Below are 64049 nucleotides of genomic sequence, written 5' to 3'. Positions count from 1 at the left end.
TCTTTATCTCTTCTCAGCAGACCTGATTCTATATCTTAGGCTCCCATCATGGGGCTTACTTCACCTGGGCAGGTAGGCTCCACCCTCTTACAAGCCCTGCTCATCCTATGAGGGCTGCTCATATTGTGTGTATTGGTTGTAGCAGGGAGGGAACTATGTCTGCATGGCAAGGCATTTGCTCTGCTGCAGCATAAGTAAACTTCATTGAAGCTGCCCTAGTAACACCTAGTACCTAGAGGCTGTGCTGGTACAAGCTGTCTGAAGTGATGACCTCCTAAACCATTATCTTTTGAAAACAGAATTCCTCCCATGATGGTAATTAACTTTCCAATTTGATCTAGGAACTCAAAAGCATAAGGTCTAACTACTCAGTATGTAGATGCTCACACCAACATCCACAAACCCTTCCAGGAAGGCCTTATCCACACCAGGACTTAGGAGACAGTGTATCGCTCAGCAAGGAATTGATTAGACAAGGATATTCCCTGACGTGCCCCAAAGGAAGGCAAATACCCCAACATTATGTGACACCCCTAGGCTTCATTGAAGCCTCTCTTCCTTGCCATTGGCAAGTCAGGAAGACACTTTCCCTTCCCAAACCCGCCACCCCAGATTTGAAAGCCACATCACATTCACATGCCAGTTCATTGTCCCCATTTTACAGGTTGGGAAACTGAGGCAAAGAGCAGGGAAATTACTGTCTTGAAGCCACACAATGAGTTAGTGGGGAGGCTGAAAGCAGAACCCAGGAGTCCTGCTGCTTCTGTAGTGAATGGATAACCCTTGCTTTGGCTTCACCATATGCATGCCCTTCTTAATTGGAAGTATGTCCTCATTAAGCCCAAGCAAACATCAAAGTGCCCAGGCTTTCAGGACCATGGAGAACAACAGGCCTTGAAGCTGTTTGGAAAGAGGATCTGTTACATCCCTAAAAGCCCAGCAGAATGAGTGGAGGCCCTGATAGCAGCCTGGCCCTTTGCTGGGGAGTCTGAAATCAGTCTCCATCCATCTGTGCCACCAGAAAATGATTTAGCGGCATAGCTGGGCCATTTTGCTCTATAAATAAAGCAGAGTAGGGCATGAATTAAACATGCCTCCCCGCTGTCTGTGGGGAGGCTCTATTCCACCCAGCTGAACAGACAGGGTGAACCCTTCACTGTCAAGACAACACAAAAGTTGTGGTCTTCTCTCAGGAGAAAGAGCTAGGAATGTACTTTTCAAATGCTGCAAAGTGATTCTTGGGTCTCCTTGACTTTTTTTTTTTTTTTTGGATGCAGAGCACACACTTTCCTGCCCATGCTCCAGCTTCTAGTCCCCTTAAGCTTGCTGCCAGGATGGGATGCCTCCCACCCCATAGAAGCCAGAAATCCTAACTACTGATCTCCCAAGCTAACCCCACTGAGCCATCTCCCTTCCCAACCCGGGACTCACAGAGCTGTTTCTGAGATGACCAGGACAACCTCCAAATTCAGCAGCTGGATGAGGAGTTAAGGGCAGAGCTCCCCACATTATGCCTTTGCAAAGACTGGAATCATGCAGATTCTCAGGGAGATGAAACCCATTAATTAGATTCTCTGTGTGGGTCTCCGGAAGTGCCCTTTGAGCCTTGCACATTTATATTCCTTTTGGCTGCACCAAAATGATAAACTATTTATCAGGCAACTGGCCTGGATCTCAGCTCAATTAAGAAGAACAAAACCTGACATTTAAAACAAACCAACAACCTCAAACTAGAAGCACATGGAGAAACAGTCATGTCCAGAGGATGGTTCCCCACCAGCCTTCCTGTAGCTCTGACAGCTGTGTTGTTTTAATAGGAATCTCTCTGCCATTTCCTAATGAGCCTCCTGCACAAAAAAGCCATATGATCTGAAGATGTTTGAGGATACTCACCAAGAGTCATCTCATGAGAGACAAGTGACCCTAGAGGGAACTTCCCTGGAAATGCAATATGGTACAAGGCACCAGGCTAGGCATCAGGACTCCTGGGTTCTTTTCCTGGCTCTGCTGCTGCACTGCAGCATGAACCTCAGGCTCAGAGAGGATGCCAATGGGTCTAGAGTTTTCAGTCAAAAGTTCCAGGCCAGACCATTTGCTGCCATGACATGGTGAGCGAAATAAGAGACTCCAGTCCCAAGATGTGATAGGACAGAGAGGGGTCTTCAGAGACAGAAAATATCCCAGAGTCCTAAGGTGGGAGGAAGGTCCCTGGGATGTAGTCTGTGCTGGGGAGTTGCCCAAAACAGACATTTTGGGAAGTACCTGCAATATGGAATTGTGTGGCTGGCAAATGCACCCTGGCTGCATGTGAGACAGGGAGCAGAAAAGCAGGTGTGGTTGTCAGCATGGCAACTGTGGCACCAGGAATAGGCCTTGGCATTAACTAGTATGTCTAGAACATAGTGGCCAATCTGCAGCACACATGCTACAAGTGGCATGGGCAGCCTCTGCGTGTGGCAAGTGGCAGGTCAAGGAGGGAGCAAAGAATGCAGATAGGACAGGACAGGGAGCAGAAAGCAAAGCAGCAGGGAAAGGGGATTAGGGTTCACTTATAAGGAGTGCAGAGATTACTTTGTGGCATGCCTACCAGAAAGGTTACCAGTACTGACTAGAAGGACCACAAACCAAGGCCCACATCACCCATTAGCCTGTCTCCAGCAATTAACAGATGCTGTAGAAGAGGATTCTTATTAGGAATAAGGCATGTGTAGAAGGGCCTTTTCCCTGTTCTACAAGTGGTGCTGCACTCCAGTGATGGTACCTTCTGGTGGATGAGGCTGCCCCTGCCAGTGCAAGGGACTGTTTATTTAGATGCTTTTTTTCCTTTTCTTTTTCAGCTAAATTAAATCTAGAGCTGCCAAAGCCGCAGATGCTTCCTGGCCTGAACTCTATCAGGATTTCCCTCCATTCAGAAGGTCTGTGTTTTCCCACTGAAAGCATGGGCTATTTTTAGCTGGCCTAGCCCAGCTTGTTGGGCAGGGGGACAAGGGGAGATGGAATCACTCTGGCAGAAGGCACCAACAGGTTTTGATCTCCCTGGGCTAATCCCTGGTCTCCGGGCAACACACAAAATACATGTGTTTCCCAAATGCCCACAGTTCCCCTTGCAGAATTGCAGAGTTCATTGTGGGGACCATGTGTCTCCTGCAGTGACAGCTGTTGCCCAGAAAAGGGTCCCCTTTGCTGCTGGGTTGACCAGGAGCTGTTGCTATTGAAAAGCCCCTCTCTCCCTCCAGCAAACAGTTGGCCCTGCTATTGCTGTGGCAGCACTGAGAGGCCCTACTGTGACAGGTACTGCACAGACATATAGGCTGGGAAGGTCTCTTACTCAATGGGGGGTTGGGAAGGGAAACTAAGGCACAGAGAAGAGCAGTGACTTGCCTGAGGCTATAGAGCAGGACAGTGGCAGAGGCAGGAATAAAATCTGCGAGTCCTGACTCCTCATCCAGTACCTTATCTATTGTACAACACTGGACTCATGCTCTCTATGGCAATGATTCTCAACCAGGTTACAACAGGACCCTGGGGTGCCTTGAGATCTTTTCAAGGGGGCCACAGGGTGCCGAGCAATGTTAATACTATGTGTGCAAACACGATTTGCAAGATAAACCCAGAGATTTCAAATAGAAATCCATAGTTGTGGACTTTCTAAGTTCTTTGCCAGAGAAAAACTGATCTATTATTTTTCTGTAGGCAAAAAGAGAGAAAACTAAAAGCTGGCATTTTCCGAGGGCTCCCTCAAATCTATCCAGGATTGCCTTGAGTCTCAAAAGGATGCACTGCTGCATAGTCATTGCTCTCCTGCCTGGAGTCTAGATACCCCAAGGGCCTTCCAAATCCATCCTAGAGAAGAGTGGGGGTCCCTTACTTGCAACAGTCTCATGTGCCCTTCACATTTAGGCTAGGCACCCATATGTCACCCACCCTGTGCTCCCTGGCTTGGCTTTGCCTCATTCAGGAATAATGTTTATTCCAAGCAGGTCTGTGGCCCTCCTAGAGCAGCCTCTGTCCATGCAGCAGGTGAGTAGCTCCCCTGAGGCATTTTACGGAGGCAGGCCCCTGCCTTCCCCCAGCTCTGCCAGACTCTACTGCCGCAGCATCGGCATAGGGAGCATAGCTCACTGCATGCTGAGTGATCCCCAGCTGAGGTAGGAGCAGTCCTTGAGAGGAGAGAGGGGGGAGGGGATCACAGAGCCCTCCCCAGATCCCCGCAGGAGGGGCTGGCTGCTGATTAGAAGGGAGCACAGCATCTAGCCAGCCCTTCGGATGCTTCCATAAAGCATTCGCCTTCAGAAAAGAAAAGGCTTTGAGAGCAAATCATCAGAGCTGATTGGTGGCCATGAAAATATGGGGCTAATAGTTCCTACCCTCACCTACTGCAGGGCATCACGCACCTTTCCGTCAAGTGGCTACTCTTGGCTGGTGGGAGGCTGGCCTATTTGTTGCATGGGACAGAGGTGGGGGTTAGGTCCACCAAGGGAACTAGAAGCCTCCCTCAATCTCCCACAACAGGAGATTTCAGGGGACAACTGATGTGAAACCAAGGACAGGAGCCTGGGTCAAAGGTTAATAATGAGTGTTCCAAGGGAGGACATCAAGCAGAGCACACTGTGGCTGGTGGGAAGCTGGGTGCTGGTGGGGATGGGCACCCAGCTGGAGCAACAGCTGTTGCTGGGCACACATCTGGTTCTGCATGGGTTACAGATTCACAGAGGTTTAGAGCTGGAAGGGACCTTGTGTGATCATTGAGTCCAGCCCCCCTGCTCCAGGCAGGAAAGACTGCTGGGATCAAATAACCCCAGCAGCAGCCAGGTGTGCATCTGAAGAACCCCTACCTAGCATGCATACCATCCTGGGAAAGGATCCATCTCCCACACAACCTACTTCATGTTCTCTCATGCTGAGAGAGCTGGACAGGAGCACCAGTGTAGTAGCTCTGGCTCCATTTCAGTCTGTCTCATTAACTAGACTAGAGAGACAAGCAGGGGCTGATGATTGCCCATCCCCCCTCCTAGGAACTGATTGCTCCTGGGTTATTCCAAACGGGACTTGCTGTGCTTAGGGAGAAGGGGTGGGAGATAGTCTGACCCCACCACCATAACCCTTCCATTCCCCCCATCACAGCTGGGATCTCTAGCCCCCAGGCTTCCTAAACAAGCACTGGGGCCTGAGCTGCCTATATTAGTGCTGCTCCACTGGTGACACATCCATTTCTGTACCGTTGCCCCCATTCTACAGATGAGGAAACTGATGGCAGATGAGAGGGAAGGCACTCTCTTAGGGTTGCAGTGCTGATTAGTGGCAGAGCTGGGAACACAACCCAGGAGTCTGGGCTGATGCCTCATCCCCTGCACCATGTTGCTCCCAGATCACAAAACTGCTACCACACAGAGCTTTGTTTTGTTTACCCTGGCTCCATCCCAAGTACTGGTCCATAGAGGCTTCCCCCTCCTGCTGTCTTGCCCTTCCACCTTCTAAGATGGCGTCATCCTCAGTAGGCAGACACCCACAGTGACAAGCTAGTATCACCAGAGATTCATGCTTCCCCAGCCACCAGCACTGCTAGGGTAGTGCATACCTTTTGGACACCATGGCCCTGTGCTTGCATGTCCAAACACAGACCATCAGCAGTAGAGGGACAAGGGGTCAGGGAGGGGTGTTGAAGCATCCTCTTTGGCTCAGTAACCCCCAGGCACCTTAGTACTGCAGAGAATAGGACTAGCAGGGACTGCTTGGCTCACTAGACTGGGCCCCTACTATCTCATCACTGCCTTTTAGAATCCCCGTTGTAAACCAATCCAGATATGAGGACCAAACACCTTGATCCTTCCCACGTTTCTCCTGCAAGAACAAGCCAAGAACAAGGGTCGCTGAGGGACCAGGCTGTTGCTAGGCGCCCGTGTGTAACCCAACACTGACTGTACAGATGCCAGCAGCAGACACAGACTACTGACCTCCACTGCAGTTCTAGACAAGACAGGGTGAGTCTGGGAACAGTTCCCATGAGCTGGGGTCTCCTCTTTGCAATCCCCTCTGCTTTAGCTGGCTAATAGTGTGAGCTCAGCCATCTGGGCTAATGGGGGCTGGACTCGATGATCTCCCGAGGTCCCTTCCAGCCCTAATGTCTATGAATGGTAACTTAGTCTGATGGGATCCAAGGCATGTAGAAGAATCAGGAGCCTAGATCCTCTGATGTTGGGTGGTAGATAATCTACACAGAGCAGCCTGGAGACCTAGGAATGGACAGGCAGATCAGATATCTACCTACAGCCATACCAGGATACAAGGCTCCACTGCTGGAAGGCAGCAACTTCTGGGCTGGAACAAAAGACCGGTGTCACAAGACTGCTGTTTAGGACAGGAAGTGAGGAAGAAGCCCATATCTGACTGAAACTGCTGTCAGGAGGAATCCAGGTTGAGCACACACCCTGGGTTCAGGGGATCACACCACAGGGCAACTAGTCAGAACCCCAGGTTAACCCAGTGCTTAAGAGATGGTGCCTCTAGCAGTGCAGTGCCCAGAGGGCGGTACCTGGGGCTTTGCATTAACTCTGAGGCTGCACCTACAGTGCACAACCACCCCCCTCCACCCCCCACCAGGTCTTCCTGCAAGTGGGAGAGATTTCTTCCTGGGTCTCCCAGGCAATCCCCAGCCTTGCTTGGCGTGAGAGGACTGGGATGGCTGCGGGCCAGAGGTTGCATAAACCAGCCCTTTGTCCCCCAGCCTTATTGTTAGTGATTGCCAAGTTAATCTGCAGCTTGCAACGAGAACCTGGTCTCAGCCCCGTTCCCAGTCAGTGGCAGGAGCCAAAAATAGAACAGCAACAGCCAGCAGCTGTGGCCACAGACAAATGCACTGAGCTGCAGTGGCCAGGACCTTCCTCAGGCCCAGGCATGGACACAGCAAGGCAGTTAGCAGGGAACAACTGCCTGACTTTGGGGAGGGACCCGATTCCTGGCCCTGGATCAAGCTGGGGATGGGGATGGGGTTCAGAGGTCCTTCCCTCCGCCTACTGGCTGAGTGAACTGGGAGGGGGGCAATATCCCACCCAGACAGGGGAGTCCCCCAGCACTGCACACAGCCTGCAGCAGGTGTCCAGGAGGCAGCAAGGCAGGCATCTCACTGCCCCATGGTACAGGCTCTTGATCCTACCATCCACTGAATGAAGTGAGCCCCCAACCAAGAGGGAGACCTGCTGCTCTCTTCTATTATGGGGCTCTTCCTCCACCCTGGAGGCCCCTCCTCAGCCACCCTCTGCCTGGCTGGCACAGAGGGTCTGTGGATCCTCTCCCACACCCACACAAACAGTCTCTCTCACACATACACACATGCTCACACACTCACATCCTCTTCACAGTCTTTGAGTGCTGCCCCTGCCTTGCATTTTTTACGGAGACTCCACAGCATTTCTCCTCTTGTTTCGTGAGACACTAGAGCCTGGAAACCAGGTGTCTTGCCTGGCAGAGCACAGGCTATTCACAGACCCATAGAGTCTGCCTGCCTGTGGCCCACAAGACATTGCTATGTGTACACATGGCCCCTTTGGAGCTGAGGGCTTCTGCTCTCTGGAGCCCCATTTCACATCCTTGTTATGGGCCCCATGGAGCCCACGGCAGCTGCCAGCAGATAAATCAGCCCCTGGTGCATGCCTGCAGTGCGGTACAATCCCGGCGCAGACCTTTTCCAGCAGCCAGGACCCTCGCTCTGCGATCGAACCAGGTGGTGGAGTGGGTTAAAAATAGCTGACAAGGAGCCTTCTCGCTGAGGCAGCACTGCTAAATATAGCAAGGCATTGACCCGGACACAGGCAGACAGCAGCAATGGTGGCCTCTGGGGAGGAGCTGGGGGGGTATGCATTGTGGCTCTCTGGGAAGGAAAGAACTCTTGCAACATAATGGGGGAGGCAGAATATGGGCCCAGACCCTCCACTGGTGTAAATCAGTGGGTATCCACTGGGGTCAATAGGGGATTTCTGATGTATGCCAGCCTGTGAAGTGCAGAAGGGGCAGCAAGCCCTTGACTCCTACCCCCATGAGGTAACCAGGACAATTACAGAGCCTGGGAGGTTTCAACTCCACCCCTCTCAGCCTATAAATCCACCATATCCATCCATTTTGCTGCCAGGTCCTCAAAAGTGCACCCTTGTCCATTCCTGGGGCCATGCTGGGGGCGGGGGAGAATGGTAAGAGGAAGCACAGGTGACCCCAGGCAATGATCCCTCTGCACTGGCAACACCTCTGGGTGCTTGCCTGAAGCTGGCACGTCATTAAGAGCTTTGCTGGTATCCTGTGCACTCAATCACCTGACTGCCCCTGGGACACATGGTGGCAGAGCAGAGGCACCCACCTGTGTGCAGCTGAGACATCCAACACCTCCCCTTTGCTTCCTAAGCATTGCCACCGCAAACATGACCCTGTTTTCCTTTAGTGGGGTCCCTGAATGGGATACAAAGAATGCTATGACCATGCCAAGACCATTCAAGAGCAGCTCAGGGGCCTCACTGGACACCCCTAAGTTCCTGGAGCACCAGGCAGGCCCAGTGCTTACAGAGTCACTGGAGTCAGGGCTGTGGGCAGAGGCTCTTTGGGGCAATAATCATCCTTTAGTTCAGCTCCAAGCACCAAGTCATACTGATCCTGACGGGTACCTTAGCTTTTCCCTGCTTTAGTGCCTTTTATTACACAGAAGTGTCCAGGCCAAGTCAGCCCAGGGGTCCATCTCCCTCTAGCCTCCATTCTCGACACAGGCATTTGGAACAAGCCTGGACATCTCCATAAGGCACGTCCTTAGAAGGTGCAAATCTGACCTGGTGCACTGACATCAATAGGGCGGTGCTGATTCACACCAGCCCAAGATCTAACCTGCAGTCTGTTACGCTCTTTACTCCCATTGTGTGTGGCTGTTGCTACAAGTCCTATCTCCCTTGCCACAACTTTCCCCTCCCCCTTCAACTCCATCCCTACCTAAGCACTGAGGAAGGATGAAATGCAACTGCTGGGGAAAGCCCTGAGCAAAGGAGGAGCTTTCTCCATCATCCCCCCTCCCCGAGGAACTGGGGCCTGAATCCCAGGCCCTGCTCCAAAGCTGGGGTACCCCTGCTGCAGATGTGGGGAGCAGGGCTGTGGCACATCTGGAGGGGGCTGTGGGGTTCTCCTTTCCTGGAGAATGCCAGCAGATCGCTCGGCATGCCCGCATACCCTCTCCTACTGCTTCCACATGCTCACAGCAGAGCAAGGCTGCCTGCTAAATGATTGAAGGGGATTAATATTTATGGGGATTTAAAAATAGCTGCCGCATTGAGTTCCCCCTCACGTGCAGAGCCAGCGGGGCGCAGGGAAGCTGCTAAATTAGATGTCACAGTGCAGAGGGATTCTGCTCACTCAGGCAGGAGAAAGGCTAAAAATAGACTCTGCCTGAGCCTGTGCGTGTGTCTCCTACACAACAGAGTAAACTCCACTGGGAGCTCCCTCCCTCCCCCTCCACAAACCAGCAGGCATCCCTGCATCTCTGAATGAGCCAGCGCCCCCGTTTCCTCTGCATAGCTCCCTTTGTTCTACTGCCAAGCCTGTTTTCATTCAAGCACGGATACTTGGGTATGTGGAGTGGAACAGCCCCAAGCAAACAGAAAAGATGGAGGGTGATGGGGCTCAGGCTTTCCCCCTGCAGCATTGCTGCCCTTCTGCAAGCTCCCATGGAAAACCAAAACCCAGCTGCTTCATTTCCAGCCTCTGGGATATCTTGGAGGCTGTCCCTACCAACACTAAACAGAAACTAGGAGCTGGGGGTCCCCATCTCCCTTCCCTAACCAGTAGATACTATCTGAGCTAGGAGCAAAAGTGCTCTGGCTCCCTTTCCTCCCTGTTCTAACTACACTCTCCTCCCAAAATCAGGGGTAGAACCACTGCTGTAGCAAGGAAGTTTGGTGCCTGGGGCAAAGCCCACCACAGCAGCTTGCCCTTGCCCTGCACACAGATCCAGGTGGTACACCCCCCTTCCCATGCTTGCCCAGGAGTGCATGAACAGCAGAAACCACCCTTTCCCTTTCCCTGTCCCTGTGCCCCCCCAAACAAGCCCCTTGTGGCTCCATCCCACATCTCACCCCAGATGGGCAGCGTCTGTTGGCACCCCTTTGCTTTGGCATCTGGGGCAGTTGCCCCACTTGCCCACCCCACCTTGCTACGACACTGGGTAGAACCCAAGAGTCCTGACTCCAAGCCTCCTGCTTTAACCACCAGGTTGCACTCCATTTCCCACAATTAGCAACCCAGAACCCCTGACCTGCAAGCTTATCTCATCATAAAACCTCACTCCTCTCCCAGAGCCACAAAGAGAATGCAGGAATACTACACTGCGGTGCTAAGCTCTTTCCCTGAGGAAGTGAACAGAGCAGATTGGAGGCCATGGGGCTGTGGCCTGGCAGTAAGCAGTGGGCAGGGTTGGGGATAGCAAAGCAGCATGGGGGCAGCCGCTGGGGTGGAAGCTTCTGACCACATAGTCTAGAACCTGAAGAGCTATATCCACAGGCAGCCTGATTCTGTCCTCACTCATGCTGGTATAAATTAGGAGTCACTAGGAGGTAACACAGGTATCAGAGGAGAATGAAGCCCTGATTAGGCCAGACCCTCAAGTTCTACTTCCTGCCCCCAGCAGTGACCCATCTGGATGTGTCCCAGCAAAACCAGTCTATAGCACACCTCAGGATCTATGCAAAGCCACACAAAGGGCTGCCGTGGTGACCAGGGGATGATTGGGAGCAAGACATTAGATCATCCTTAAAGTACAACATCATCATTACAGATAGGAAAATTTCTCCTGCTTGTACCCCAAGTACCACCATGTGTTCCTCTCATGCCCCAGGCCTGCAAGCTCCCCCAGCCCTGGTGTGCTGGGCTGCAGCCATCCTCCTAAGCACGGTACTTGAGAACTATGCCTGTGTGCTTGGTGTTCCTGAAGATAACCGTGCTGTGGTCCCTGCTAGCTGGGAAGGAGACGGAATTCCCTAGCCTTGCATGTCTCTGGGAAGCTGTGATAGTGCCTCCATACACCCATGATGAGGACAGGTCTCCTTTTTAGGAACCAAAAGCAAATGAGGAAACAATGCTAGGGAGGAAAGTGAAGGCAGAACATCAACAGGGAAAGGGAAAGGGAATGGGGTGGGTCCTCCACTGAGAAGAACCAGCACCAGTTTGGTTGATTTCCAGGACACTGAGATTTCCAGCTGAGGTCCTGCCCTGTTTAGAGACAGCGAGGCTTGTCAAGGGGACAGGGACTCAGGAGCCCCCTGCTTCAATGCCTTGCTTCATCACTGTCACTAATAAAATAATAATTGAGTTGGTCTAATAAAAGATATCAGATTTACCCAAAGAACCTTGTCTGCCTATACCAACATGGCTACAACCTACACCTTTGCTTCATCACTGTCACTCTGTGTGACCGACTTAATGGAAGTTAGACACCTATGTGTCTTCAGGTTCTGGGTCTCGGTTAATCTATGCCTCAGTTTCCCATATGTACAAGGAGGAGAACTGCCCTGCCCTGCTACACTGGAGGAGATTGCAAGTGTTAAAGATACTGAGGGTAGATAACACAGATGAAATGAATGCAAAGAATGAGGAATAAGGCTAAGGCTGCCTGCTGAATGAAGAATCCAATGATCTGCCTTTGCTGGCTCCGCAGCCCCATCCTCTGGCTGGCCCCAGTTACGGAGATCAAGGGGTGAGTATAGGAGAGCCCCAGAAAGGGCCCTCGCCTTACAGATGGGTCTCAGCCAGATGCAGCTGCAGTATTAACCAGCTTGGCAGGTGCATTCAGCCCACACAACCCTGCACTGTCTGGTAGGCATGCCAGGTTGCCTGTCTGCCACCTCTGCTACTTCCTTTACAACCACATGCACATCAGGCCTCCCAGCCATGCCTTGCCAGCCCATAAACAAGCATCTGCCATGAGGAAATCTCGATCTCAGGGAGGTAACCTCTGCATCCTACCACAGCCATGACGCAAGCCCAGGCTTTGATAAATAGGCAGCCCTGAACACTGCCAGCCTTAGCAGCTCCTAGCAGCCTTTCTGGAGCCCAGCCCAGATGTGCCTGAGGACTGCCACGCCATCTATCAGCTACAACTGAGAGAGCCACCCACTGACAGGCCCACATGCCGTGCTGCTGTAGATCAGGACCATTGATTTCAATGGGGCAATGCTGGCTTGCATCAGTGCAGGATCAAGGGCTCTTAGAGGAACCTTTCTGAGAGGGCTGGAACAGTTATTTCACTGTTGAGCCAGAACAGGGGCCGAGACTTCCATGAATGATCTTTTTGAGCAGATTATTCCAATTTTTCCTCCTGAGCTTTGATTAGCAGAAGCCAGTAGGATCTACGTCTCCAAGGGCAGCACTGTCCTGGCCCCACATGCAACTAAGGGCCTTTGTTTATGAACAGGGAGACAAGAAGAAATGATGTGGGACAGAGGAGTAACAAAGAGATAGTGAGGTGCAGTGGGCAATGTGCAGGACCTGGTGCAGAGGGGACAGGAGGCCTGGGTTCCACACTCAGCTCTGCCACTGACCAGCTGAGTGACCTTGGACAAGTCAGTTCTTCTCTGGGCATCAGTTTTCCCCTCCCATCCTTTGCAGGGTAGGGCAATTGTAGGTACATATAGCACCTAAGGAAACAGACTCCTGCTCTCACCTGGCACCTTGGCTGCAATACAATTAATAACAAGCAGAGAGGTGAAATAACATCAGCAGTGCCCCGTGAGGTGACAGTATAATACTTCTATGCTGCTGGCAGATCTCATAGCAATTTCCATGCTATATGCTTAGAGTGTGCTAAAATGCAGCCCGCTCTGAACGAACGGTCTGAATCCAGCCCAGCTCAGCAGGAAACAAAAAGAGTCTCCATTACATAGTGCCTGAATGAAGCAGCTGTGACAGGCTTATAGATCTCAGCCCAGCTCTCTGTGGAAAGTTAATCACATCACAAAAACAGCACTAAATCTTGATGCAGCAAGCAATATTAAAGATTAATTATGTGGCAAGGTTAATTAGGCACTGGGGCCAAAAGTACACCCCGGAACAGAATGATCAGGTGTAATTAATTGTCCTAAATGTTTCAGTGTGTAGGGAAGAATTGTGCCGTCACACACACATGTGTTCACATGCTCTTTGACATGGACCCCTGCAGTTCTAACACATGCAGATAAGTAAACTACCACATCAATTCACTTGCGAACACACCAATTCACATGCACTACCATGCTCACACACTCACCTACCTACCCATGCTGACTCACACACACTCACAGCTGTATTCCCAATCCCACACATTTTTCACATCCATTCATCCACACATGTACACACACACATTACACACAATCACATCATTCATGTGTTGGCCCTCATACACAGTCATGGACACCCACACACGACATGCTTACACTCTATGGTAAATTTTGTTCTCTATCTACAGCAAGGATATTTCAGCCATTTTCATGGTAAGGTCACTCTGTCTGGCAGCACAGAGACAAAAAATAAAGACCCAATGCAGCCCCTCTCCTAGTGACTATGAGATTCACTGCATCTGGTCTCACAGTACTTGGCTGGGACATCCTGTCAGCAGTTACTGGGACATCACATGGCAGAGAGCAACTGGGGCATTGGCTCAGAGAGGCATTCAGTTCTGGGAATGGCACAGGAAAACCTCATTTACTTTTATTCAAATCATCACCGGAAATCTCACTGGCCGCTTGCTCTTGTTGATCAAATTCCAGACAGAGAAAATGGGGGTTCTCTAGCTACTTCTTGCACAGCTGGTGTGAAAAACTCAAATGAACACCTGAGCTGAAATGGGGCTCAGCATGCTGTACTGACCTTCGGGACAGCATGTGAGCTGTGACGGAGAGCTCAACATTAGAATACACTTGGGTTGCAGGCTGGGACTGAGGGGGCATCAGCAGAGTTGTGACTTGTCCTATGGAGCAGAAGCCAGAGGAACTGCTGGAGCTGTGGGCGGGTTGCAATAGCAGATGGGGCAGGGGTGGGCAAAATGCGGTCTGGGGGCTGGATGAGGCCTGCCAGGCCATTCTATCTGGCTCGCGGGGCCCCTAAAAAGTTTAGAAAATGAATATTTATCTGCCCTGGGCTGCCTGTCATGCAGCCCTTGATGGCTTGCCAAAACTCAGTAAATGGCCCTCTGCCCAAAATAATTGCCCACCCCTTAGATGGAGCCTGCAGGCTTTAATGGAAGGGCATCAGCCAAACAGTATACTGAGGACTCAGAAGAGCCCTAGCATCTGGTTCAGCATGGAGGTGTATAGGCAAACTCCATCCAAACCACATGATGTTAGTGAGGGCTGAGGTATGTTAGCAGATCTGACTGCACAGGGCCCTAGCCAGACATCTGATGTTCCCCACTGACATCTCCCTGATGCTCCAAGTCACTCATGTGTAGGAGCTGCACATTCTCCTGGTCACATGAAAACAGCTCGTTTCTTAAACCCTGGAGAGAGCAGTGCTGATCTGAGCTACTTGACTGGGCAAGTTCTCAAGAGGCCATGGGCAAGAAGGTCAGGATGCTTTTCCAAACTCCTGGCTTAAGGTGGCAAACCACTCACAGCAGGGTTAACCCCACCAGCCTATGAGAATCCAGCTGGATTGTGATGAGGCAACCCTACAAAAAAGATAAGTGCATCCTATCCACCAAACAGGGAAGATTTGAGCTGCAGTAGCAGCTGCTGGGTGCTGTGTGCTCTTTAAGGTGTCTATGTGCAGAGCTAGGAGAGTGACTGGCCAAGGAGCACAAGACACTCTGCCACTTTTGAAAATCTCCTGTAGGCTCCCATTTCTGAAGGTCTTGGTCATCCCTTTTCTATTTATATTTAGGTTGATTTCTGCCAGGGTGCCCCTGATTGGACCCATGGACTGACACTTTCCAAAGGGGCCATGGATCTCATCTGCCTCAATATTTTGCCTCTCGAAACCACAAAGAAGTTGAAGTTCAAGGCACTCACAGCTGGATCCAGACTTGCAAAAACATTCACCATGCAGTGAAACACCCAATGGGCTGAGATCTTTGGAGTATCTCAACTTAGCTGGTAAATAATGATCTGCTTTGCAAGCAGGGAAGAACGGGAATCTCGAAAGCTTCTAGGAAGGAGAATCCTAGAAGGGTTCTAGAAAGAAAGGGCCAATTACTTGGGATACTGGCAATATCTCAGGGAAAAAGGCTGGACTGCAGGGATTCTAGCTGAGCCTTACTCCACACTTGAGCTGAGGGAAGGGCCTCCCTCACCCCCCAGTAGGGAGCTAGAATGTGCATGATGGTCACCAACAGGAACTGAGCTAGCAACATGGGGATTTCCAGAACGTGCAATAAAGCAGTGGGCATACATACCATGTAACCTCCTCAAGCTCCACGCGGATCCCCTACCCCTGCCAGATCTGCTTTCTGCTCCCTGCCCTATCCATCACTATCCTGCGTGTCTCCTCCTTGGCTTGCCACATGCCATACACAAGTTGGCCACCCTCGCACTAAAGAATGAGTTGTGTTCTGTGAAAGACTGAAATCCTCTGTGCATCTGCTTTTACATGCTTCCCCTGAGGGAACAACTGTCTGCAGTGGGCTGGGGGACCCTGAGGTCCTCACCTCTCCCTACCTGTCTCAATATTACTGGTCAGCAAATATGGCTATCATGGAGTTATGAGCTGAATTCAAATAACCTCAGGGATGTGGGAGTTCAAAGTGACTGACTGAGAAGCTGCACGCAGCGAGAGCCCATTTCCAGCATGAGCGCCTCTCTCTTTCCATGACAGTGCTGCACCCTCTGCTGCTCCTTGGTGGGAAAAGCTCACCAGCTGCAGAAGCAAATAGAGATAGTGGGCAAACAAGCTGTTCATGCCAAGGGGCTGAAGCAGCAAGGGGCTTGACTTTGGTAACTTAGCAAACAAAAACAGGGCCCAGGTGGTCTGCCTGGCCATGCAGGAGTCAAGGAATATATGGCAGAGGCAGGATCCTGGTGTCAGGCCCTCTGTTTAGATATATCAGACGATATGTGATTTTTACAGGCACTGGTAGCCCAAAGGGTACCACTGCTTAGATAGGGGTCACGCTACAGCTAATAACTGCTATTATTATAGTGGTTCCACTGAAGTCAATGGGGCTGCTTCCATGCTTAGATTTAAGGACAGGCTTAAGTGCTTTATTGGCTTGTAGATGGACACGAATGTTTGCTTTATGCACTGCTAGACTGCATGGCATCATTACTGCCATTAACTTTTTGTGTTAATTATTTCATAATTTATATTTCTGTCAGCTATCCAAAAGTACAGACAGTATCTATGTGGCACGACTGAAATAAAGGCATACCTCGTTTTATTGTGCTTCGCTTTATCGCGCTTTGCAGATATTACGGTTTTTTACAAATTGAAGGTTTGTGACAACCCTGCCTCGAGCAAGTCTATCGGCACCATTTTTCCAACAGCATTTGCTCACTTCACATTTTTTAGCAATAAAGTATTTTTTAATTAAGGTATGTACACTGTTTTTTTAGACATAATGCTATTGCACACTTAATAGACTACAGTACAGTGTAAACATAACTTTTATATGCACTGGGAAACCAAAAAATTTGTGTGACTCACTTTATTGTGATATTCGCTTTATTGCGGTGGTCTGGAACCGAACCCGCAATATCTCCGAGGTATGCCTGTACAAACATCTCTGGGGTGGGGGCCAACACCTACCCATTACACAACATTGCATTGGGTAAGGAAGGGAACTTTTGGCCCCAAAGACCCTAAGGCCAAGCCCTTCTTCTTAGAAGATAGGCAATAAGGTCTTTTAGAGACATTCAGAGAAGACAAGAACCCAGTTATTAAAGCCTCTTTGAAGTGATTCACCTCAGGAAGTTGCTTCATGCACAAATTATGCATAGGAGAGAGAGTGAACGGACTGTAGGATCAGACCATAAAAATCCATGCTCTGGTCAGTGTGGACATGAAAGAATCTGTGAGGCACTTTTCATAAGATAAGCGTTTCCCGACTGTTCTTGGGCCAAAATTTCGTTCTGTCCCTGCATCCCCCACTATGGATCCCTGTCAGCTTGGGGAACCTAGATACTGGGATGTTTGGGGAAGGCTCATAGCATGGCTCAGGCCACAGACAAAAATCAATTAATCCCTCTGAGCCTCAGTTTCCCATCAGTGAGAAAATGAATTGTCTGTCTTCCACATTTGGTTAGGTCTCTGTCTCTCACTACACCTTTATATACAACAAATAGTACAAAGGGACCCTGCTTTTGGCTGCAGCCTTGAAGGGCTACTGTACCAAGTCATAGTTGCAAGAAGCTAGGAAGGACTCTTAAATTTGCTGAAATGCATGGGAAGAGAACTGGTTTTAGGAGGATTGTTTTTCTTCTCTGCTTTAGAGAAAAGATAAATGAGAGCTGTTTTATCAGCATTTGTTCTTCCTAAAGTGAGCCACAGTCTTGTGCCCAGGTGGCTGTTTCCCTGAAGTCCAGAGATCAGGGAAGGTCTTTCAAATAAACAACACAGGCCAGCTGCCTGGAGCCTCTATTTTATTTTGGAGAGAAAAATAGTCTCATGAGACTCACAAAAGCTCAGAGAAGCATGTGCCAACCCATTCCTCAGAAACCTTTATACCCTCACAACAGCTAGTAACAGCCTGCCGCTTATATGGTGAGGAAACAAAGGCAAGCTGGGGAAAGATCCAGGTCAAAAGTTACTAGGCAGCTACTGCAATGTGTGTTATACAAGATCATATGCTTAGTATTACTGTGGTCCCCAACCAAGATCAGAGCCTCATTGTGCTGAACACTACATAGTGCTTGTCCAGCATCTTCATGAGCAATAGTCCCTGCCTTAAAGGACTGCCAATCCAAATAGATGAAAGGGACTGTGGGGACAAAGACAGAGAGACTTGTTCTTAGACACCTGTCAGGCCAGTGATGGGGTCACAAACAAAACCCAGCATTCCTGAGACCTGGTCTAGTTTCCTGTTCACTGGGCACCCTATCTTTTCATTCAACAACCCATGCACACCCATCAGTATCTGCTTCTTAGAGTGTATCCTCATTGCTGAAATAAAGAGCTGCTAGGGTAGCAGTGCTTAACTATTTTAGACTCACAGCACCCCTCAGTAGACTAAAGAGGCTGCTCAGAAAATACTAGCCCTTAGTTTTCACTCATTTTTTACTATGGAAAAATAGTAGAACAATGTTTCTGTTGCAAAGAACTTAGAAAGAATACAACCAATTAGAATATTTACAACACTCTGGATTCCTATTTGAAATCTCTCAAATTATCTTGTGAATCATGTCTACACACTCACTAGTGCTAACATTGTGTAGCACCCTTGAAAGGTTTTCAAGGCACCCCAGAAGGCTACAGCATCCTAGCTGAGAATCACTGTGCTAGAAACAAACACACATGAATCACTTTACTTCTCAGACCTACAGTCTTCAAGCTCATGTAGAGCCCTTTTTGATAGTAGTGGGATCTCCTCATCTGGATCTCATTATAAATTTAAGGCTATAAAGAGTAAAGACACACCTGCATGAGTTACCAGAAGCAGGCTCACAGACTATCTTTAGCCCTGACCCTGCAAAAAATTAAACACAAGCTTAACCTAAAGCCCAAGAAGAGTGATATTGATTTCAGCAAACTACTCTCACCCTCTTAAGCAGCTGTTAAAGACCCATGTTCTGCATACGCACAAGTGGCAAAACATGTGCAAGTGCCCAGGCATCCAAAGCATCCTCTCTGTCAGGCACCCAAGCAGCTAAATGAGGTATTTGGCAAATTGCTCATTTGGACTTAGATCACCGAAAAACAGAGCTGGGGGGGGGACCTCTGGAGTTCACCTTGTCCAGCCCCCTGCTCCAGGCAGTATCACTCCTGACTAAACCAGCCCAGCCTAATGCCTGTTCAACCTGCTTTTGGTAGACTAAGAGTGATGTTGTAGTCGTGACAGTCCAGAAATGATGCGAGAGATAAAGATTTCTGAGGGGGGAGCTCTTTTATTGGTCCAGCTACATCAATGGGATAAAGTTAGACAAACTTTTGAATGAAAGAGTCTTCCTCAGAGACCTTGTTTGGAATTTCGAAGCTTGTCTAACTTCACCCCAGCTGTGGCATTGGCCCTCAAAAATCCTTGCAACCTGTTCTTGGACCTTTCATGGGCTGGAGACTCACTCCATCATGGCTCTAGCTTGTTTCAGTGCCTCACCACCCGCCTAGTCAGAAAGGTCTGATTACCATACTTGGGATCAGGAAGGAATTTTACTTCATGGTCAGACTGGTGTGGACTGCCGAGGTTTTTGCCTGCCTCTGTAGTGAGAGGCCTGCCTCTGCCCCAGGTCTCTTGAGCTTATATTGACATTTTATAGAAGCAGGATGTCAGCTGCTCTGGTTCCCTGGCTTTACTTGTGACAGGTTCAGGACTTAAATCTGTGTTGTGTCAGGATTGACAGTAGACTTACGTAGAGTTTAGATTATGGTTTGCATGGGGTGGTTTGGCTTGGGCTTACCCTGCCTCAGGCAGGGGGTTGGACTAGATCAGCGTTTCTCAACCCATGGGTCAGGACCCAAAAGTGGGTCTCAAGACTATAAGAAAGGGTCGCAAACTAACTTTAAAAGTGGAGTCTCCATTTAAAAGGAGAAAAATGTGGGAAACCGCAGCTGCAAGGTCCAGCCTGCAAGGGGCTGCCCACATCCCACACATACCCCACACACTGAGGGCTGGGGACAGCAGGTCACGAGCGAGGGGCATTGCATGGGGACTGGTCATCGATGTTTACAAATGGGTCCTGGTACAAAAAAAGCTGGAGAACCACTGCACTGGATGACTCCTGGGGGTCCATCTTCCAGCCCTGCTTCTCCACGACTCCCCAGCCCCACCTAAAACTCTTCCGCTGCAGCTCGACGTTAGAGCTCCAAGTCCTGTAAGCACTCCTGAGGCAGTGGCAGGCAAGTATCAAACCAACACCCCCTCCCCCAAACAGCACTAGCTCTTCCCAACGGACCCCAGGGAACACGCCCCGGGCCCGACACACGACGCAGGCGCAGTGGCACAGCCGGGGATATGTGGGAGTCCGGGGCAGCGGCGGAGAACTACATTTCCCAGCATGCTTGGCAGACGCGGGCGGGGTTTTGCTGTGTTGTCAGCTGCTGCGAGAGCTGCAGGGGGCGGGGGAGGCTTCTGGTGTCCAGTCCGGGCCCGGGGGAGCCGCCTCGGAGCTGCGCGGTGAGTGCGGGCTGGGGCTGCAGGGGTTTTCCCATTGCCCCCCACCCGATCCCCTGCACTGAGCCGAGAGTGGGGCGGGGGACTGCGGGTGCTTCATGGGATCCAGCCCGGGCCAAGCCCCCTCTCCTCGTGCCCAGTCTCTGGCCCGTAGCCACCTTGGGCTTCCCCTAGATCGGTGATTTTCAACCTTTTTTGCACCAGGCCCCACTTGTAAGCATTGATGGCCAGTCTTGACCTAGTGCCCCTCACTCCCCACCCCAAGGCCCCCAGTGTGTGGGGCAGGCTGGACCCCTGTGAGGGAAAAGCCACGGTTTCCCACATTTTTTCTCCTTTAAAGGAGAATCTGTTTTTAAAGTTTGTTCACCACGCTTTCATATATTCTTACGACCCACGGGTTGAGAAATGCTGCCCTGTAGGCCGCCAGCCTGGTTGCAGTATGGGCTTTGGTCTGCCTGGGAGAGAGTGGGGAACTACTGAGAGGTGGACTTGAACCTGTGGCCACAGGGGGAAGGAGGCTTGTCCCCCCACCATGGAACTGGGGTGATGTTTGGGACAATGGAACAACACCCCCTGGACCAGTGGGACAGGAGCTGCCACGAAGCAACAGGTCCCTGGATTGGCAGGGAAAGGGTTAAGAGTGGGAAGACTGAGGAAGGCTTTGGCTGGGAGGAGAGCTGCTGCGGAAGCTGGCTTGGGGAGAAGGGGAGGCTGGAGGGGATATGGGGACACTGGGAGACTTCTTCCTCCCTCCCCTGTTCAAGTGCAGCTGCCTTGGCAAGCTGATCCCCTGCTGCTCTGGGGGTTCCTGCCTGAAAACTCCCCTGGATGTGGGAGGCCTGGATGGAGCTGTGGGAATCCCCAACCCAGCCCTGGGACAAGAGTTCTGTGGGATGAGCTCATGTCTGATGGGTTTGTGGGACTTTCTTTCGCCAAGCTGCCCTGGAGAACCCCTGGCACCACCATCCCACTGGGTTTCACTTCAGCTGTATCTCAGCATAGAATCATAGAAAATTCAGGTTGGAAGGAACCTCAGGAGTTCATCTAGTTCAGCTCCCTGCTCAAAGCAGGATCATCCCCAACTAGATCATCCCAGCCAAGGCTTTGCCTACCTGGGTCTTAAAAACCTCCAGGGATAGAGATTCTACCACCTCTCTGGGTAACCTGTTCCAGTGTTTTACTGTCCTCCTGGTGCGATTTTTTTCCTAATATTTAAACTAAACTTCCTTTGCTGCAACTGGACACAATTGCTCCTTGTTCTGTCATCTGCCAAAACAAGGAGTGTAACAGGGACTGATCTGTTCTGCATTTATACAGCACCTTGCACCAGGAGAGGCTCCAGGCCCAGACTGGGACCCTTGGGATCCACCATAATACGAGTCTAAATAGCTTGAGAACTGCTGGTCTAGGAGCTGGCAACCTGTGGCATCCCACAGGACCCCTCTCCTACTGAAGAGTTAGGATCATTTTGCATCAAAAGGTCTCAGGCCCCAAAGGAGGTGCAAGGTCCCTGTGTGGTCCTGGGGGTAGAGTGAGCCTCATAACACCAGCCCATGGACACTTGTGTCAACAGCTTGTGCTTCAGTGATGGCAAATGACAATGACTGTAGGTACCTGCCAGCTACCTTTCCCTGCTTCCCTCACTCCCTCTCCTGGTTTTTTGGTGGAACTGGGAGGGCTGCTACCCTCTTCCAGGGCACTATGCAGAAGTGTTTCTCCAGAGACCATCCTCTTCCTCAGCAGCTAGCACACATGCAGCCAGCGTGCTGCCTTGAAGGCCGTTATCTATCCGTCATCTTTCTAGATACCATGTGACACCTTGGTGGTTTCTTGATGGATGCTATGTGACACCTTGGTGCTTTGTGTTGTCAGTCTTGCTTCCAAAGGTCTCTCCCTCCCTTCAGAGACCTTGGGGCTGGCTAGGCCGTGGTGTAGGAAGGTGCATTTCCTTCTGACTTTGGTGACGGTTGGCCCAGCTTGGGGCAGGGTTCTCTTGGCCCCTTTCCACGAATGGCTTCTCCGCCCTGCAGGGCATGCTCTGCTTCTTGTGTTAGCACAAGTTTCCCTTCCCCCATTCCTAACCAAGGTGAACAGATGAAGGTTGCTTTTGCTTTTGCTTTTCCGTGGGTGTCAGGAGAGATCCTAGGTCTTGAATTTGTGCTTGTTCTGAGGCAGAGCACAAATGCGATCACTCTGGTTCCATGGGACCCCCCCAGCTCCTACAGCTGCCTCTAGGCTGCCTCTACTTGCAGCCGTCTGTGTGCTGAGCAGGGCCCTGGGGAGATGCACCCCAGGGGTCAGCCTGCTCCAGGGAGAAGCCACAGGCTGGTAAACAAATTCACCGGCAAGGTGAGAGGCTTAACCCCTTGCGAGCTGCACTGCATGCGGCCCTGGGGCAGCCATGCCTCTTAAAGTGCTTTGCAGTAACTTACCTGTGCAGGTGCCACCTGGCTGGAGATGTGTCAGCCAGCTAAGGATTTCCAGGAGTGTTTGTTTGCTGGGCAGAATGGGAGTGAATCTGACAGGCCACATGATCCTGTGTGCTTTGTCTCCGCGGTTCATGTAGAGCACAGCCAGCCTCCCTCCCCTTCCCCCACCAGTCTACCTGACTGCAGGCTCTGAGCGCCCACTCAGCAGTCTGGGAGCTAGCCTTAGCCTTTCACTGCTGGAGCCTTTGGCCTCAGCTTGAGATACCTCTTTTGTACAAGAAGGGAGGTGGCTCTGCTCTTAGGTGGTGGCCAAGCTCTGGGAAGTGAAACTCAGAGAGTTTTCCCCTCCCCAAGGGTTTTGATGAATTGGGGTGCTGATAAAAGGGGGCAGTGACTGAGGTTGCACCCAGGGGGTTGAACCAGCTTCACCCTAGTTTCAGTCCACAGACCCTGCCAATATGTCCTGGTTCCCCAGCACTCCCTATGCTTCCATTCCCAATCTCACATACACACAGCTCTGCGACTGTGCCTCATCCCAACGTGCAGCCCTCTGCACCCTTGTTGCTTCCCTCCCAGCCTCCTCCTGAGAAGAATTGGTCATCTGGCCTGCAGGATATTTTGGTAACTGGGTGGAACTGTAGCTGGGCTGAGACTTGCCCGATTCATTTCACCCATGACTCTAAGTTGGATCAGAACCCCCAGACAAGGAACTGTGGCTTTTGCCCTGGACGTCGCTTGGCTCTGCCAGGCGTTAGCTGCCTTTTCACACAGCACCACTCCTGTAATCTCTGAAACACTCTGCATAATTGTGACTCCAGAGCAGATGCTCCTGCTGTCCAGGGGAGAAGGGCCAAAAATATTCAGTTGCTTGGGGAATTGTGGATCACTGATGCTGCTGCCCTGAGGGAGACCTCAGCCATTCTCCTGATGAGTCATGTACTTCTGTTATGTTGGGACCTGAAGACTATACTTGGAATTGGACCTTCCTGTCCAAAGGGAGGGGCAGTGACATGATCAGGGTCATGCAGCAGGTCAGTGACAGAACTGGGAATAGCACCTACGTCACAGGACCCTGTGTCCAGCCTTCTCTTCTCCATCCTCTCACCACATGCTTGACTGGGCAGCAAGTCACATCCTCATGATACCTCCAGCAGATCATTTGGGGCCAGCAATGTCAGTAGCAGATTTTTGTTGCTGGCTGTGGGTGGGTGTAAGGCTGAGAACTAAATTGCTTTCGAGTCACCTGGCTCATGAGTTGGCTTCATTCTTGGCTGAGTCACTGAAGCTCTCTGTGCTGCCCCTCTGAGACCAAGAAGTGGGGTGTGGCTGCATGCCTAGGTGACATGCCATGGCTTTTGCTCGTCTTGAACTGTAGGTTCCCTCTGGGCTCAGTGGGTGACAACCAGGAATGAATTGATGACTTTCTGTGCTTTACAGTGAGGACATGTCAGTTCAGGAGTGGTCTGACCCCCTTTCCCCTCCTACAAAAAGTTCAGCCTTAGGGCAGCTGAATCGAGCTTAACATCCCCTGAAAGCCAGGCCATGTGTGTGTGCCAGGAGCTGGGCTCTCAGAACAAAAGATGAAGCCAAAATTAGAAATCACATGTGAAATGTGGATGTTTCCCTTCTTTGTGCCTCATTTTCCATACTTTCAAGATCAGGGTCAGACTTGGATGAAACCATTCCCACAAGAACACCCTGGGGATCAGTTTGTCTGCAAAGACCTCAAGAATGTAAATGATATTACTTATTGTTTGACAATATTTTTTTTCCTTGTTTCATTTCCGCCTTCTCCTGCAATAACACCCGCTGCCGCCCTGCCCCCCACCTCCTGCAGGTGTCCGTTTCATCCAGAGCTTGGCTATTCCTGGATCAATATATGTGTCATGGGCAGAAAACTCATCATTCACCCTGCTCCAGACAGCACATGGGCTTCAGCCTATTATTGCCAAAATGTAATTAATGGAGACTAAACACTCAGAGCCAGCAGCTCCTCCCCTACAACCAGGGCACAGTTTATTAGCTTCTGTAATTTTACAGAGGGGATTTGGCCACGCATAGGAAACAAAGCAATGGAAACTCCAGCCACACCCCTGAAGCAGCTGGCTGCTCTGCTCTCTTCCCAGCCATGCAACTGTAGTCCCCAGGGCCAGATGAGCTTTCATGCTTTGCCAGGCTCAGGGTAAAGACTGGGGGCTACACTAGTGAGGGGAAAGCACTCATCCAAAGTGAAGGGAGAGGGGAGGCTCATCTGTCAGAGCTTTGGCCACCAGACATTCCTACCTGCTGCTCCTCTTCTATATCCATCCAGTTCTAATGTTTTCCAGCCCTGACCTTTAGCCCCCTCCTGCGACTCCTGTCTTGGGTTCCCATCCTGCAGCCTACCATTGCTGAGTTGGTCCCTGACCTTCAGACAGCTCGGGAGGAAGCATAAGCTGCTTTAGCCTTTCTGGCCCTCTCATGTACAGCCTGCTGGGGTCCATCTGTCTGTGGGAACTGCGCTAAGCCCAGCTATGCTTGCTTCCCAGGGGGCAGCTGCCAGCCCATCTTGGCTAGATCAGGCTCAGCATTCTCTGAAAATGAAGCCACTGGAGGTCCTTGGATTAGGTGCCCAGAAGTCAGTGTGCCCTTAGACAAGAAGGGGTGTCAGAGCACCATGGGAAATGATTGATGGATTTCTGTGGGCTTTAGATCAGGCCTTATGAGACCTACTGAAAATGGTCTGGGTAGCTAAGCTAGGCTCTGGCTGCCGGAGTCACTGGCTTGTAGTCCCATGGTTAGACCGAGCCTCAGTCTTGCTACAGTCTTAGGGCCAGGCCCCTAGTAGGTAAGGCCCTCTGATTAAGGAAGCTGTAGGGGGAAGTTGGCTTGCAGGTGTTAGCACAATAGCCCCTTCCTGCACCCACCATCTGCATGCTTGTGGTGTTGTGGTTTCTAAGTAGGGGTGGAAGGAAGTCTTCCTCTGTCCTTCAGCCAGCTGCTCAGATAGCAGTGCTGCCTTATACCAGATGTCTGTGATAGCACGCAGCACCCACATGTGTAACGGTGAGGCTTGAAGGACACAGCAGCTGCAGGGATGATAGCATTTGTTTTTGGCAGGAGCAAGAAGGAAGATAGAGTTGCTGGGCTCCCTGGCAGCCTGCACCCAGTCTGCAAGCAGTGGGAGCCAGGCCAGCAAGATGATGATGCTGGAGCCCTCTGGGAAGGAGGAACTGTTCTGTTGCTAGGCCTGCTCTGTGGCTGGGATGGCGGTGAGCCCAGTTATCAGTTCCTCTGCACTTGCATGGGGGTGCTCCGTGGGGGAGTGCTCGTACTTGCTTGGTCTTAGAATAAGTCATAGCAGCCTTGAGGCTATTCTAAACAGTTTTCCACACCTTCTGGGAATCAGGGGCTAGGCCATACCTCTGGTCAGTGAACTCCTGGGCACCTGGCCCATACCTCCAGTGAGCTGGCCCACGAGGTGGGGAACAGGGCAGGGTAAAATCCTTACTATACTTCTGCCAGTGGAGGAGGGGAGGGGGGACTGTGATGACCTTTAAGTCATCTTCTGCTGACAGGCTTCATATGCCACCTCACCCTTTTGCCTGAGTCAGGGCCAAGTCTTGTAGAAAACATTGGGAGCTGAGTGAGGTCAGTGCTGCATGCTGTGAGTCCCTTCTGAAGTGCCAGGGTAGGGATGTTATTTTTGTATCTGGTTATCTGCCAGAATTCTGCTAATGCAAAATTTGGTCCCAAAAAACCTGCAAAACCCTGTCCCCTCCTCAAATTCACCAAGTAAAAATCTAAGGCAAAGGATGGGTCGGAAATCCCAGGAGGCAGCCTCTGCCCTACAAAAGCATTTAATGTGTTAGAAATAGGGGAGCCCTTTAGCTTGAGCACAAGGCAGCATGTTTATAGACCCCACAGGGCCTGCGCTTACCCTAAGCATCCATGCCTTCAGAGGCTTAAAGGGCTTATTGCAATTCTGTTGTGTGACCTCCTTTGGGCTGTAGGCCAGAGACATCCTCCCAGTGACTTCTGGCCTGAAGCCCAACTGTGTGTGATGCAACGAGTTTGCTGAGTCCAGTATGAAAGCATTCTGCTGGCCCATGTGGACACTTGTGCTTTTGAGGGATAAGGTTCCTAGATGTACTTCTTTGAGGTCCTGAATCTGCACAAGCTACTGGGCCAATTTCTGGGTGCCTGTATTAAATCTGGTGGTGACGTGCTCAGGAAATGGGTCTGTGACCAGCAGATTTTGCCCATAAGTTTTGGCATATTAAATTTTGTTGTAATGTTGCTGTAACCAAAGAATGTTGTTGTCTGCTCCTGGGTGGAACTTGCTGTGGAGTATGCAGATGGGTCAGTGACAAGCTGAGATCTAGTGCAGGGGGTATGTGAAATTGGTGGTTTCCTGTTTGCTTTGTCCTGCTGGTTTTTATCACCATCATGTAGAACACACTGAAGCATCATTTGACCTGGGGCTATGCGTAGATCTCTCCAGCTAGGTCCTGTTCCTCGTAGGTTTCCTCCTTCCACTTTCTGATGTACCCTTGACAATTTACTGTGTGCGTCTTGTATTGAATCCTGCATGTGCTGCTTGTTTGCACAGATGCATGGTGGCCAGCAGCCCTAGCCCCTCTGGTGGTAGTTAGGGCTCTTCATAACCCTGGGTGCCAATTGAAAATGGGATCTGGCCATTGATTTGCTGTTGGGAATTGGACTCAGTGGCCCTCAAGTGCCTTTGGGGTCTGTGGTTTCTGGCAGGACGATAATCTTCTTCCTTGCAGCTCCCACTTTCTGCTATAGCCTTCCTGTGTCTCTCCTTTCATCCCTCACTTTGCTGTGAAAGGATCATACCCTCCCTCACCCAGAACTCCTCATGTCTCCTTCGACCGTCTTTAATTGCCTCTATAACTTTGGACTGGGGCACAGGGTGTTTAAGAGTGTACAAAATAAGGGCATGATTTTGTGATGTGGTTGGTCCCAGGCAGGCTCCTGCAGGCACAGGCTACCCCACTCCACTCTGAGGGATCAGTCCAGCATGCAAAGCCTTTTGCCACTAAGTCTTAGCAGGATCCAGATGCAACAGGGCATGTTAAGGCAATGTTATACTGCAGGATTTGTACAAACAAGGCTTCAGCAATGGCTTCACTTAGAAAACTTGGTTCATCTTTGCCTGTAAAATGCCCAGCTGGCTTTTCCCAGGTAGAGTCACAGGAGGAAAGTCATCCACCTGTCCTGACTGTACCCAAATGTACTACAGGAGTAGCAAACCTCTCCTATATTCAGCCCTTCCCACCGATCTCAGCTGCAAATGGATTTAGCTACAGTGCAAGAATATCTTCGGTTATTTAACCTGTATTAAGAAAGTCATGGAGGTGGTGGGACCTGCCTAAGGTTTTTAAGCGAGCTAGGGGCAGTGTCAGAAACTGAACCCAGAGTTGGCAGTCTTAACTAGAAGACTGTGCTCTGTCTTGGGCTGTTCTTGGCTGAATAATGAGACAGGGAGAGATGGCTAAATGGGGAAGTTGCATGGAGGGTTCCTGCAAGCTGCTTACTTAGGAGAATAACAGAGGCCTGATGTGACTCTTGGTTCAGTTTCAGGTCTGCCTGGCTTCTGTGGGAGCCAACATGAACGTGGGCACAGCTCACAGCGAGGTGAACCCCAACACCCGGGTTATGAACAGTCGGGGCATCTGGCTCTCCTATGTCCTGGGCATTGGCCTGTTGCATGTGGTCCTTCTGAGCATCCCCTTCTTCAGCGTCCCTGTAGTCTGGACTCTTACCAACATCATCCACAACATGGTAAGTGTTTGCTATGGCTGACTGGGCCACAGGCAAGCCATGATGGGGTTTGGTAGTCACATGGGTGGCTACTCCTTTACAGTAGAATTAAACCCCACTCCCCTTCCAGAATCTCTGTGAACGTGGATGTGCTGAACTCCACACTTGTCCCCTTTTGCCTGTGGGTCATGAGTTCAAATCCAGCCCAGGTTAGTGAGTCGCCCCCAAATGCTTGGGTGTTTGGCTCCTGTGTGAACTGATTTTTGGGGTCTTATTTCAGCAACTGAATCAGCTCCTGTCTGCAGCACAAGGCCCTTCCCTGTCCCTGCTGGCCTGGTCTAAAACCCATTCTCTCGTTCTAGTGCTTACAGCAGACCGTCATGGGATGAGAGCAGCTTGTGGGACTGATGTTTCTTAGCTGGCATGGAGGCTTGGACTGGCAACCTCCAGGCTCTCTATACTTTTGAGCCAAAAGACCAAGGAGCAGGAGCTGTAATGCTCTGGCCTCGGAGCATCTGGCATGGAGAGGGGTGGGCAGTGTAACAAACCTGCAGGCTATGCGCGTGGTGTTGTTGCCTCCACCTACATGTCAGCTGTTCCAGGTGCGGAAGTAGGAAGGGTCAGTGCATCCCAGGGGAGTTTGCAGCACTGGGGATGGGAGGGTTTAGTTGATGATTCATGAACGGGCCAACTGGATGGGTCAGGAAGAGAGGAGCATGGGGAAGGGGAAGCTTGGGGGATAGGCATTTAGTTTTTTAGCCATGTGTGTGGTACCAGTGGTGTGGTAGTGCCAGCGCATAACGCACAAGGAACATGCGTGACAGCAGAGAAGCGGTTCCTTTCCCAGGCAGTTGTGAGATCATCTGGGAGTGGGGACCTTGTACCTGCCTACTTCAGTTGCAATCATAATGCTGTGCATGTGCAGGTTGTGGGCACATGGCTGCCCTCTGCTGGGACACAACAAAACCACAGCCATTCCCTGCCATCTCCTTTGTTCCTCTGGCTCAGAGGAATCCCCTTTGCACATTGCTGATGATGACTTACTTTCCCCTCAGCCCCTCCCCCACACAGCCCTGGCATGTGGTTCTCCCCAAGCAAGGCTGCAACCTCCCCGCAGCAGCTCCTGAGTCCAAGGTCAGATGTTACCTCAGCACAGATGCAGTGCCCAGTAGTCATTTGAACTGATGGGCACACACATGACTTAGCAGGTTGTGATTAATCAGGGTCAGAAAGCGATCCCCAGGCAGGAACCCCAGTCCCCCCTCCCATAAATCTCCTGGCTGATGGCAAATGGGCTCAGCTCTGCTCTGCTCTTGTGCTGATCCTACTCCTCCCATTACAACTCAGAAGCAGGAAGGCTTTGAATGCAGCAGTAGCACTCACTTGTGAACAACAGCAGCCACAGACCTGCTACTGGTGCCCCACACCACGTAGTGCTGAACAGCACATGGAGCATTGTCCCAAGAATATGCTGCCTTCTGGCTCCTCTCGCACACCTTGTCTTGGCAAACTAAGCCCTCTGCCGACCTCCAACAGCTCTGTGCAAAAGGAGTCGCCATTCATCTTATTTTATAGATGGGGATACTGAGGCACTGAGCCATGAAATCACTTCCCTGGTTCACCACTAACCCTCAGTACAAAGCCTGGGTTCCCTGAGTCCCTGAGCCAGTGCTTTGCTTCCCTGACCTGCTTTTCTTCAGTGCCTTTTAAGTGGGTTTTTGAAGTATGTCGCAAACAGCAGTAACTTAAACCTTCATATCCTCCCCTGTGAACTGAGAATCACTGTGATCATGTTTTCCCCATTTTGCATTGGGGATGGTGGAGATGCAAGGCACACAGAGGTGAAATGTCTTTCTAGAGTAGGCAGGGGACCAGAGCCCAACAGAAGGAGCTGCCAGCACCCCCTACACTGATTGCCAACAGCCTCTGCATCTACCTCCAGTGCAGAGTTTTGGGCATTGTGATTCAGTTCGTTGCCTTCTCAGGTCAAGAGGTGCATCTTGTGTTGTCTCTGGGTGTGCTTTATGCAGCAGGAAGGGGTTTGATACTGAAATTCAGTTTCTCTCTAGCTGCACCTGTAGTGTTGGAGTCATGTAGCCGTGACAGTCCAGGAAATGCTCAGGAGGAAATGATTGTTGTGGGTGGTATCTTTTATTGGACCAACTGCACAGCTGCTGTCATCTTAGACCAGCTTTTGAATGACCTGGAAAAGAGTGCACTGCATTCAAAAGCTTGTCTAGATCTGTCCCAGCCATGCAGTTGGTACAGTAAAAGATCACCCACTAGAGTCCTTGCCTCGCATCTAGATGTATTGACATGACTATGCTCTGTACTGTGTGAGGTGACAGCCAGCATGGTTGCAGGTCCTTGGGTTTTCAGGTGCAGACCTAGAAGCATGAGCTGGAGCATCCTGACTTCTGAACTGGGGCCCAAGCAGCCTAACTTCCATCAGAATTAATTGCCAAAACAGAGCCTGCCTTGCTGGCAGATGGTGACAGTGCCTAGTGGCCAAGAAGCAAGGATTTCTTGGGGTGATATCTTTTATTGGACCAACTATGTAGTTGTGATAAAGTTAGACAAGGTTTCAATTGTAAGGCATTCTTCCTCGGGGATCAAAGTATATCAAAAGGGGGATGGCGGAGTAGTCAGTCTCAGATTCCTTGTGTGGAAATGTGCTCCTAACAGTGAATGAACTGTCACAGAAAAAATATATAGGATGGAGACATACACTCACCATTAGGAACACATTCCTCAGAACCACTCCATGTCTGACCTTGCTATCCTCTTGCTCAAGGAAATCTATCTAACACCTTTAAAAGGCAAACTTGGGAACAGAAATACATAAGCTGGCTGGACACTAAAAACCAAGGACTAAACACTGATATTGGATTTATAGCCCATTATAATTTATCAAACTCCTAAAGGAATGTGAAACTGTCCCCCCCATCCCATTCCCCCTTTTGATAGGCCTTGATTTCCAAAAACTCTGTTTCTTTTCTTCTGCTAATTGTGCCTGCTACCTCTGAGAATTTCTCTCAGGCTTTTCCGTATGCTGTGCTTACCTTGCTATGCCTAGCTTCCTATAATCAGATACCTTAGAAAAAATGTCCTATAAGTTAGACAAGCTTTCGAATGTCCCAACTACACAGTTGGTCCAATAAAAAGATATCGCCCTAAGAAATCCTTGCCTTGCATAATTTCTGGACCATCACGACTACAACTTCATTCTTATGCTACCCTAGTAGCCAAGTCATTCACTTCAACTTGGCCATTTGAGGCCTTTCCCAGATGAATGCTTTGCAGGCTGCTGGTCTGGGGAGTCACACACATGCTTTACCCTCTGTCTGTGTTTGCTACAGAGCATGTACATCTTCCTGCACACGGTGAAAGGAACCCCCTTCGAGACACCGGATCAGGGGAAGGCCCGGCTGCTCACTCACTGGGAGCAGATGGACTACGGTGTGCAGTTCACAGCATCACGCAAGTTCCTCACCATCATGCCCATTGTGCTGTGAGTACTTCCAGTTGTCCTGCTGGACACAGCCCAGCCCAGCTCTTCTTAGTCATCCTCTTGCAGGTGCTGCCTCAGCAAACCAATGCCCTCTTTTGGCTTTCAGAATATCCCCGGCTCATGTTTGAAGCCTTTGGGACAAGGAGTGAGAGAGCTCCTGGGAATGTGGCAAAATCTCAGTGGTGCCGTGTTTTGTGGTATTTGCCAGATTTGCAGCCCAGCTTTGTACTGTAATCTGTTGGTCGCATTTGGAGATGGGATCAGTTGCTGGAAGAAACTCTTCCACTAAAGGAATGGGAGAGGCTGTAGCAGAAGCAACAAGTGGTCCATCTCTCAATGCCCTTGGGGGTAACAGCACTGATTAAAGATGTGGGCAGTTGTATTTCAACTTTCCCCCCTCCCTCTCTCTCTCCCTCCCTCCTCCCAGGTACTTCCTAACCAGCTTCTACACAAAATATGACCGGATACACTTCATAATCAACACCATCTCCCTCATGAGCGTCCTGATTCCCAAACTGCCGCAGCTTCATGGTGTCCGCATCTTCGGGATCAACAAATACTAAGCTTCTTGGATGAAGTGAGCTGGCAGGGAGGGGGGCAGAAATCCTTTCTCTTTAGTCCCGTTTTTCCTCCGTGCCATACTGGGATACAATTTCACGACAGCTGTTTAAATGCAGTATCCAGTAGACTTGTATACCGCATGCAGGATCCTCATGCCCAGTCAGTCTAAGCAGGCTCCAGAGTAGCAGAATCCTGAGTAGAGTTTAGCACGGAGCCGGAGGTCGTGGGCTAGACTTATTTTACTCCAATATCACACATAGATGCAGATGTGCTGAGACTTCAAGGTACAAATAGGTTCATTTGTGAGGAGGTTTCCATCCAGCCTGTACACTAACTGGAGAGAGTGACAAGGTGGGAGAATGCTGTAAGAGCTGGTACTTTTTGCTCTGGCAAATGCACTTTAAAATATACCTTCCCTTTTTGAGGCTGGACACACTCACAAAGGGCTACATGGGGAAATTAAAGGGCATATGGCCAGATTTCCCAGCTAGCTGGTCACTTGAATTTTGTGAGGTAGAGTTTATTTTTTAAACTTCTTTGCTGTCACTGGGAAAGGAACTGCTTTTCTAATAAGAAAACAGGAAGGTGCTACCTTGTATTTTGGGCAGGACTTTCCTGTTTTCCATGGCACATTTAATACAATTCATGGGGGGAGTTGGCAGATCTCAAATCCCCTTTGAGGTCCCATTCATTCCTGTTACTTTAAGCTGTTACTAATGTCTGTCTGTCTGGACATTTTTCTGAGGGGAAGTGGCTGTATTTTAGAACATGTGGGGTGGGAGGTTCTGCCTCATCTCATGGGCTCCTTTCCAGCAATAACCCCATGCAGCACTTGGAGGAAGTGTTTAAGTCCTCTTTTGGTTTGTTGGAGAGTGTTACTATTGCCTGAGCTATTGGTGTGGAGTTTGGGACTAAGTGAGGGAGGCTGAGGGCTAACATGTGGACTCTAGCAAGCAACTGGTTGTTGCTTGGTAGTGGGCATGCTGGTACAAACAGGGATGTAGGAATGGTTGGAGTTGAATGACTTCTTCCTCCTCCTGTCACCCCAACCTCTTACCCACCTCTCTTGTGTCTGCATAGATCAGTGGGATTTGCCAAATCCCTAGCTCTGGGAACAAAGCATGTGACATCATGCATGGAAAACAGTTTTGTGGATCCTGATTGGACCTGGAGACCTGTCAGTCATTGGCCCATGTGATTGCTAGTCTGGAGGTTGCAGCATTATTCCCACAGGCTCCATAACAGCCATTAGCAAGGTTAACAGAGTTGTGGGACAAATGGCAATAGGTCTAACAGGTCACTGCAGCTCTTAATTTGTACTGGCAGCATAGGAAATTCCAGGTGGACAGTGTGCTTATGGTGGTGAAAGTTCATCTATTGTCACCTAAAGCCCATCTTTTTACCTGCTTCCATTTTCCACCCAGATCACAGCTAGAGTTGGCCATCACCCATCTATTCCTGGACAGCAAAGATTGTTGGTGTAGTAGGTTGGGTGGTATGCTTTGCCTTTGTTTCTTGTGCAAACTGAAAGCCCCTGCTTGCTTGCCCTTGACCTAGTGGGATGATTCAGAGGGGCAGGGGGAGATGCATGTCAGTGGGTACAAGTCCTACATTAAGAAAGGGGGTAGGGGGGAAATAGTTTGGGGGGAGCAGGCCATTGCATAAAGTGTTGCTGAATAAAAGATCAGGGGTTGCTGATCAACCAGTGTCTTGGCTTCAGACTCTCACTTTGCTTTTATCCATGCACTGTGAGCTCATTCCAGGAGGTTTGAGGGAATAATTGTTTTCTGCACTTCAGATTATTAGGATGAAGAAGGGGCAACTGAAGAAATGTCCTGCCCCTCCTTTCCTTCTTCCCCCAAGCTCAACTGGGTGGTGTGCATCTGATATGGGGTGCTCTGACATGCAGGCAAGCAGTTTTCTGTACCCACAGAAGCTAGTTTGAGGGGACTGGGTTATTTCTAATTTCAATCACACGCTGCGGTAGAACCCCAGTAATCCCTGTGTGGAGAGGGACTGCTGAAGAGAAGTTCTTATAATCAAGGTTTGGGATAAACATGGGGCTTACTGTGATGTAAGAGATGAAGGTGCTTTGGCTGTGATGATGAGGTAGGGCTACCCAGGGATGCAGCACAGTAGCAAAACTAAACTTCCTTCCTCACCAAATTGGTGCTCTCTGCTCACAGCAGGTATAGCTCTGGCTGGCTAGAATAGATTTCCAGTGCTACTAAAGCAGCTGTTTTCTAGAGGATCATGTGCTGACTGCAGTAGACTTTTGTTTTTATTTCTCATGCTTCTTTTGTGTATTAATGGTGATTTTTTTGTTTGGTTTTCTAGAGCTCTAGTTGTCTCAAGGTTTTGGTGGTGATGCTGTAAACACTCAAATAAGATATTTTAGTTCATGTGTTAGTTGAGTGTTGCTTTAGAAATGAGTAGGCGGTACAGTGGATACTGACAACTGTAGACCAGATCTAATGGTCAAAGCACAGGAGTGGGAGTTAGGGACTCCTGAGCTCAAATCCCAGCTCTTCACTAAATGCTCGTGTGGTTTGGGGTGAGTTGTTTAACCTCTCTGCCTTGGTTTCATTATCTACTCTGCAGAGGAGAGGGGAATAACGCTTTACCTACCTCACAGTCCTGTTGTGAAGCTTCTTGTCTCTAGAGTGCCTCACAGGTAGAAATGATGCTTTAAATATTAATGAAGAGGAAGACAGCAAAAAAGTGAACCTGATTTGGGTTCTTTATACTTTCACTTTTTAAAAAGAGAGGCTGACAAATGCAGAAAGTTAATTTGATATAAGACTTCCCCTGGCCCTTGTGACAGAGGATTGCTGCTTTGGTTAAGGTACCACATACCCCTGCAGCTAGTACACTCCTTCATGCTATTAGTCGATAACTTCTTGAAAAACAGTTGCTTCAGTCTAGTGCTGTTTTTGTTCAAGGGCTGATGAGTACTTCTGAGCTGGTCCTGAAATGAATGTTGTGGATAAGTGTCTGAAATGCCAATGGTAAGATTGCTGACTTTACCTTTGTAGTGACGATGCTTTCACGTAGGCAAGTGGGGGAACTTATATAGCCTGAAGGATACATTGTTGGAGAAATCTATATATCCAGTAGCTCATGGGGAGCTGTCATGTATTTGGACAGAAAGAAACCTAAGTGGAGGTGGCAAACTTATGATTTTAATGGCTGGAATTTCCATAGAAGGTGGGGCAGGAAACCACAGAACTACTTTGTTTGACAAAAAATAAAAAAATCAAGGGCTTTTTTGCTTTAAAGCATGATTCCCATACTGACATCTGTTCTTTTTGTTTTTTCTCTTCCTGGTATGTGTAAACCATGCCACGGCAGAGTGATTTCTATTTTTACAGCAGAATCATAAAGTGTTGGTAGAGGCCAGATTCTGGCATGGTGTAAGGCAGAGCTCTCCAGCTTGCAACCTGTAGGCTTTCCTACAGCTTGCAACCTGTGGCCCTCTTAGTGGGTCAATTTGCAGTCCATAAGCTTTGCTTCTTACCCATCGCTCCAGCAGCTGCTGCCACCAGAGTCTTTGGTCTTCCCCGCTTCCCTCCAACTTCCACTTACTGCCCCTGCAAGTGATGCCATGATGCGGGGGGGCGGGGGGGGGTGCTTTGGAGCATAGCAGGAGGGTTGCCTGTGTGGTACAGCCTAGTGGGGAGGGGAGGGGAGGGTGCTGGCATCTGCCCTACATGTCACCCTTGGCCATTCTGAATTGGACAGCTCTGGTGTAAGGCAGTGTAGTTCCACCCACAGCAAGGAAGCTCTGAAAATTTATGCCAGCTGAGGACCTGGTCACAGGCAATTTGTAGCATGAATTAAAACTAGTATAGTAACACTTACTGAGTAGTGTTTACAGATGAAGTATAAAGATATCTAGAATAAAACAATGAACTTTTCAAAGGGGCATTTTGAAATCCAAAGTGCAGGTTTTTTTAATTGGTTGTTAAAGCCTTAATAGATAAGTTTAATAATGTCTTTCTTTTGGGGGATTGAAATATTCACCAACAAGCCAAATGTCACATTCTGGTCACAGTGCATCTGAACCCAGAACTGTGGTATGGACATCCCCTTAGATAACCTAGAACCCTGAATTGAAGCTGCTCATATAAGTTAAGGCTGGAGATGAAGGACAGCAGAGATGGCAGCTCAGAATCAGATGACAAATGAGGAAGGGCCAGTCTTGCCATGGAGAGTCAAAGAAAGTAGCAAAAAGTGCTGAGGAGACTCTTGTGTGATGAAAAACCATATTTGGGGGGAAAACGCCTACAAGTCTCTTAGATCAGAACATCTGTCTGTAGTTTAGAATTATTGGACATTTAAATATACCTGCATCCACTGTGGTGATGATCCCAAAGGGAAAATCCTCTCTTTTGCCTTGTTTGGGCCTTTGCATTTCTACCTATTTGTAAAGCCTCTCTAACCAGGAATGGAATTTCCCAAGCACTTAATAGCAAGTTAGACGACTGACTCTTCACACCTTGGAATGGGTCTTACATGGCACTTGGACAAATCTCACCCTATACCCTGTGCTAGCTTTCTGCATAGTGATAGGAGTGAAGTTCAACTGAATAAGGAACAAAAGATGTGCTTCATAATGTGACTAAGTAGCAAGGAGGAGACATGGCTACCGCAAGTGCTTCTCATTTTAATTCTGCAATGAACACTAAGGCAGAGACACCAAGGTTTTTAAATATTGGTACATACATGGCATTGGCCTGGCAAAAGCTGTTCCTCTTGCCTGCTGCTGTGGCATCTTTTTCATCAGTTACTGTGTGGGCTTCATACTTGTCCACAGAGCACAGGACAATAGAACATCACTAGCTTAACATAACTGAGGGTAAAACCCAACCATGTAATCGGGTTCAAACAGCTGGATTTCTTTCAAGGCACTACAGAACCCTTCTGCACAGATCTGACTGCAGGATCAGTGCTGCCTTCTTATTTCAGATCCAGGGCTACTTAGTCTGTGAGGGTTTATTTTAAGAACAATTGAGCAGGTTGTAAACAATAATTTTTATATAAAATACGGTACTGGTCCTTGAAGAAGGGATAACAGCTGGGTTGCATTTTTAGCACACATTCACTCTCTCATATGATTTATATTGCTTTGATTTATGATATATATTTTAAGTGTGCATAATAAACCCTTTGGGTCAATTTCAGTGAGCTACATCAATTTTTTATGCACCATTCTTGCATTGTACATAGAATTGTAGTTGTGCTTTTTGTTTTTTTCCCAGTTGCCCTTTTTCCTCGTGTATACAAAAGTCTTTCATCTAGAGAACTTTCTAAGACAAAGTGTGAATATTTTTATTACTCCTTTGTACAGTATTCTAAGAGAAACTAATAAAGGTCAGTATTCATGTAAAGTCCTGCATTTAGCTCTGTGTGTGTCTAGATTTTGCTATTAAAAAGATATTGTAAACATGGAAAAACTAAGTGGAAGGCTAATGATTACCAGACAACAACTGCGTACCCACTCTGATAGCCTACCTGAATTTCTTTTTTCCCATGCCTTAGCAGGCAAAGGTATAACCAGATAGAATGGCTAGAAGATTAAACATGCAAAATTCAGGCTAAGGTGCACATTTTAATTGGTATTGAAAATTAACTTTTGGAACCAGATCAGCAAAAGATGTGGTAGCCTCTCCATCACTTGAAATCACCAGATGGAGAGTGCATGCATCTATGATCTAGTTCGATGACAAACTGTTGAGGGAGTTGCTGGAACTGGAGGGTAAAATTCTGCCCTGTGATCTGCAAGAGGTCAGACAAATTGATCAGAATAGTTGCCTCCTGGTCTTAAAATTTATGCATACAGAGGTGATTGTACAGAGGAGGAACAGACATTTGTAGAGTCCTTGTTACCTGCCCAATACTTGTGTTTGCCAGTGTGCAGCTTGAAATGTTTGTCTTCTGCTTCCTAGAAGTCTGGCTGATTTAGTCAAAAAGAAATTTTCAGGTGCTCAGAGTGACTCTTCTCTGCAAAAGAAACTCTCAGCCTATGATAAATACAGCTGGGCCCTTTGCTGCACCTGCATACCCTGGTTGACCTACCCTATTGAAGAATGCATTGGAGGACAGATAAGCTTGTTGTAACAGCACTTGGGTGTTGGCAGGCTAAGGCAGGAATTAGATTCCACAGCTACTGACAACACCTTACTGCCAGCTTGCTCTTCATCTTCCAGCTTAAACAGGAGCCATTTCAAGCACCTTAGAAGACTTTAGCTGCTATGGCAATATGTTGAAGGAGGACAGGGCAGTCCTGAGATGTAGGTGTCCCAAGCACTTAAAATGCTTGTGGCTTATAAAATCAGCAGTTTGCTCTGCCCCTGGAAATGAATCCTGGTATTCTTTCAGGCTGTAGATGCACAACTGTAGAAGGGAGGGCTACAGTGCACGTAGCTATTCAGTTAGTTGTAAGGGCAAATCGTATAATTTCATAGTTATTAGGGGCTGGAAGAGACCTTACACATCTTCAGATCCAGTCCCACTGCACTTGGGCAGGAAAGACTGCTGAGATCAGATGACCCCAGCAAGATGGGCATCAAGATGTTTTTGAAGATCACCAAGGTGGGTGACTGTACCATCACTGCATAGTGAACAGATGCTCCTCCGAGCCCTGATGTATGCCCCTGATATAGGCTGCCACCAAGTCCCCCCAAGTCGTCTTTTCTCCAGGCTAAACAGTTCTAGGTCCTTCAGCTTCTCCTTGTATGACTTGGTCTCCAGGCCTCTAATGATGCACGTGTGGCCCTCCTTTGGACTCTCTCGAGCTTCTCCACATCTTTCTTGAAGTGTGGTGCCCAGAACTGGATGCAGTGCTCCAGCTGCAGTTTCACCAAGGCTGAGTCAAGCGGGAGGCTGGCATCCTTTGCCTTTTTCAAGATGCCTCCATGGATGCATGCTAGTGTTTGATTTGCTCCTCCCCTTGGAGTAGCCGTACCAGGGACACAGAGCACTATCAATGATTCTTCTATGTGCAACTGGCATCCTTCTGGTTTGCCTATGATATGGAAGATGTTGAAAGCTGGAGAACTGAGTAATCTAGCATAAGAAACTGAACTCTAGCACATTTTGAATCCAAGTTAGCTAGGAATTTAAATGCTGTACCTCTGTGCTTGGCTTAGTCAACTAGTGTGGAGGGAAGAGCTGGGATTTAGCCCATTATGTGCAGTTCTGGTCTCTGCATCTCAGAAAGGATGCAGTAGAATCAGAAAATGTACAGAGAAGAGCAACCACTGTGATTAGGGGAATGGAGCAGTTGACATACCAAGAGAGACTAAAAAGGCCAGAACTCTTCAGTTTGGAAAGAAGATGGAGGTGGGGGTGGATATGTTTGAGGTCTATAAAATCATGAAGGGTTTGGACCAAGTGAACAGAGAATTGTTGTTCACCAAGTCCCAGAATATTAGAATGAGGGGACACCTACTGAAATTAATAGGAGACAAGTTTAAAACTAACAAGAACAAGTATTTTTAATATATAATACATAATTAACTTGTGGAATTCATTGCCGCAGGAGGTGGGTGAGGAAGAGAACATAGCCAAGTTAAAAGAAGGGACGACTAGACAAATTCATAGATAATAGACCTATTAAAAGCTGTTGAATAGAATGGTTGCAGATGTTTCCTCTGGCATATCTAAACCTGTAATGGTATATGTCAGGGAGGGAAATGAGTAGGGAATATATCACTCCAGATCAGTGGTCTCCAACCTTTTTATGGTGAAGATCACTTTTTGTAAGGGCACCCCATGATCTAACCTCCCCCACTCTGGCTCTGGCCCCAGCCCCCGCTCCAGCCCCTGGCCTACCAGATAAGCCGTCTAGGCTCTAACCCCACTCACCCAGCCTGGCCTGGGTGGCAGGGGGTATGGCTCAGCCCAGCCACATGCATCATGCTGCTCCCAATTTGGAGCCTCTGACAGACTGAGATCACTGTCAGAGGCTCCACGATTGACCAGTCGATCCAGATCAACTGGTTGGTGACCACTGCTCTGGATCTATTTGGTTCAATGCTCTCCACTGCCACTGTCAAAGACAGAATACCGGGCTGGATGGACCATTGGTCTGACCCGGTATGGCTCTTATGTTTTTTACACTGATGCTACTATCTTCTTCTAAACCGATAATGTTTAAACAATATCCCCCACTTACAGGAGAAGTCCTGCTCCAATTAATCTAGATACCTCCTGGCTTACGTTTTCTCATGTGTCAGTCTCCTAGTTCTGATCAACTGACTTCTGTTTTGTGGCTGTGAGAGAGACATCCAGAAAACATAAATTTGCCCCACCCCTGTCTGACCTAGGATTCTAGTTACTTTGTGATCAAGCATCTCAGCTGGGCCCCTGGTTGCAACTATACTGGTCTGTGCCTGCCAGCAGGGAAAGGTGATGTGCAAGTAACAGGCTTCTGCTTCTTTCACTGGCTTTCTAGATAAAGGGTCACATTCTGGATCAGCAGATCTGTAGTGCAGAATGCCTGCATTGGGATCTCGGTCTGTCCAGCCTGGATCTTGCTGCAAAGCCTGTGCTTATGTCAACAACAGAAGGCAGAATGAAGATAAAGGCAATGCCAAGTGCTTCTCTATGAAGGTAGAGGGGTCAGGTCACTGTTGCATTTTCATTAATCACAAATAAGGTAAGTGAAAAATGTAGCCTATGATAGCAAGTAAATAATAGACGGCAGATGGGGTTGTACTCAAAACAAAGAAAAAATGAACACACCGATGCTGGTAAGTGACTGATGTATAGAGGCTTTTACTGCTGGGATGGAGCAGAAGGAATGGTGAACAGGAGTTTCTCTCAAAGCTGGGCTGTGAAGCTCAGACTCCACCTCTAGTCTAAATCTGCAGAGGGGATGAATCCATTCCAACAGAAAATTGGAGAACTGTCTAATGGGACAAAGCCAAGAAGTATATTGCTCTGCCAGTCAGACCAGAGCAAACAATGTCCGGGGCAGAGATAGTTGTATAATCTGCTTGTAAAATGGACTGTGTCCTGTCCCCGAGTGTTTGTCCACATGGAGGATAAAAACCTGCTACTGCTGCTCAAAAGTGATGCTACTCCTTTGGCTCAAGTAGGCACAATCTACAATGAAAGTCCTGGATTCAAACTGCAAAACCTCACAAGGAAGAGGAGAAAGAGAATGAAAAAAAACCAGTATTTAGCACCAGCCAAGCACTATATGCTTTAGAGGTACAGCACACTCTCCACATATATAAGGACTAGAGGAAGCTTGTTGGGGAGACTGCTCAAGGGACAGTTTAAGACTGAAGCCAGTTTGCTTGTGGACTACCCTGCCCTGTGCTGCTGGACTTGGATTATATGGGTATTTATTCAGTTGCATTTTTAATGTTCAGCATCAGATGCTCCTAGTTCTTCATACAGATCTAAATGAATAGGCTGAACAAATAAATCTACCCCTCTCCAGGGTACTCCAGCATCTCAAGATGTCAAGACCTTTGTACCATCAAAGTCATGTAACTGTTTTCAAGGGTTCTTTTTAACACTATAGTATATAGAGCAGTGGTCTCCAACTTTTTAAAATAGGAGATCACCTTTGGCATTTAAAAACAACCTAAGATCTACTGTGCACCGCTGCCACCTCCCATCCCCCTGCCCAGCAGGTAAGTCTATGGGGAGGGAAGGTGGGGGCAGGAGCAGATCAAGGCAGAAGGAAAAAAAAATATTTGGGGGTGCACCTCCCCAGTTGGTAAGTCCCACAGAGCTGGGGCACCACTCAACTTACCCCTGCTCCTGCCTCTGCGGCACTGTCCCTCACTGTAGGGCCCTCAATCTAGCCCTGCCCTTCCCTCCCCCATGGACTGACCTCCTGGGCTGAGGCATGCACGTGCATGTATGTGGGCACTCAACCCCCTATCTCAGCCTCAGATTGACTCCAGGAGGCTCCGAGATCTACCAGTGGATTGAGATCCACTGGTTGGTGACCACTGATACAGAGCCTTTTTAGTGCACAGTCTTAAAATGCTGGTTCCAGACAGCAGAGAGCAGCAGCATGCGTCTGGTTCACTGTTTTCACAGGCTGAAGCACACCTTTGTTATTAGACTGATTTGCAAGCTACAGCATTGCATGAGGGAACTGAGAAGAAGAAGAGGCAGTGCAGAACTTAATTCACTCTACCCTCACTCAGCAGGTAAACTAGAAGGAAAAGAGCAGGGCAAGTATATTGTCTTCTGTAAGTTCAATTCAACCTGTCCCTTATCACTCCAGGGAGTGAAATTAGACTAGCTGACAGTATTGCCAAATAAAATACATGTTGGCATCTCTGCATCCTCTCCAACATCTGCTATAACCTTGCTACCTGATATAGGATCTCTCCCATTTTTGCACTGGTTACATGGTGCTGCATTAAAGGCTGAGCTCAGCATTCAACAGAGAAACCAAAACTGGCAATACCAATAAGATCCAGGTGAAGACGTGATTTCATTGTTCAGTGCTACTGACATGACTCATCGCGACCCTTCTTCCTAGTTAAGAGGAAGAAAAGTTCAGTTTAGAGAGCAATACTCTAAAAGCCAAAGTGATGTGATGGCTCCTAGAAAAGACTGAACAGTCTAGGAACATTGCACCTTATCTCTCTTCTTCCCACATTGTGTACCTTGTACAGTGTGTTGCAGAATTATTGAAATGCTAAGTAATTGCTTTCTAGTTGGAGTGCCCCCTTTCCCTGTGGTGACTTAAGGGCAAATGAAAAATTGCATGTAATTGCTGTCTGGCCCTCCAGAGTAGAAGGGAATGGAGCTATACCAAAATGAGGCAATCTCCTTTGCTAGTAAGTATGCTAACACCTTTTGGTCAGCAGCATGAAATACAGCTTGTAGGCCTAAACAGGATTAGTGTGAGTGAGGAATCCTCAAGGGGAATTTACAAAATACCTTTCATAGAGCCTACTTCATAAATCTACTGGATACAAAAAAAAAATCATGGACTACATTAAGACATTAGATTTATGACAAATTATACCCTGCCTTCCATCCAATAACCCCAGGGTAACCTCTCTACATTTTACCAGCTATAGTCTATCACCAGGTCAACATTCCCCCTCTTTTCCCCCAACCTACCTGTCTCACACCTATGGTCTCCCATGGGCTCTGATCCTCGCTGCCAGGCATTTGTATTTTCACAGACCTGCATTTTACATACTGGCTGCTATTCCATCTAGGAGAACACAAAACAGCAGATTCTCCCTATGCCTGAAGAAGGGTGTTTGTGCCCAAAAGCTTGCAAAGAACAATATTTCTAAGCATTTAGTTGGCCTAATAAAAGAGATCACGTTTATCCAAATAACTCTGTCAGCCAAGATATTCCTAGGGATGTATTGGGTAGCTATGTGGGTCTGAGACATAAAAGAAATGCAAAACTCTAGAACACTTGATTCAGAGATTATACCTTTTATTAGACCAACTAAGAAATTGCATAAAAATGATCTTTTTCTGAAAACTTTCAGGCACGCACACCCTTCCTCAGGCTCAGGGAAAATTAATGATGGTAAAAAGTCCCCATTAGTAGGAAAATGAACTTCATTTTTGCACAGAGGGACCTGAAGATGAAAGTCTGTCCCTCTGGGTCCATGAGTGTCTTTGTGAGTTGCTCTTTGATGTGCAAATAAGGCAGTATTCCTTCCTTGTTGGTATCAGGCGGCAGAAAGGCAGGGAGGTGTAGACATTTTTCTCGTTGTACATAATAAATATTGTAAATATAAATTAATATGTATCTATCTATTTATATATATATATTGTACATAATAAGTATTGTAAATAGTTACCTATTTTGTCAGGGTGCTGGTACAAGAGGTATTCCCGTATCAGGATCCTGAGGTTCCTCGTTAGCCCAAAGGAACCAAAAGGACGGGTCTGACTGGTGCCCCACGGTTCCACAAATTGCCACTGGCACTGGATAGCACCCCACATCAGGCTGTTATACTTATAAAAATATATCCCTTGTTTTCCATTTCCTCAATAAGTCTGGAAATGAAGTACAAGTTGAACATGTGACCATCTCCTATTAGGGTTGTTGTTCATGACCCACCTTTGTGTGTCTTTTTTGCAAGTTGGTATGTGCATTTCAGCCAAAACTCTGATCATCTGTACCAAAGGATATTCCTGGGCAGAGTGGTACCTTATAGATTAATTCAGGAGGCACAGGTTTTTGTAAGCAACTGTTTAGTTTGTCAGACGCTATGAATGGACTTACCAGAAGCATGCTTTTTAAATAGAAAGCAGTAATTCAAATACAAAGTATAGGGAAGGCAGGAGGAAAGGAATGGGGGCACTGCTAAGACAGGCAAAGCTGTGTTGAAGAGGTCAAAAGGTATAAATAAAGCAATAAACCCATAAGGACTGTCTGCTGTGTGGACAGTTTTGGAGGCAGTGGCCCTTAGGGGACTCGCTGTGAGGTGAGGGGGGACAGAGGTCCCCAGTGTGGGGAACTAGGTGTGACTGAGGGGATGCTGACCCAAGCAAATCTTTACAGGAATTTTTAGGAGTGCTAGGTGGTAGTCTGAACATGGGGAAAGGGTTTTGTCTGCTTTGTTTTACCATACTCAAAACATTTAATTACTTTTTTGTTTTTATAACATTTGTTCTTTTTCCCTTGTAATAAACCCGTTTTGTTTTCCTGTTACCAAAGTTCCTGTAGTAAATTATGATTTACTGGGCAAATGAATAACCTGGGCATACCCATTCAGCAGAGTGGGAGATCACGAAGCTTATACAAATAGAGGGTGTATCTCTGGGAGCACCCCAACACCCTAGGGTTCTGTCACAGGGACAAAGCAGTTACAAAAGCTAGTGTAGGTAATGGGATAAGAAGCTCTAGTTTCTGTTTGGACCAGCGATTCTCAACCAGGGTGACACAGCACCCTGAGGTTCCTTGAGACCCTTTCAAGACAGTCATACAATGTTAGCACTGTTAGGTGTGTGTGTGTGATATATTACATAAAATATATGCAATAGATATTCCCCTTGTGTCCAGAATTCCAATTTAAAAGCTCTGGCTTGGCTTCCGTCTAATTCTCGAGGTGGCTAAATTCAGTAGGTGCCTGCACGTGTTTGACCTTGAAACTCCCAGAAGCTAAGAGAAGAAGCTTCTTTGTACTACCAGAACTGCTCCTGTGCCCATCGCCTGCCTAACCCAAACAGGACTGATAAATTGAGACGCTCACCTAAATCCTTTGAGGTACCAGAGACAGTGGGCATCCTCAGAACAGTCTAATGCAGAATACTAGGACTGGCCTCACCAAATAAATCTATTGTCGCTGGAGAACCACTGCCCAAGGAACTACCCACCTCACACAACTGCCCAATAGTTAAGGAAATAGGCAATGAGGTTCCATTCCTTCCTTACCAGCTGAGTAGCATCCTGCCTTGGAGTGGCATAACTTTGAGCCACATGATGAGTTCTTAAAATCAGTTTCAGGCATTAATGTGGGTACAATTCCTGGCTTAAGAGCACCAAGAACTGCCCAAAATTACTATGTAACAAGGCCCTTTGTATTCAGATCACTGCTTTCTATTTAGAAGCTCTGCCATCTCCAGTCCCATAGCATCTGATGAAGCAACTCACTGCTTACAAAAGGTTACCTATCTGACTTGGGTAGTCTACAAGGTGCAAATCCACCTTGCCTTTTGCCTTCTATAGAAACTACCAATGCTCAAGTGATCTGACAACAATAAACCAGGATATGCTTGCAAGAAAGGGAAGATTTCCAGCAGGAAAACAAGTGGGAAGACAGATTAAACCAGCTATACTGATTCTTTGAAAAGCATTTCAGCTGTCTGGGCAACCCTAGTACTTGTGTAACTTATCATGCTGCACATAACATTTCTCACTGCTGGTCAGTAAAATTGCTGAGCTCATGCAAGAGGCTCAGGCTATTACTTTTATTTGAATTTCAGCTGTGCATCTGATCCAGTGGCTCCCAGTGTGTGGGGCACTGAACACAGTAAGCAAAGACAGCACCTGCCTCAGAGCCCCTGTGATCCAAACAGACCAGAGACAAGGGCAAGGGAAAGGAGGGACCATCATCCTCACTCTGATCCGGGCAAATTCACACGGGCGGCCTGGGACAGAGCTGCACCCTGGATCACACCTCCCATGTCCCTAGGCAGAGTCTGAACTATTCAAGCACTGTGGTTCCCAACCTTTTTAGATTAAAGACACCTCAGAAATGCCAGCTCTTAGTTTTAACTTGTTTTTTTGACTACAGAAAAAATAATAGAGCAATTCTTTTCTGTTGCAAAGAACTCAGCCCACAACAGGGCAAGATGTTTTTAGCGCTATGGGCTGCGATTTGAAATCTCTGGGTCTACCTCATGAATCATGTTTTCTGCATGTAACACTGTGTGGTGCCCTGCCGCACTCGTGAAACGATCTCAAGACATCCCAGCAGCCACGGGACCTTGGTGGGGAATCACTGCTAGCATGTCAGAGCCTTCACTTCCCCTGTAGGCCTGAACCCCACTGAGACAGCTGCACAGCAGGACTTTGGGCGGGTAGGAGACAGCAAGTCTGGCCCCAAAGGCAAGTCTGACCTTGGTGGCTGGGTCAGATGTGGGGAACCAAACTGCTGTATCCACCCACAGGGTCCCACAGCCTCGGGACAGCCCACGCACAGGCGAGGTGTTTGGCTCAGGCAGGGGACCCACCACACAGCCAGGTCCTGGGCCTGTCTTGGGGGGTAACACCAAGGGAGGCAGAAGTAATGCTGTCAGGAGCCATGGCTGCTATAGGAGTGCTGAGGTCACGGGGGAAGGAGGCAAGGTGCAAAGCCGTAGGAAAAGGCCGTTCCTGAGGACGCTGCTGTTGGAACGATTCAGGCTGGGGCGCAGGAGCTGGGGGAGGTGCTCGCTGCGGCCAGGGGAGCACAGCACAGCGAAGGGGCAGCTGCGGGAGGGGAGAGCTCCCGGCAGGCTGAGGCAGGAGGGGCCGGGCCAAGGCTGGGACATGAGGGAGTTTTGGGGGCATCCAGCAGCTCTGGGAGGTGGGAGCCAGAAGCAGCCTTGGGCCAGGGGGTTGCTCTGGCCACAGGAAGCAGAAGCCCTGGGCTCTGCGCTCTTCCTTTAACTGCTCCCTAGGATCAGGGCAGACAAGGCTCGGGGGCATCTGAACCCCAAAGCCTCCCAGCTTGGGGCCTGCCCTCTGGACACCTGCCATGGATGGGGGAATGTGTGAAGCCGCAGGCTGAAGGTCTGGGAGGGGGGGCGCTCGCTGGTGGTAGCACCACAGACATGAACAATTGAGTCCATAGAATTGGGAACTGATTTGGCCTCAGACACAAATTTTCAAATAAAAAACGTGCCTGAGGCAGATGATGGGCTTAGAGACCCGTGGCGCAGCCAGGAGGAGAGTGACAATGGTGTGGCCCTGCCAAAGGGTCAGTTTTCTTCTCATGACCTTGTTATAAAGTAGATGTTTTTCCAGAATCGTTCACAAGCGATGGATCTTGCGTTGCTTCAGTGAGGTCCTCCTTCACATAAGTCTCACCAAGTAGTTGGTAAACAAGCAGGAGCCCCATAGTCTGCACTTCACAGCACTCACAACATATTTGTTAGATTAACCCCATTTGATCATGTTTGTTTTTGATCTTCCAGTTGACCTGCAAAGGAAATTCAGGCATCACCACGTTGGCCAGTCTAGACCGGCCCCTCTGGGAAGGTCCTGGGGTTCCAGGTCCATTTCAGAGCATCTGATTGTGCATAATCTTTCCTTCCATAACCTCAGTCATGCCCTGTCAGCTGTCATGCCCAAGGGTGCAACACTGGTCACAAAACTCTTTTAAGCCATTTATTTACTTCTGCGTGACCATAGAGTTAATGCCTGGGGTCTTCCATCTGCTGTGACCTTTCTTTTTTTGGCTTGCTACCTTTCTTCTGATATCAGGGGTGCAGTGCCAGCCAGTAAGTATGAGCTATCTTTTAGTGTTGGCTTTGAACCTTCTGTTATTTTAAGACAGCTATCGTTTAGAATTGGATCTAGTATCTTGGCATGAACTGATACTGAAAGTGTGTACTGTGTAGTGGAGTAACACAAGGCAATAGCAGTGGTTTGTAATATAGCTGGTTTGCTTCCCATTTTGAAGTGATCAAATGGGGTCAATGTAGGTGTGGCTTATGTGGCATTGCAAAGGATTCAGAGGTGCTGATGTGGGGGTGGCTTATGGCACAGATGAGAACAATAGGACACTCAGACCACAGGGCACACCCAAGTGTGACACACCAGGGATAAGGGGGGAACAGCAGGATGCACAGGTTGGGTGGGGGGATGGTGCTCCCTGGGGTGTGTAAGACTACCACATAGGCTGGTAGGGCAAGAAGCTACTAGGGGAAGCACTCAGAGGCTCTTGGTGCTCCCCCCATGGGGCATGACAGGACTGTAGGGCAGTTGCATGGGCATTGGGACATTCTCCTGACTGGATGATGCTGGCTTGAGATATGTGGTAGCTTCCAACATAGGCTCATGTCCTGTCCTTGCCCAAGCAAACCCCGAGCAGATCTTGGAGTGATAACTGCTCACAAGACATAGGGTCTGCCCCCACCTAACCAATCCACATGACCCCTTCATGTGCCGTGAGCTGCACGTCACAAGGCAGTTACAGTCAGGGTGTAACTCCCTTTAGCACTAATGCAGACTTCACATCTGTTGGGGGGTGAGGGGGAAAAAAATAACACCAACACAGGTTTCACATCAATGGAGGTGAGGGGTGAAAGCACCCTTTAAAGTTAACATGAAAAACACAGTTGATCCTGTCTATCCTGCCCCAGCAAGAGCAAATACAAGGGAATTTGAGATCTAATGAGTTGTGCCAAAGCATGCTGCTAGTACATCTACACATGAAGTGCCCCCTTTTTTGCCTTGCGTGGTAGGCTGGTTTTGACATCTCTAGCCAGCTGAAAGGCCTGAATATTATTTATTATTGATTTACAGAGCTCTGCACTCATACATCAAGATGCTACATGACATAACAAATGGAAACATGGTTGCAGGGAGAAAGGAATTGTTTGAAGCAGACTAAAAGGGATATTTCTAAGGGGAAGGGGATGGAAGTAAGGAAATACACTATTCAGATTGAATATCCAAGCAATTTTCCCTCACAGTGAGATCTTTAGAGCAGCCTGTAGGCTGCTATGGGCAGAGTTTGGGCAGATCACAGCAAGGTATATTTGGTCATGCTAGTTGAGCTGACCAGTTTTACTTTTGCTGCCGGCTTTGGCCAAGGACCCACTGTTCAGGGCCCTTGCCCCTGCTGCAGCCAGGCTAGTAGATAATAGACACAGTTCACCCAGGCTTGGTGGTGGTGCAAAACAAACTAGTTAGCACTTAGCTGCCTTCCAGTGGTTGTTCCAGGCTTCACCTCCTAGTTGTCTGTTATCCTTCAAAGGCTTTGTAGAGCCTGCAGGCTTGTGCAACAAATCAAATGATCAAACAACTGTGCAGGGTGGATGGGTTGAAGCTGCAGGCTGGGGGTGCGCTGGGCTCTTCCCAGTGGGGGCTGGGCCAGGCTGTGCTTGGGGTGGTAGCAGTGCTGCTGGGAAGGGAGCTATGTTGTGGGGGGGGGCTGGAGCCACCACAAAATTCACTGTAGCTCTCCCAACCCCCCCTCCCAACACTGCATCTTCCCTAGGTCTGGGATGGGTGTGCAGAAGTGCTTCTGGGGTGTGGGGCTGTTCAGACCTCCCCAAACCCCTAGTAACAGGGCAAAGCCCTGTTATACAGCCAAAAAGAAAAACTACCATTCGTACCACATAAAAGTAGCAAAGCTTCACTGGCTCTCTTAAGTGTCTCCATTTAACCTCTGCAGTGCACAGGGGTACCACAGTCCTGGGTCTGCAGTAATATTATGATCCATTTATCAAACTAAGGCTGAATCCTTTGCTGAGCCATTCCGCTGAACAAGTTTTAATCCCCACTGGCCTTTTCTATCCCTTGATAAAAAACATAATGTAGCAGAGAGTTTACCTCAACAGAAAGGAGAGTTAATTAATGCAACTTAATAGAGCAGAGAGAGGATTTGAACTGAACCTTGACAGTGCCAGGGAAGGCACAGCTGGAAGTATTATTGATTATCTGTATTTCAGCTGCTCCTTCAAGGTGAAAGATGCTGGCCAGGAACAGGAAGGCACAGGATGTGTTCTTAAAGATTATGATGCACCTCACCTGGGGGCTTAAGTCTACAGGCCCCTAGCCCCATTAATTGCAAACAGCCCAGAATGAGAAACAGAGCATAAATGAAAGGGAATAATAACCTTAAACAGAAAGCAGATTTCACCATTTTCTAGGTATGCTCCTGACTACACAGTCCCCAGCTGTGCGTGAAATTCAGGCTGGAGTAAAATGCTTGTGTGAGATCCTTGTGTGAGTGCAGTGTGCGTGGAGAACATGGGGCAGGAGGAGTCCATTGCCTTCCATAGCAATACAGTTTGAGAAAGGGCAGCAGAGGCAGAACGTCTTGTATCAGCCTGGAAAATGTACAGCAAGCCTTCCAATTTACAGGGTAATCCAGGGTAATGGGGTGAGAACATGCATCCCATTACCCTAGATTACCCTGGGGTCAGTGCTTTCACAGGGGATGTGGCCATGCACATTTTTCGCTGACTCGAATCCCAAGTCCTTGAAATACAAGTAAAAATTGAGAACCAGGGACACCTGGGCAGTTCAAGTGTGGGGGATATCACTTCAGACTTAAGAAATATTACATCACTGTAGCAGAAGAGGATATGTAGACCATGGGTATGAGGAAAAGGGTGAGCTATGTGTTAGGAGCCAAGCCTGATCATTTTTATCTCAGCTTGTCAAGATCACCGATTCCTACAATGCGTGCATGTGCTTTATCAGTTACTTCCCATTAGAGGGCAGCATTAGACCATAGTTTTATTTCACCTTGGCACTGGCATCCTTCAGACAGTAGGTATAGGGCAATATAGATAAAATGAACACCAAAAGAAAATGAAATGAACCAATGCACTGCTGCAGCATGTCTTCTGGGGTGATCAGTGTTATTGCCGTTGTCCTCATCGGGTGTTACTGATGTGCTGTCAGTCTCAGGAACTGCAGTGCCAGTGAAGTCACATCCAGGAGATCCCAACACTAATCTTGTCTTAAAGAATAATCACAGGCTTATTTCCATGGCAAAGATTCAGCCAGGTTCACTGTCTACAAGCACAGTCCTGTCATGTTTTAGCCTAACAAGTACATCAGACCAGGAGCTAAGGCCTGTAACAAAGTTGTCAGCACAACACTCAGGGTCCCCCAAGCTGCCTTCCAATTTTCCTTTTATACAATGATCAAAACAAGTGATTTATTGCATTCCATCTGTATCTTGATGGTATCATGTCTCATACCATCATGTACCGTGGGCTTGTTTTACCTTCTGACCTGGATGTTACCATTCCAGCCTTATCATCCTGGTACTGAACTATCCTACCTTGTACCATCATCTCTCCCTCCCATCACTTGGCATGTGAGCCTGCCAAGTTTTGTTTATGTGAGGAGTTCATGCACAGGTCAGGTTTGCTGGTGAGGCCTACTCTGGCCAATGCTTTAGCACTTTAGCAAAACCTTTGTGAGAGCAGTGTATATTGATCAATGCTCTAGCAAGGTCTACACAGCATAGTCTGTGCTGGGAAGAGCACACAACATTAAGACCAGAGATGCAGTGCACCTTTATAGATTAGGCACAAGTTGGACCTTGTACACGTTTTTTTTTTTAGAGATTGTGTCACAAAAAAATTGTAAAACCTTCTTCTGCTCTGTGTGTCCTTTTCTTCTGGTTTAGAAGAAACAACAGGACATATTTAATTTACTTATTTACTAATTTTAAAGCAGGGATCACCCTGCATATCAGCTCAGTTTGATGTTTGCACCTTTCTCATGTTCTTGCAATAGATAGATTCCATTAAACCCATTTCTGTTACTGTTAAGGTTTAAGATAAATCAAAAAACAGCAAGATTTTGGCTGAGCTCAATGTCTTCTTATTCTAAAAACAGCCCTGGGCCATGTAACCCTGGTGACATGGTCCACAGAGTGCTTTAAATGGCGGCTCAAAGTGGTTGCGATCCAGGCATTAGTTCCACTGCTGTGAATAATAAAGAAAGTAATAGGACAGGACAGCTGGAAAGTACAGCTAGAAGAATGCAGCTTTGCATTGCTACAGTCTTTCATTTGAGGTTCTCAAAGCATTCTAGAGACATCCATTATGAAGGCTTTTGACACTAACTCATGTTGGAAGTGGGTGGGGGTTTATTACCCTATAAGTACAGGAATGCTAACTAAGAGTCAAAAGAGAAGAAGAGTGATTTGTTCAAGGCTGCATGTTGGCAGGAGCTAGAATAAAGACCAGGAGTCCTGATTCTGAGGTTTCCACACAAATATTTGTGATCTGTTTGAAGAACTGAGACTAGAACTGCACAGTTCTATTTTGAGTTCGTGTTTAGACTCCGGGGGGTTTTGTACATGGCACGATTTTTACTCTTTCTTGCATTCCAGCAGCATTACTGTTTGCACACAGAGGTTTTCCTGACACTTTTAGAGTCTTCCTGGTGCACTAGAGTAAAACTTATCCTGACGTAGTTTAGTTTGGGTGAAACCATCTTGTCCATGGATTTGGTACTGCAAACAGAACTGCATTCAAAGATGTGTAATGAGCCCCTTTGTCCACCAGATGGTGCTGCAACTTTTTTACAGTTCACCACTTTGTCCAGCAGATTTTGCTTTGAATTGCACTTAGTAATGAATGAGGTTAACTGCCCTGTTTTGATAACTGGGTGTAGTGTGTTTCTTTGGACACTGGGTGTTTTGCACATCAAATGCTGCAGTCCACTCAGCCCAACATATGCTCATTATACCTATGTTCATCTATGTACCTGTATGGACACCCGGCCCCCCTCACTCTCCTTGGCCATGCCCTGGTCTTGGTGACAATGGCACCATCACCCTGTAAGCTGCCTCTGCTCCTGAATTAATGCCTTTTTTTTTCTTGTGCTGCTGGCTGCCACCACATCATTCATGATTGCTCAAGGTCACCAAACCACAGTCAGACCCAGCCCTTAATGAGAATGGGATAGCTACTACATTATCTGCCCCCCATTCAATCCAGGAAGGAAGAACTGCTTGGGTGCCTGGAAGGGGCATCATGGACTAATTTCATTTCCCCTTCAGTCAGACAGAGTAAATGGTGGCCACCTTCTCACTCATAGCACATATCCACCACACTCCCTCGTGCTGGCGCCCATGCCAGTCACGACTGCACAATCTCACCGCAGAGTCAGATACACATCTGCACCCTCCCCACCCCAACTCACTCCCCTGGCCATGCCCTGGTCAGGGTGACAATGGCACCATCACCCCATACACTGCCTCTGCCTCTGCCCCTGAATTAATGCTGCTTTTTTTCCTTGGCTGTGGCTGCTGCACCATTTGCAATCAGACCCATGGCAGCAGGCAAGATGTCGTTAGAGGAACTGGTGCTCAAATCCAGGTAGCCTATAGCCAGTCACAACTGCACTGTCTCACCCCACAATCAAACACAGACCCAAAGCCCCCTCAACTCACTTCCCCGGCCATGCCCTGGCCAGGGTGACAATGGCAACATTATCCCATAAGCTGTCCCTGCCCCCGAATGAATGCTGCTTTTTCTCTTTTGTCACTGTAGGACTTAGGACCCTAAGCCTAACTCACGACCAGGGCACCCCTGGCCCTGGTAGGCCCTCCACGCAGTACTGTTCCACTCCTATACCTCTTGTGTATGTACTGGTTTTTCCAGTTTGGCAAGTTAGGAAATCTTCCCTAATGTTGCAAACAAGCATTCATTTGGCACAAAGCTGGCACCCTGGCCTGATGATCTCCTGCTGGTGGCTACCCACATTGAAAGAAAAGAAGGCAGAAACATTTATTTACATAATTAGCAGGGGTGCACTGATAGAGATTTTGGGGGCTGATACAGATAGCTGATTTTTAAGGAGACATATAGGGCGATACCAATTTTTGATACCCAGCCCTGCAGGTTGAAGAGCAGTGCCTGGCTGCTGAGTCTGTTGTGGTGGAAGGGGAGGGGAAGGGTTATGGGAGTGCAGATCGAGGCCCCTGTGGTGAGGGAGGGGGTGGGGCTGGGGCAGGCACTGCCCAACTGGAGTGGGGCAGGGGACAGAGCCACAGCTCATCTGGGGACTGTGTGGGTGGGTGACTCTCACATCTGCACACACCCCAGAGGGCATGGGGGCCATGTGTCCCCGAGACCTGTGCAGGGTGGGGTGGGCTGAAGCTGTGGCCTGGGGCCAGGCTCTTCTCAGTGGGGGCTGGGCCAGGCTGTGCTTGGGGTGGGTAGCAGTGCTGCTGGGAGGGGGACTATGGGGGGGGGCTGCAGCCACCCCAAAATTCACTATAGCTCTCCCAACCCCCCTCCCAGCACTGCAGCTGCCCACCCCGAGTGAAGCCCAGCCTAGCCCCTCCCCCACCCAATGCCAAGAAAAGCCTGGCCCCAGCCTGCAGCAGCAACCTGCCCCACACCACGCAGGTCTGGGAGCACACACCACTCCTTGCCCTCCCAGGGTTTGCACAGTGGAGGAAGCTGCCTCCCCCCCCGCAGGAAAGCCATAGCTCCATCCTGCGCCTCACCGTGCCCTGGCTGGGCAGCACCTGCCCCAGCCCCACTCCCTCCCTCATCGTGACGACTTTGATCTGCACTCCCCCATTCCCCTTCCCTCCCCCCAGCCCCTTCCACCACAAAAGACTTACCAGCTGTATGCAACTCTCCATGCTGCCAGGCTGTGCTCCTCACCGCCTACATGCTGCGCTGCAGCTGTGTGCATGCACAGGACATTTATCAGCCATATTATTGGCCACATCAGGCCAATTTCCAATACAGTCAATTTTCTTTATATTGGTGCCAATCCAATATCAGACTGATATATCGGTGCACCTCTAGTAATTAGTTTTTACAGATTTATGAACCATAATTTAAAGAAACTAACCATTACTGAGTCTTCAAGGTAAATATTAGCAAGAAGCAGGCAATATGCAATGAGTTTCATTGCTTTTGAAGACCTTTTCTACAAGCACAGGGGATCACCAGTAATTATAAGGAATTATACCATATAAGCAACACTGCTTTTCTGTTTCCGAGCTTGACAGCCCTTTTCTCTCCCATTCTCATAAATACCTCCTACCGCGTTGCCCTAGAAACAGTTGGTCACACACTCAGTGTGCCTGTCTTGCTATTTTCTGCAACCACACCGCACAAGTACTGATGGCACTGACAACCCTATCTGTCTAGGCATCATTCTCAGGCTTCCTATGTAGCCTGCATTTTTTTCAGAGACAGCGACGTGCCTAATGGTGCTGAAAAAAAAAGGAAGGAAGGAATGGGGAGGGACTATTGTGCACTCTGAGAATCAGGCAAGCAGATAAGAAGCATTCTGGAAAACCATCCAAGAAGGGCTTGACTGCCTGCATTCCTGGACACCTGCCTGTCCAAGTTGTTGGACTGCAGGCCCTGCCCAGGTGCAAACAAGTCACCACCATGCTCTGCCGAGCCTCTCGTGGCTTCCTCCCCCTAATTCCCTTTTCCAGCATTTGTCCTCCAGGGTCCCTGGACCTGCCTTCAGTCACCCTCGTTAGCTGCGGCCCCTTGGGTAAATACCCCGCTGCTCACCAGTCAGCCATTGGCCCGCAGGCTTAGGTGTTCCTGTTCTGCTCGTCATCCACCTCGTATTCCTCTTTCTCCAAGTGCCCAGAGGCCAAGGTTCTGTCCCTCGCCATCTGCCTTTCAACCGTGGTGGCCGCTTTCATTTCCTTTATCTCCACCCAGTGTGCCAATTCTGTTCAGCTGGGCTCAGTTGGGTGCCGACCTTGTCCTTTTTGTGTCCCCGTCCGCTTTGGCTACCTGTGTCCCATGGCATTTCTCCAAGTAACCGGGTTTCTGTCTTAACACTCTGTTGCAATGGGAAATGATGTTAGAAACAAAGGTAATGAAAGGGTCATATGTCTTTTTAAAGTATCCCTTCCAAATTAATGGGATCCCATTATTGAGGCCAATCCTCTGGGGCCACATTGATAGAAGTGTTTAGCTACCTTTCAAGCAATACAATGAAGTGGTGAGATGTTCAAAACTGCACAGCATCTAGTACTCTCTCAAGCAGGAGGCTCTTGTTACTAAGTACGGTTGAACACTCTGGCCTTGTAGCTAGTCCTTTTCCAGGCATAACAGTTTAGAAACAGAAGGTGTAACTCATCTGTAGGCATCTGATTTCAACTCACCCTAATCAGCACGTGCACCTCTTCTACTTTCAGGTTTGAAGAGGTGCAGCAGCTCCATTGGTAAGCAATTTTGTGTGATATTTAATCAAATTACCAAGGTTCACGGTATAATGAAAAACATGCATATATAGAATCCTAACTTTGAAACCTCCAAGAAGACATCTGTCTGCCCCCCAGCTCCCGTTTGGTCCCAAACACACCTCGGGGAGAGACCCCTTTCACCCACAGCATGCTCAGGTTGCCTGCCAGCCTCCCTGGTTGGTTCCAGGGGCACCCTTCTCTCCCACAGCGTGCCCAGGCTAGATGCCTGCTGGTTCCCTTTGTCAGTCCCGGGGCACTGGAGGGACAAACACCATCTTCCTTTCCCTCCTACTGGCCAGGCTGTGGTGGGGTGCAGTGGGGTGAAAGGCTGTCAATGACAGCCTAGGGGTGGGGGTGGCCCAGCGCTAGGGCAGGCAGAGGAGCCAAGCTCTGCCAGCCTGAGGCTAAAGCACATCCTATGTGCACAAAGGCACATGAGATGCAGGCAGAATCTCCCAAAAGTAACCCTTACTGCAAACCTGTATACACTAAGGTGCTCTGCCCTTCAGTGCCTTCATCTGATAGCTCATCAGATGAAGGTTACTTTTTTGCACAATTGGCTGTTTTAAAAGCGCTTTGCAGTTGTGAATGTTTGTTACATTATGGCTGTAGAGCAGTTTCAGGGTCCTCATGGGGCAAAAAATTTAATTTCTCTACACTCCCCTAGTGACAGAGATTTTTAAAGTGGGAAAGGTAAAACCCTGACTAATCTGAACAGTAAAGAAGTTTTTCCTTATGTCCACCCTGAGTCACCCCTGAGCCTACGCTTTTCTAGGCTGAACAGTCCTGTCTCTCTGTCTTGCCTCATAAGGCCTGCGCTCTTCCCCTCTAATCATTTGCGTGGCTCTCCTCTGGACTCTCTTGAGATCAAGATGCTAGGGATATTTCCTCACTGAGTCTAAGAGAGGATGGGACAGTATTTTTCAAATGTGTGCTTTAACTGATACCCATCATGTGGAAACTTGCTGGTTCTGTTCCCCTATGTTCTCTCCCTCGCCCACCCACCATTCCCCCCTACACACACACACACACACAAACACAAACACACTCCTCTGTCTCTGATTAAAATTTAGTTTTACATTTTCTTTTCAAAGGTCTTTGCTGTCTGCATGCAAAATGTCCATTCTAACCCAGAAACATTCAGGCTGGATGATGAGCTGGTTTCCTCCTTCCAAGACAAAGAGCTGAACATTGCAGCAGCAGAGATTGAGCTGTGTGGAGTGAAACTGCAAAGAGACAGACCTCCTATCACTGGCATCTGGGACCCGCAGGCTTTCCGAGCCATTACTGCACTGTACATAGCCCTGCACTCTTTCTACTGTCTGATGCAGTGTTGTGTTGATTAGAGTAAAATCTTTTTGGTTCAGCTCTTCCCTGGGGTCAACTCAAGACATCAGGCTCAGAACTGGTTCCAATTTTCAAAAGCCCCCAAATGAGTTCAGAACTGAGGTTTTGATTCAGTCTCTTGTAAGCAAGGATGCCACTTACAAAATTTGGATCCAACTTCAGTGTGCATATAGGTACATTTTAGGCATCTAAGTTCCATTAAGGTGCTTACAGGACCAGTTTGGATTTGACCCTAAAGCATTTAGATTCTCACTGAGATTTTTCATAGCTTACACAGAGAAATATGGAGCATCCATCTAAATGAATCACTTCATGTGTAAGAGTTGGTATGATTTTCCAAATGACACACCCCAGAGAATTATTGCCAAGCTCCAAGAGCTCAACTACCTCAGTAGTTGTCCTGGAAAAGTTCCAAGCAGACATTTGTGAAGCTGCAACTTTGTTCACACAACATCACATTACTGTTATAGCAGTTTAACCTGCAAGTGCAGAAAATAATACAGCTGTAATAAATACCCTTTAGTCCTATTTGTAGACAAGAAACAGGACTAAAAGCATGTGGACAAAGAATTTAGTATGAGTAAACCACAAGCTTGGCTTTAGCAAGCATGAGGAGACACCAGATTTTAAAGCAGAGTCATAAGGTTTATTATAAAAACATTAAACACTGGTTAAATCAGCATAGTAAGCCCTACAGAATAAACATTTCCATAATTTTGAGAACTCCTGAGGAAAGCATAAGCTTCAACTGCTGGAACTTGCCAGTCACACTTTAATCATGCTTTTCAGAACCATGTTAATATAATGCAAATATTAGTAAATAGGCTTGAAATATGTGGCCTATTAAGGCCATGCCCCTACAACTTGTGAGGAAATACTAAAATAGGCAAAGTTTATGCATATGTAAAAAGAGTGGTGTTAATAGTATATGAAGGACATCCTTAAGAGCCCAAAGTGGGGAAGGAAGACAGCATCAGAATGTAACCATCCACTATCTCATCGCTTCAGATACCTTTCTCCTAAAGGACTGCATGAGGAGCAATACAAATACTGGTCACTATTTGCTTCTCTCTCCTTTGTCAGAACAGTTTTTCCATTTCCTTAGGCTGTATTGTAGCTTGGCTTGGGCGATGAACCTGGTCAGGTAACCATGGATTAAATAATTCTAAATCTGGTTAATATTCCAAATGGCAGGGGGAGGAGGGAAAGCTACACCATCCAGTATATCCAGAGGTGATACTAACCTAAGGAAGACAATTTTTCAGTTCCTTAGCTAAAATCAAGTTCCTACCAAGTGAATTGCTTACTTATTCATAAAGCGACAGGGTTTCCCTGTCATACAGTGCAAATATACATTGCACAGACCACCCTCCATTCCTGTTAGAGTTTCACATCAAGAAATTATCAATACAGAGGAAATGGGAGGGTTGTGAGACAGCCCTGCCCTTTAAGTCCCCAGTAAGAGACATCAGGGCACTCAAAGGTACATGCACTTGTCCAATGGCTACTGCTGATCGCATTTCTAGAGCAAGTATCTTCCCCAAAAGGCTTATATTAAGCTATACACCAATGATCTGCATGTCAGTTAAGTACACAGGGGGCACATCTACATGTACACTGTAATGCACATTAGCCTATTTTAATGCACATTAAAGCATCACAAAAACGTGCTCTTTAGCCAGTGAACATTACAATTGGCTAAAGCGCATTTTTCTAGTACTTGACAATGTGGGTGATATTCATTAATTTGCATGTGATAGCTGAAAAGTATGCCTGTGTAACAAAGGTGCTTGCTGAAGGCTCTATGAAGATTAGAGCAAGTGTTTTTCTGCATTTGTTTAAATATTAAGCTATATGTTGTTGCTAAGAGCCTAATTAAAGTTTAAGATGTAGTAAGGCCTTGTATAAAGTAAGGCCTAGTAAATTTAGCAAAGCCTTAAAGTAGTAAAGCCCTGTGGCGTAGTTAGAATTACCTTATCAAAGAAATGCAAGGCTTGTACTACTATTGGTCAGTCTAAAGACAGTTAAAGTAAAAAGAATCTGAGTGGTTGTACATCATCAGTACCCTTCAGAAGCTATAAATTAGCTGGAATATCTGGAAACCATTCAGAAGGAAGATACAGCTCTATAAAAAGAATTAGTTAGCTATTCCCTGGATCAGTGGGCCCATGGACCTCAAGGAGCCCAAGACCTAAATTTCAGGGTCTTTCCCGGTACCTCTCGGACAGCGCTGATCGGGGACGCCTGAAATTGCTGAACTTTATGGAAAGAGAAGCTTGTTGTATATCAGGCATCAGAGGGGACTGCCGATTAGTTGCCGACACAAATTGTTCGTGTCTGTCATTGTTCATCTTATTACTACGCGTAGTTGTGTCTTTGTTAAGTCAATAAACCTTTGTTACCTTTCTACCCCCCAACCATACTCTCAATCCCGAACCCTCCGCAGGTGGCTGAGACACCCGGGTTAGGTAATGCATATTAAATCTAGTAGCTCCATTGTGAGGAACTAAGAAAATGTGCATTAACCCATCTTACTGTGCATTAACTAAAGAGCACCTGTGATGTGTAATATACATTACCCTATTTTAATACGCATTAACTAAGTAGCAACATTTTAATGTGCATTAAAATAGGCTAATGCACATTAAAGCACATGTGTAGACGCACCCAGAAGTACTAAATTTAATGTGCATTACCTGAAGCACATTAATGAACATGTGGATGCATCCAGCTGTATTGTGCAAGCTAATTATGCTCTCTTTAGCTGCATACTTGGTAAAACTATAAACTGTCCATTTGGAAACTCTTACCAGAGACATAAGGCTCTAGGAGAGGAAAAATTATAATAAGATGTAATGAGGTATGAAAATATTGGCACAGGATGCCCTGGTTTAGAAGCTCTGTTTATACTCCTTCTGGGTAAGTGCATAAGTTTTTTCTGTCCTCAGGCCACCCAATTACAGCATACATTATAAGCGGGAATCACACCTCTCCAAGACTCTCAGTTCTCATATAAGTAAGCAATAGTTCTTCTTAACACAATTATTTCTTGCTTTAAAAAGCAGGAGAGAAATACAAAAGCAGATGAAACAGGAAATACCTACCAATGGTCCCGTCTTAATTTCCTCACCCTCTGAAATGCTCTTTGGGTTTGGAACCTCTCCATTAACTATCTACGGTCAGTACCTTTCCACAATCTCAAATGGACTGTGGAACAGCAGGGAAAGATGAGCCTGGTTTGCTCTGCACATTACTCTTTTCTTTGTCCAAGGATGCTCCAGGTACTGCAAACGGAAGACCCAAATGTAATCCTTCACACTAACCTGGCAACTATAACAGGAACTATTAAGGCAGAACTTACTAGGTGGTAACACATGGGAATTTAATGTACCGCACAGGATGTTATACCTAAGTCCAGTGTATCCCCACAATTTAACTGTGTGCTGGCTACCTGGCAGCACACAGGACACATGCAGCCTTTCACATGCAATGCAAGTGGTGCCTCCTAGTGATGTCCCTTAGGGAGCAGAGAGCTCCAGAAGGAGGTGGCAAGGCTGCAAAGCATCCTCTATCATTAGTTCACCAGTTTGATGCTGGAGGAGACCTCTAGGACTGTGGAGGAAGAACTGCCAAAGGCAGCGCTACAGAAGGGAGAGGACATAGACTCCCAAGGAAGGCAGAAGCTGAAAGCTTGTGATCTTTGGCAGCAAGCAAGCTAAGAAAGTACAGATTGGTTCAATGGACTGTAAGGTGGATAGAAAACTGGCTGCAGCATCAGGTTCAGAGGATAGTAGTCAATGACTCGAAATCTAGTTGACAGCCCATATCAAGTGGAGTGCCCCGGGGTTGGTCCTAGCGCCGGTTTTGTTCAGTATCTTCATCAGTGATCTGGAAGATAGGATGGAGTGCACCCTCAGCAAGTTTGCAAATGACACCAAGCTAAGGGGGTATAATAGATATGCTGGAGGGTAGGGCTAGGATTCAGAGAGACCTTGACACATTGGAGGATTGGACCAAAAGGAATCTCATGAGGTTCAGTAAGGACAAGTGCAAAGACCTGCACTTAGGATAGAACAATCCCATGCACTGGTACAGGCTAAGCAGCAGTTCTGCAGAAAAGGACTTAGCAATTACAGTGGACAATAAACTAAATATGAACCTTGTTGCAAAAAAGGCTAACAGCATACTGGGCTGCACTGGTAGCTCTGCCCTATCAGGGCCCCAGTGTCAGACACTCTAGCGCACATTCTGCCTGGTGATCTCTACAGCTCACACTCTGGGGTCCCACTGAGACTGACACACTTCAGGGCTCCCTTGAATGGGGCACAGCAAAAACTGCAGTGACCCAGTGCCCATCTGGGCTCTGACCTTATAGGTGGGAGAAGGCCCCTGAGGCAGGGATGCACTCAAATGACTAAGCAGTGACCACATGCAAACAAGGCAGGGAACTGGCCTGATAAAGGACAGACCAATCTCCACTGAAAACCTACCAGCAGCAAGAGAAGAGTTCAGTGTCTGTGCAGCCCACACAGCTTTTAGGGGACCTGAAATGGCAAGTCTGGGAGTGTTCCTCCTCCTGGCAACTTGGTCAGGTGAGTGCAGGAGAGAGAGCCCCAGGGAGGGCAGGGCCTTGGGAAAAGGAGGAAGGGTGTTGGGATCCGGGCTTACATCTGGAACAGAGACATCCTAGGTTTTAATGCCCAACCATGGGGCCTTGCTCCCCAACTGTCATCATTGCTAGTGGGGACCAAACATTCAAATCCTTTAGTAACGTTAAGAAACTCAACCTGGGACTGTTTGTGTCTTAGTGTGCTTGGAGCAGAATAGGGAAGTGTCCATCCCATGTTATGAGATGCCCTGTGGATGAAAGGGTGAATAGTGACAAGGAGCTCAGACACCCCCAGGGGGGAGCTAAAGGAGGAACCCAAACGCAAGCAGAAATAGGATTTTAAAAAGGCAGAAATAAGAGTTAATGCCTTCCATTCTCCATTCTCTGCAGATGTCAGCTCCCAGATCCAGCTGACCCAGCCTGGAGCAGAAGTCAAGCCCAGGGGGCCGTAGAGCTAGCCTATAAAACCTCTGGCTACACCTTTAGCTATTCTGGTATATGCTGGATAAAACACGCTCCTGGGAAAACACTGGAGTGGATACGATACATCAGTACCAGTACTGGTGGTACTGGCTATGCTGGGACATTCAAGGGCTGATTCGCCATCACCAGGGACATGTCCATCAACACGGCCTTTCTGCAGCTAAGCAGCCTGAGAACTGCCAACACAGCCACATATTACTGTGCCAGGGACACACTGAATCAAACCCCATCAAGAGGAAATAAGGAACCCCTTGAGGAAGCCTCCAGGTTTCCTGGTGACACTGGGGCTCTTGGCCATTCCAGTGAATACTCACCCAGTAGAGGAGACTGTAGGTCTTTTCTTCCCATGCTCTTGGGTGATGCAGGATCTTTGGCCCCAGGATAATTCAATGGCAGCTTGGCTCCAAGGTACCCAGGTCCCTTCTTTTCAGAGCTCCTTCTTTTCTATGGCTCGACAAACTGTTGGGGAGCAGGTAGAAAAGCCCTACTCTTTGAGAAGGAGGTTTGACCAGGACAGACTGTGTGGAACATGAGGAGCCAGGGGACACAAACACATGGGATGAATGGGGCAGGGAGGAATGAGATGCCCTGGTTACACAAATATATGGCTTCGTTTTCACAACTATACTATTACTGTTCTCCTTTACCACCCAAATGCTGTGGGGACAAAGTCACTTAAGTCCCTCCCAGGGACTGGATTATTATTCTAAGACGC

The 64049-nt window shown here is 48.2% G+C and overlaps 1 protein-coding gene across 2 annotated transcripts; it reads left to right on the top strand.

Moving 5' to 3' along the window:
- Window positions 1–20159: 20159 nt before the first annotated feature.
- ORMDL3 (ORMDL sphingolipid biosynthesis regulator 3) lies at window positions 20160–37974 on the top strand. Of its 2 annotated transcripts, XM_090044495.1 has the most exons (5): window positions 20220–20254; window positions 25780–25931; window positions 28261–28467; window positions 31806–31957; window positions 32385–37974. In XM_090044495.1, exons 2-5 carry the CDS (start codon window positions 25926–25928, stop codon window positions 32518–32520), a joined length of 501 nt encoding a protein of 166 aa, XP_089900621.1. In that variant the 5' UTR covers window positions 20220–20254; window positions 25780–25925; the 3' UTR covers window positions 32521–37974. The 2 variants fall into 2 exon arrangements, with proteins under 2 accessions (XP_089900622.1, XP_089900621.1); XM_090044496.1 differs by lacking the exon at window positions 25780–25931 and having other exon boundaries at window positions 20160–20254.
- The last annotated feature ends 26075 nt before the right edge of the window (window positions 37975–64049 follow it).

Source organism: Crocodylus siamensis, chromosome 4, assembly GCF_052110815.1.
Source record: "Crocodylus siamensis isolate JL-2025a chromosome 4, ASM5211081v1, whole genome shotgun sequence".
Taxonomy (NCBI): domain Eukaryota; kingdom Metazoa; phylum Chordata; order Crocodylia; family Crocodylidae; genus Crocodylus; species Crocodylus siamensis.
This window is presented reverse-complemented; position numbering and strand designations above follow the sequence as displayed.

Excerpts from the sequence above, each read along its gene's own strand:
- ORMDL3 (XM_090044495.1), top strand. Across the intron at positions 28,468-31,805 it reads CCAACATCATCCACAACATG|AGCATGTACATCTTCCTGCA; the intron begins GTAAGTGTTTGC and ends TGTTTGCTACAG. Across the intron at positions 31,958-32,384 it reads ACCATCATGCCCATTGTGCT|GTACTTCCTAACCAGCTTCT; the intron begins GTGAGTACTTCC and ends CCCTCCTCCCAG.